This window comes from Periplaneta americana, chromosome 4 (genome assembly GCF_040183065.1).
Source record: "Periplaneta americana isolate PAMFEO1 chromosome 4, P.americana_PAMFEO1_priV1, whole genome shotgun sequence".
NCBI classification, from domain to species: domain Eukaryota; kingdom Metazoa; phylum Arthropoda; class Insecta; order Blattodea; family Blattidae; genus Periplaneta; species Periplaneta americana.
In genome coordinates, this window is record NC_091120.1 from 150,868,862 (window position 1) to 150,940,950 (window position 72,089).

At 35.1% G+C, this 72,089-nt stretch overlaps 8 non-coding genes across 8 annotated transcripts; all 8 read right to left on the reverse strand.

The window, feature by feature from the left end:
• Positions 1-22,393: 22,393 nt before the first annotated feature.
• TRNAC-GCA (transfer RNA cysteine (anticodon GCA)) lies at positions 22,394-22,465 on the reverse strand. The gene has a single exon. It is a non-coding gene; the product is annotated as a tRNA-Cys (tRNA).
• Positions 22,466-22,844: 379 nt separating this feature from the next.
• TRNAC-GCA (transfer RNA cysteine (anticodon GCA)) lies at positions 22,845-22,915 on the reverse strand. Its single transcript has one exon. It is a non-coding gene; the product is annotated as a tRNA-Cys (tRNA).
• Positions 22,916-23,294: 379 nt separating this feature from the next.
• On the reverse strand, positions 23,295-23,366 carry TRNAC-GCA (transfer RNA cysteine (anticodon GCA)). Its single transcript has one exon. It is a non-coding gene; the product is annotated as a tRNA-Cys (tRNA).
• Positions 23,367-23,445: 79 nt separating this feature from the next.
• On the reverse strand, positions 23,446-23,517 carry TRNAC-GCA (transfer RNA cysteine (anticodon GCA)). The gene has a single exon. It is a non-coding gene; the product is annotated as a tRNA-Cys (tRNA).
• A 226-nt stretch (positions 23,518-23,743) lies between these two features.
• Positions 23,744-23,815, reverse strand: TRNAC-GCA (transfer RNA cysteine (anticodon GCA)). Its single transcript has one exon. It is a non-coding gene; the product is annotated as a tRNA-Cys (tRNA).
• Positions 23,816-23,894: 79 nt separating this feature from the next.
• Positions 23,895-23,966, reverse strand: TRNAC-GCA (transfer RNA cysteine (anticodon GCA)). The gene has a single exon. It is a non-coding gene; the product is annotated as a tRNA-Cys (tRNA).
• A 78-nt stretch (positions 23,967-24,044) lies between these two features.
• On the reverse strand, positions 24,045-24,116 carry TRNAC-ACA (transfer RNA cysteine (anticodon ACA)). Its single transcript has one exon. It is a non-coding gene; the product is annotated as a tRNA-Cys (tRNA).
• Positions 24,117-24,194: 78 nt separating this feature from the next.
• Positions 24,195-24,266, reverse strand: TRNAC-GCA (transfer RNA cysteine (anticodon GCA)). Its single transcript has one exon. It is a non-coding gene; the product is annotated as a tRNA-Cys (tRNA).
• Positions 24,267-72,089: the final 47,823 nt, after the last annotated feature.

The window sequence follows — 72,089 nt, forward strand, 5'->3', positions numbered from 1 at the left end:
TTAAAAACAAGAATGAAGTGTATAAGTCTGTAAATCTACAACAAGAAACCTCTACTATTCCTATATTTCGACAAAGAATCAACGCAAGAAATTTACTTGGCCCTTATAAAACCATTGTTGACAACCGGACTTAAATTATTGCCGGTAAACTTCTGATTCACTATCTAGCATGTTAAATACAAGACCACGGAGGAAAGTATGAAACTGTGTTACCGGTATGCACTTAATTTACGAAAATATTTTATGGTACGGATTATCCGACTTCTTCGATTAACCGTCCAGTCCACCCCCCCCCCCTTGATTACCACGGATAATAGTGGTTCTACTGTATTTGTGAAGTCACTAGCGCAGCTGCATTTGTGATGCGTTGCCTCAGTTCCTCCAAAATGTTATCTCTGCCTCTTTGATACATAGCAACCTTACACAAAGCCCCAGAAAAAAATTCCAAGGGGTCAGATCGGGTGACCTGGGTGGCCAGGCAAGTGGTCCTTGTCTTCCGATCCACCTATCGGGAAATTTTTCATCCAAGAACTCATGCACACGTTGAGGATCAAGGAGTGAGGCCCCATTCTGCTCAAAAACCGATCCTGGGGGAAGTTGGTCAACAACAAAGTTTTGCAACATGTCCAGATACACATTTCCTGTGACTGTAATCTCTATGAAAGAGAAGAAGAAGAAAAAAAGACGAAGAATGATCAAATGAGGGGTTCTTTTGCCAGCCATAGCACGCACTGAACTTTCTGTTGCGGTATCCACATGTTTACCATAGCGTGTTCGCCTACAAAATGGTACCAGGCTTATTTTAGTGCCCTATCAAAAACAAACGAAAGTTACGCATAAAGAAATGAAAGTTACGAGTGCAGCTGTTTTCAAACATTGTTGCATAAACTTGGACAGTTTCTCTATCTTGTCAGAAGTAAATTACAATGATATCTTTATCTGATTTTAAGTGGTGAGCATTTATTTCTCGATTTCTCTAAGCGAGACACGGTTTATTTTAAACATATTTCTCGTCTAAGATCTTTAAATATATCTCTCAGCTATAAGATTAAACATACTTCTCACCCAAAGTCTTAAACACATTTTTTGTGTATACGATTAAAGTGTTCTTTTTTGTTTTAATTTATTTGTTTGAACACATTTTTCGCTACATCAACCTGCAAAATTCAGAGGTCAGTGAGCAAGAAATGGCCGGTACGGTTTGTCTGAAGTCTTGTCGTTCAGAGATAGACCTGACAGTTTGTATAGGCCTACAATAAATAAATTACTGAAGCATTGGAGCTTTTTATTTCCCTACCAAAAGAAACCATGCTAAGTATTTTTACTTCCTTTAAAAATAAAACCATCCTATGCAGAATTTATGCCTGTGATCCGTGTATCTAACAGAAAATAAGAATAATATATTTTACTGAATTTCACACACGGTATATTTGAACACACATTTATTGCTTACACTAACTTGCGAAACTCATTACGTTAGTGGCATGAAATGCCAGATATGGTTCACCTGCAGTCCTGTCTTTCGGAGACAGACCTTTTTATATGCCGTAAATAAATTACTCTATTCTTGCAGATATTTCCTCTTTCGGGAGGAAGCGACGGTAAGTATCTTGGCATTAAACTATGTTATCTCTCCTCTCTAGGCATGAAGGATAACTTAATAATTGACTGGCACATAAAAATGCAACCCTCTCTGAATCTCTTTGTCTTCCCCTTGTATTCGCCTTGTATTCCCTTTCTTATCCTTGTGTTCCCCATTTTTTCTTTACGTTCTCCTAGTTCTCCCTGCATTCCACTTGTTCCAATTCTATTCCTCTTATTCTCCCTACATTCCTCTTGTTCCCTTTGTAGGCTATGCACAGTGAGCTCTATACTAAACTGGAGGTACAACTCAAAGCTTTAAAAGTGTGACGTGAATGCTGAGCGCCTAAGCATATTGCTATCTCTTTCTAACATAGTGTTGTCCTTGTCTCTCTTGCCGTGAATGCTATCGTACACAATACCGGTATTTCTATTGTTTACTGCGCATGTGCAACATGAACCTCACGAAAGACTCATTGAAACACATTAGTTAGAAAGACAGAGCAATACCCTCACCAACATGGAGTCTACTGTCACGCTTTCAGACAGAAAAGAGCATTGTGGTGGTGCCTTCAGTTTAATATAGAGCTCACTGCCTATGCCCCATGTTCTTTTTTTTTTAGTAGGTTATTTTATGACGCCTTATCAATATCTTAGGTTATTTAGCGTCTGAATGAGATGAAGGTGATAATGCCAGTGAAATGAGTCCGGGGTCCAGCACCGAAAGTTACCCAGCATTTGCTCATATTGGGTTGAGGGAGAACCTCGGAAAAAAATCTCAATCAAGTAACTTGCCCCGACCTGGAATCGAACCCGAGCCACCTAGTTTCGCGGTCAGACCCGCTTATCGTTACTCCACAGGTGTGGTCCCTCTGTTCTTGTCTTCGACTTGTTCTTCTTGTAATTCCCTTGTTCTTTATGTGTTCCTCTTGTTTTGTTTTATGTATCTACTTTGTACTCTCATTGTACTCCTTCAATTCTCCTTGTATTTCCCTTGTTCTTTTTGTGTTCCTCTTGTTTTGTTTTTCCCTACTCTCATAGTACTCCTTCAATTCTCCTTGTATTTCACTTGTTCTTTTTGTGTTCCTCTTGTTTTGTTTTTTGTATCTACTTTCTACTCTCATTGTACTCCTTGAGTTCTCCTTGTATTTTCCTTGTTCTTTTTGTGTTCCTCTTGTTTTGTTTTATGTATCTACTTTGTACTCTCATTGTACTCCTTCAATTCTCCTTGTATTTCCCTTGTTCTTTTTGTGTTCCTCTTGTTTTGTTTTTCCCTACTCTCATAGTACTCCTTCAATTCTCCTTGTATTTCACTTGTTCTTTTTGTGTTCCTCTTGTTTTGTTTTTTGTATCTACTTTCTACTCTCATTGTACTCCTTGAGTTCTCCTTGTATTTTCCTTGTTCTTTTTGTGTTCCTCTTGTTTTGTTTTCTGTGTCTACTTTCTACTCTCATTGTACTCCTTCAATTCTCCTTGAATTTCCCTTGTTCTTTTTGTGTTCCTCTTGTTCTCTTGTATCTACCTTCTACTCTCCTTATACTCCTTGACTTCTCCTAATTCGCCTTCTATTCTCTTTGTTTTCCTTGTTCTGCTCGTTGTTCGTCAACAAACTCTTCAATATAAAGATGTGTATCATAATAAAGCTATGCATTTGTCGAGATGTAATTGAAGAGTGTAATCCCAAAACTCGCTCAGTTCATTTGGCCATTTTTATGATTTAGACCAGTCATGTCAACTGATGCCCATAGGCGCAAACGCACGCTTCAGAGCTCAGAAGAGCCAGAGCGCTTTACGGTGGAAAGGAAAGAGACAGACGAAAGAGGTAGTATATGCAGCTTGGACGAGCTATGTATAGGGATGGCCAGAACTGATTCAATGGATAAAGTGAAGAGAACTTATTAAAACTGTATCTGTGTTAATTTTTAGATTTGTCTGAGAAGTATAAGTGCATTATAAGAATGTAAGTTTTAGTTTTAATGCACATTTTTCACAAGTTTGTTTTTTTATTCAAAAAGAATATTTTCTCAACTTTTTTTATAGAAAAGTGAAATTTTCAGATATAGCCTTATTTATTTAGTAGTCTTACAGGTACTGAAACAATGTTTTCGTAAATCTAATACGTATTACTGAAGACAATGTATTACAAATTTTGAAAATATTCGCATGGAAAATGTTTGTAAGGAAATGAATTAACAAAGCAACTACGTTTACATCAAAAGCAAAAGATATGTGCCCATGTGTTGTAAAAATGTCAGCTCTATAGCTTCAGCAGGTTTCGAGAAAATAATTTAATATTCTAATGATAAAAAGTTGCTCACCAATATCATCTTAAAAACATGATGCGATAAGAGTTTTGTTATAGAATATTAGTTACACTTAAAACACATACAGTACCTATGTAACTTTGCTTTGTACTATGAAATTGTTTTGATTAGTTCATTGATTACTTTTATAAGGCTGAAGATATCATCAATATCAATTCCAACTTATCATGTCATACTCAATCTCTTTCTTTGGAATATCACTTTCTTTATGAATGATGTGTTTCATCCACTTAATACAGTATAATATTATACTACTATGGAATTTAAGGGAATATTCCTTCTTAACTCTCTATCATGTTATTAAGATTTAAAACACACGTGCAATATTAAGAAATCAGTGTTAGTACTTTTGTTTTACAGACAATATAGATAATATTAAACAGAAAGAAGCCATATAAAAATAACGACATAAAATTTCACGTTCCGTTTGAAGTTTGTGCACCACTGTTTTCTTAATCCAACAGGCTGCTTATTCCTTCTTCCATACCAAGCGCTTGATGCCCGCGCACGACGTCAAGGTCAGAAAAATGCACATTCTTTGACATCACGTATACATACGTGAGTTAGACGTATACATACATATGCTTATGTTTGAGAACTGTATCATTATATTTTAAGCTTATTTTCTTCCAAAACAACGGCAATCCTTGTCTAAAAGTTTGTGTTATTGTAATTATATGTCACTTGAAAACTCACTCAGTCCTTAGACCAGTGGATAATAAAAAACTAGCCCAGTTATTTCACAAAAATGAACTTAACACTGATCACACTTTTCAATTGCACACATACGTAAAGATAATTATGCAGCATAGTGAAGCTATGCACCTGTCGATTTTTTTTTACCTCCCTTAAAATTCCATCATCTTCGAGCCTTGCATGTAATGGGAAATAAGGTAAACGCTCCACTACGACGACGATCTTTAGAAAATGTAAACAGTAAGTAAAGTTTTGCCATATCGTCACTTTTCGTTCAGTGATTAGACGCTTAACGCATCAATATCAAAAACACGCGATCTGACGTAAAGTTTCGGACATTATTACTAAGGCCTGAGCTCGCCAGCCAGCGTCCATTTCGTTTGGCGGTATAGCGAACCATTGTTCACTCTCTAGAAGACAGTACTTGAATTTTACCCTGCAGGCCAGTGATGTCAAAGCAAGCGCATTTTTGTGACCTTGACATCGTGCGCGGGCATCAAGCGCTAAGTATGGAAACAGGAAGGGTTGTGTATATGGTGCACAAACTTCAAACGGAACGTGAAATTTTATGTCGTTATTTTTATATGGCTTCTTTCTGTTTAATATTATCTAAATTGTCTGTAAAACAAAAGTACTAACTCTGATTTCTTAATATTGCACTTGTGTTTTAAATCTTAATAACATAATAGAGAGTTAAGAAGGAATATTCACTTAAATTCCATAGTAGTATAATATTATACTGTATTAATTAAGTGGATGAAACACATCATTCATAAAGAAAGTGATATTCCAAAGAAAGAGATTGAGTATGACATGATAAGTTGGAATTTATATTGATGGTATCTTTAGCCTTACAAAAGTAATCAATAAACTAATCAAAACAATATTACAGTACAAAGCAAAGTTACCTAGGTACTGTATCTGTTTTAAGTGTAACTAATATTACATAACAAAACTCTTATCGCATTATGCTTTTAAGGTGATATTTGTGAGCAACTTCCTATCATCAGAATATTAAATTATTTTCTCGAAATCTGCTGACGCTATAGAGCTGACATTTTTACAACACATGGGCACGTATATTTTGCTTATGATGTAACAGTAGTTGCTTTGTTAATTCATTTCCTTACAAACAATTTCCATGCGAATATTTTCAAAGTTTTCAATACACTGTCTTCAGTAATACGTATATACGGTATATTAGATTTACGAAAACATTCTGTAAGGCTATTAAATAAATAGGCCTATACCTGAAAATTTCACTTTTCTATACGAAAAGTTCAGAAAATATTTCTTTTGAATAAAAAAATTAAACTTGTGAAAAATGAGCATTAAAATTAAAACTTACATTCTTATAATGCACTTATACTTCTCAGACAAATCTAAAAATTAACATGGATACAATTTTAATAAGTTCTCTTTCCTTTATCTATTGAATCAGTGCTGGCCATCCCTGAATATAGCTCGACCAAGCGGCATATATTACCTCTTTTGTCTGTCTCTTTCCTTTCCGCTGTAAAGCGCTCAGGCTCCCCTCAGCTCTAAAGCGCGCGCTTGCTCTTATGTGCATCAATTGACATGCCTGCTGTAGGCTGTATTTTGGACTTCCCTGTTGACTTACTTCCTTGCATGACGTGTTTCAAAACAAACATTTTTTCCACGCTGCCGTTCATTTCCTATGAGGAATTCGTCATTTTCGTTACCTCTAGCAAGAATTTCAAGATGGAGGAAGATACTCCAAAGTTCGTAGAAGTCTTGATAAGAGCAAGCCATTGTTGATACCATCCGGTTGTACAACTGCGTAGTAGAACCATACACAATTGGTGGCGGGGGTGTTACTAGAGGATGTGGTACAAAATGGCGCTGACCACAGAGAGTGGATACGCACAGTGACGTCATGCGATATCAAACAAAGCGACGCATTTCCTGTTCAGTAAATTAATTTTTAACTAGCGTCGGAGACTTTCAAAGCATGAGACATAGTGATTGGTACAAGGACATCTGGAGATACGCAAGAATCTTCTTTTGCTTGCAGGCACATTTTTGATTGTATGCTTTCTTGTTATAATACTATTACAGTTTCAGGATGTTACTGCTACTAATATTATTAATAATAAGTTTCTTCGCCCTCATGGATTTAGGCGTTTTGACCTGTTTACTCATTAAGCGAATTATTTATGCATCTAGTTAGGGAACGCCCAACATTTGTTCTTTCTTAAGATCTCTAATCTAGCAAGAGGGATAGTATTCCATAGGTTCCATACTTTGGATATGTTGGTATCAATTATCAATTCATCTATTCTTTCCTTTAGTGGGGTGAATACAAGTGACTGGAGTGGTTTCATGATTTTTATGGACATATTTTTAGAAATGTGGTGATCGAGTTTAAGGGGTTAGATACAGCTTACAGCAGTGAAATTTTGGAAATATTCAATATTTGTTTTCCTCCATTACAGTATCTTGTACAAAAATAAAAATTAGTATGTGTAATACATTGTTCTTCTGCTATATGAAAAAAAAATATTAACGAGTAAAAAAATTATTTAAATTTTTTTTTTTTTTTTTTCAAAATTCAGTTCACTGTGCAGCGATGAAGCATTTACCACATAACTAAAAAATTATCCAACATTCTGTGATGAAATTTTTTGTGTGTATTTATGCATGTCCTGTATACAATATGATGCAAGATCACTTCTCTACGTTTGATAGATTTTCTGATAAAATAGTAAATTAATTTTAAAAAATGGTCAAACATTAGTATTTCCTTCTAATACAAAATAAAAAAATATTATTTATTAAGGAATGCAGTTGAAATACCATGGTATTGTAAACATGAGTTTCAGCAATAAAATAAAAGAGAGACAACATGAAAAAGTTAACAAGTTCATGAGTTATGAGAGAAACGCTTCATCACTGCACTGTGAAGTGCCACCATCTTGAATTCTGAAAAATATATATATAAATATATATATATATTTTTTTTTTACTTTAAAATATTTCTATCATATAGCAGAAGGACAGTGTTTTGTACATCCCAATTTTCATTATTGTACAAGTTACAGTAATGGAGGAAAAAAAAATGTTGAATATTTCAAAAAATGTTACTGCAATAAGCTGTACCTAACCCCGTAATGTTATAAGCAGTTTTAACAATTTGGTACTAAAACATTGCTTTCAGGGTGAGTGCAGCCAGGCATACTATGTACTCTTTCATATAACAAACTCACAGTATATCCGCAACTATGAGTGGATGACTCGTCACTATATTAAAATAATATGCACAGTAGAGAGACAGTTTCATTACGTAGTCTACTAACGTTCGCAGTGGAATCGTGCAGTTTAATGAGCGGGTTTCAACATGACAGAAGTTAGATCCTCCAAACGCAAGAAGTTTAATGCAATACTCCAAGAATTTTCTAGCAACCATAGTAACAATGGAGAAACATTTTACTGGAAATTATGTAACGTGAACATTTATAGCCTTGCTAATAAAACTCCCTTATACATTTGTTAAACACATATATAGCTATTTACTGTACTACGCATATATATGAGGCATTTATTTTTGTTACTAATAATCATTTTACAGCTGAGAAATAACTATGAGCATATTCCGAATCTCGGCGCTGAACAATCTGATGGCATCACGGTGTTCCGAATTTCAACGATGACGTCACTGATGCTCCACCGTTGTCGCACCGGTTCCATCAGCTTGCAGAGGTGGTGGCAGTCTCCATCAGCCGCCATCAGTGAATCTGATTGGTTCTTGTATAGGGCGGGAATTAGCAGACGAATGACATCGTGCAATGTTGCGTCATGGCGGTGTTCTGTTGTATTGTTTGTAATGAGCACAACTTAAAAAAAATGTTAATGACTTATGAGCGAACATGTCAACGAACCACTTATTACAACTGGTCCAAGAAATAAATTGTTTATGCTTTCTTTTCTTTCGTAAAATCTTGCTAGCCTAGCACATACAACAACTTTTACAGCCGCCATGAGATTCGTCTGTTTTACTACTACGTCATCAAATCGTCATAGTTTCATGGCGTTTCAACCACGTGATCATAACAGAAACAGCAGACATTTTGGCGCGCTTAGTTATTTTTTCAAAGCAATTTTGAAGAAATGGAATGCACCAAGAGAACAAGAGCACCAAATTGGGACAATAGCAAGAAAGTAAGTATGTTTTTGTTTAAATATAACGTGCTAGAGAATAGTGTTTCTATTTAATGACTAGATATCATTTCATGTTTAGAAAAGTTAGATTAGGATACAATGGTATTCCACACTTCGTAATATTTTTCACTGTCCTCCTCACCAACAGTCGTTTCAGTAGTCCATATATTGTGCTTGGTGCAATAGTATCGTTATATTTTATGAAGTAAAATCGAAATCCGTATTAGGACGACGTCACCGTTACATTTTCAATGCCACGTGTTTTCAATTACGAGAATGTAATTAGGTCTGTAATTTGAAAAGCTATAGGCTAGAACTGTACATAAACATAACCGTTAACACCACCTTGAGTAAATTAATCGTCACATCTTCAATGCCACTTGTTGTCAATGTATAATTACATTTATAATTAATATAATAGTACGTAAACATAACCTTTAGCATAACCTTGAGTGAAATAATCTTGTTACATCTTCAATGCCACGTGTTTTCAATTACAATTACGTCTATAATTAATAGAATTGTACGTAAACATAACCTTAACACTTGAGAGGTTCAGGATGTAAAGGGAAGGGAAATTCTCTAGAAGAACTGTACTAAAGGAGGCGCTTCTTTCTTCCCCCTCTACCCTTTACTAATCACCAACATGTTAATATGTGATGAATCCTGAACAAATTACTAGGAAAATGGTCTGTTTTCCTAGTATTGCTTTCTCGAGTGCTGTATTTATAACAAGTGGGCTAGGGAAGAAGGAAGGGGCTACAATAATGCATTATAAATAGGCTAGATATCATTAATTTGTAATGGATACACTGTTGGAAAGAGTAGACTTTAAAGATGAGGAGCACTTTTATTGTGTTTTTGAGGCTCAATTAAAATCTTATGGAGGTCAATACACAATGATGCGAAAAATGTGGTTTTTGAAGATAATTTATTACTTCAAAATGCAGAAATTGAATGTTGGTAAAATGAATAATAATTAATGATATTTCAAATAATCAAAATTTAAAATGATACTCTATGTGACCGCCATTTGCCAGCACAACCATTTGTCGGCGTCTTCTCCATTGTACAATAGCACTGGATATCTGTTTTTGATCCAGCCGGTCCCAACATTCAAGAAGGGGTTACCTTAAATGTTCAATATTACGAATTCTTGTTTTGTAATAAACTGCTCTTTGTAGTTGACTCCATACAAATAGTCCAAAGGATTAAGATCTCGTTTGAAACTCCAGCGGAAACCATCAGAGAATCTGAGAAATGCGATCTTTCACGCAATAATCTCTCAGGAGGGACATCATGTCCGTATCTTGCTAATCAATCGTTGTACCCTTGAAACAGACCATTCTCGCTGAGCGTAGTTCCGTACAATTTGACGGGCAGATAAATTATTATATAGGTGCAAGTATTTCATGAAAATCTTGTCTTCATTCGTTAAGCGACCCATTATTCACAAAATGAGAACTCAAAATGGAAGAAAACAAATTATGACAACACAACAAACGGCTTGGCTTGCTAAACTCGTAAGACCATAATGCTTAGTTCGGCATAAACGATCGATTTTGCACTGCATTACAAAAAATAAAAACTAATGTTTAATAAATGGTAAAAAATTAAATATTACAGTACTTTCCCGGTCTACAAGGACTGTGAAATGTGCCTGTGAAATAAACTTTCAAGTGAAATCATTAGCTACTGGAATATAACCATTTAAATTTTGTGCCCCTTTTTTTTTGTTCACTCTGTAGTTTGATAAATGTGCTAGTTGCAAACCAGTTTATTACTTTGTTAACCAAATCTGAGTCAATTTATACTAACATGGATTTAATTTTTATTTCTTTTGAAAGGTGCATTAAAATGTGGAAATAAATAAGGGCATGTCTTTAACAAAACTTTTATTTAAAACCGTTTCGGCCTTGAATTCCTGCTGCATTGGGCAGTAATCATCTCCCAGTCCGCTCCAATAAATTTTACACAGAGTTCAACCTTTTCCTCTAGAGCAAATAAGTACTGGTAGTAGTAAAGATAATGAAAGTTCACAATTTTTAAAGATACGTTTACCAATAATTAATTTTATATAATATGACTTTATAGCGGATATCTTAAAATTTAGATAACAAATTTATGTACCAGAAATTCAACAGTGTTAACATGTTATATCCATTTTCATCACGACTAAAATGTAACAACTAGTAGTTGAATAGCAGCGACATCACATTTTGTAGTGTGACGTAGTGCGAAATGTGCCATTAAATCGATTGCTTCAAAATGGAGCAGTAATGTCAAGGTCATACAAAATGCATGGCGTATCGGCCGTGTTTTCAAGGCAGGATGAAACAAGACTGCGTCATATAAGGATGTATATCTCCAACCAAATATTGTCCACATTTTTTCCTCCACACGAACCTTCCGCAGTATCTGAACGAATTATTATATTGTGACTCAAATATGTTCTTGAATTAAACAACTCCCTCTTTCCTTGTCTTTTGCATCTGCGTTTGTCATCCGAATTTCTTCATTGGTAGCCGTGGTTCCACATAGAATTCTGCTTCTTTCTCCAATCTTCCAATTCTGCACCGCCTTTGGTAATCTACTTATGTGCCGTCTTCCATCCTTCTCACTTGACAGTATGTACGGTCTTAGCATTTATACTTTTTCCTCGTCGAGATTTCCCTGCTGCCCTTCTCCAGTAATTCATTTTACCTGTCAGTAATCTATCCATGTGTTGCTTATTGTAATTACGTCTCTCAGATCCATACAGTAGACCCCAATTTTTTGCAGAATTGCCTTATAGCTATGCTATATCAGATGTTTCGTTCCATGAGTAATAATTTTTTTCCATGTAACTGAGTTCAAAATGCCCATTGATTTCCATCCATCCATCCACCCGCTGCTCGCCCAACCACCCACCCACCTATCTATCTATCTATCTATCTATCTATCTATCTATCTATCTATCTATCTATCTATCTATCTATCTATCTATCTATCTATCTATCTATCTATCTATCTATCTATCTATCTATCTATCTATCTATCTATCCATCCATCCATCCATCCATCCATCCATCCATCCATCCATCCATCCATCCATCCATCCATCCATCCATCCATCCATCCATCCATCCATCCATCCATCCATCCATCCATCCATCCATCCATCCATCCATCCATCCATCCATCCATCCATCCATCCATCCATCCATCCATCTATCTATCTATCTATCTATCTATCTATCTATCTATCTATCTATCTATCTATCTATCTATCTATCTATCTATCTATCTATCTATCTATTTATCTAATCTGTCTGTCTATGTATTATTTATTTATTTAGTCCATAAGAAGTTATATTCCTATCTAATATTGGCCGTAGGTAGCAAAAATTGTCCACCTTCTGGTTCATACCTGTCATCTAAATGTAAGTGATCTATCTTAACTCTCCTTGACAACAGCTACTTAATGTTGTCTGTCATGTTTGTTGGCTCCTATACGAGCACTGCTATTTACTCTTATATAAATTAATATAGGACTCAAAATTACTTTCTCGTATTGTAGGCAAATTTTCACAATTAGAACAAAACATTATGAGACTGTCTCGTTTAGTGAAGTAAACTGTATCACATGTACACCTATATGTTCTGCAGTATATTGTTTATATCCCGTATTTACTAAAGCAAATAATATTGAAATTAACAGATTGAAAATCCGCGGTAATAAACACGTTATAGTAATATAAAACAAACCAGTGGAGCTTGGTGTTAACCAGAACCGCAAACTGTAATGGTTTGCCCAGAATTATTGAAAGAATATTGGACATCCAGATGGAACATGATTACTAAAAATAATAGCTTCGTTGGAGAGACGAACTCCTGCAGGATCTACAGTAAGTCGGAGAAACAGAAAACACAACCTCGAATAATATATTGTAAACATTGTTTGTGAGCGGTGCCAAGAGCTCCTTGTTTCAAATGGCTATGATTATACTGGTAAATAATTCAAAATGAAAATCTTTTTTAAGATTACAAGTCTAGGAACGTGTTAAAATATTAAACAAAGAGATTGCAAATTCACAGTCCTTTCGAGAAACGGCACTTAAAACTTTTATTACTGTATTTAAAAATCTGACAAATATATAATTCATGTTATAATGAAAGAAAAATGCCTCCTTCCTTTCATTTCGTTAAACCGATGCGTTATTAAGTGTGAAGCAGTTCTGTAAAATTTTTTAACTTTCTTTGCATGCTATTCCCGCTGATTCTGATGGCAATCAATAGACTACTGGTAACGCGCGAAAATTAAAACTTCGTCAATTCAAAAATGTACATGGCATGCGAACATCTGCTTAGAAGTGACAAGAAAGGTAATAAACTTACTTACTTACTTACTGGCTTTTAAGGAACCCGTAGGTTCATTGCCGCCCTCACATAAGCCCGCCATTGGTCCCTATCCTGAGCAAGATTAATCCAGTCTCTACCATCATATCCTACCTCCCTCAAATCCATTTTAATATTATCTTCCCATCTACGTCTCGGCCTCCCCAAAGGTCTTTTTCCCTCCGGCCTCCCAACTAACACTCTATATGCATTTCTGGATTCGCCCATACGTGCTACATGTCCTGCCCATCTCAAACGTCTGGATTTTATGTTCCTAATTATGTCAGGTGAAGTATACAATGCGTGCAGCTCTGCGTTGTGTAACTTTCTCCATTCTTCTGTAACTTCATCCCTCTTAGCCCCAAATATTTTCCTAAGAACCTTATTCTCAAGCACCCTTAATCTCTGTTCCTCTCTCAAAGTGAGAGTCCAAGTTTCACAACCATACAGAACAACCGGTAATATAACTGTTTTATAAATTCTAACTTTCAGACTTTTTGACAGAAGACTAGATGACAAAAGCTTGTCAATCGAATAATAACAGGCATTTCCCTTATTTATTCTGCGTTTAATTTCCTCCCGAGTGTCATTTAGATTTGTTACTGTTGCTCCAAGATATTTGAATTTTTCCACCTCTTCGAAGGATAAATCTCCAATTTTTATAGTTCCATTTCGTACAATATTCTGGTCACGAGACATAATCATATACTTAGTCTTTTCGGGATTTACTTCTAACCCTATCGCTCTACTCGCTTCAACAAGAATTTCCGCGTTTTCCCTAATCGTTTGTGGATTTTCTCCTAACATATTCACGTCATCTGCATAGACAAGAAGCTGATGTAACCCGTTCAATTTCAAACCCTCTGTGTTATCCTGAACTTTCCTAATGGCATATTCTAGAGCGAAGTTAAAAAGTAAAGGTGATAGTGCATCTCCCTGCTTTAGCCCGCAGTGAATTGGAAAAGCATCAGATAGAAACTGGCCTATACGGACTCTGCTGTAATTTTCACTAAGACATATTTTAATTAATCGAACTAGTTTCTTGGGAATACCAAATTCAATAAGAATATTATATAAAACTTCTCTCTTAACCGAGTCATACGCTTTTTTGAAATCTATGAATAACTGATGCACTGTACCCTTATACTCCCATTTTTTCTCCAATATCTGTCGAATACAAAAATCTGATCAATAGTCGATCTATTACGCCTAAAACCACACTGATGGTCCCCAATAATTTCATCTACATATGGAGTTAATCTTCTCAGAAGGATATTCGACAACATTTTGTACGACGTCAACAAAAGTGATATTCCTCGAAAGTTACTACAGTTAGTCTTGTCCCCCTTCTTAAAAATAGGTACGATTATGGACTCCTTCCATTGTTCTGGTACAATTTCCTTTTCCCAAATTGCAAGTACAAGTTTACAAATTTCGCTACATACTGCCCTTCCATCCTCTTGTATTAATTCTGCTGGAATTTGATCAATACCTGGAGACTTGTACTTTTTCAGATTTTCTATCGCAATTTCGACTTCAGAAAGTGTGGGTTCCGGTAAAAATGGCTCAGCAGTTTGTACTATTTCAATTTCGTCCCGATCATTTCTATTTGGCCTATGTATATTTAGTAGTTGCTCAAAATAGTTTTTCCATCTGTTCAGGATTGAATGACAGTCTGCAAGCAAGTCACCATTCTCATCCTTGATCACGTTTGCCCTTGCCTGATATCCATTTTTAAATTCCTTTATACCCTTATATAAATCTCGAATGTTTTTATTCTTACTATTTGTTTCTACCTCATTCAGTTTTTCCTTCAAGTAATCTCTCTTTTTATTCCTAAATGTAAGACTTGCTTCCCGTCTTTCATTGAAATAATGATTTCTATTCTCCACAATTGGATCCTGTAAGAATTTCAATTTTGCCTGTTTCCTTCTATCTACTGCAATGGAACAATCTTCATCAAACCACGGTTTCTTTTTCTGAGTTTCATGATAACCTATGCTCTGCTCAGCTGCAATTTTGATATTATCTCGGATATTGTCCCACACGCTATTAACATCTAACTCTTCCTCAGCTTCGTCAGCAGTTGCTAAAGCACCAAACCTATTTGAAATTTCAACCTGATAACGTTGCTTAGTTTCCTCGTCCTTTAATTTCAGAATATTGAATCTACTAATATTAGCTCGCTGTGGAAAATTTAACGGATAATGACGTGGGACGTTATATGTGAGGACCAAGGTTCGACTCTCCGTGACAGAATTTTATTTTACTTATTACTTTCCGTTGTTCAACAACTTTTTTGAACGATCACACCTATTTCCCCTACTTACCATTGTTGCTTACACGCTTCGTAAGTTGACAATATCGCACATTCTGGTTGCTATGCAAACAAAAGTAATCACAGTGCTGTTATAACTACATACCGCACTGTGTTGTTACAACCTACATACTGCCTTGGCAACGACGTTCAAACTTTTTTATAGGAGAAATATTTTTACTTGTCCTCCAGAGTCCTGAGAATACAGGCCTATGCTACTAGTGGATTTTGCAGCAAATGCTGCAAACTAAATTCATTAGAAGTTCAAATTGAAGATTTTTCAGATTTTTTTCAAGAACGAATACCCCACTTGATCACCTCTGTAGTGTTGGGGTCAGCATACTGGTCTCTTACGCAGAGAACCCGGGTTCGATTCCCGGTCGGTTTGAATTTTCTGGTTGAGGTTTTTCAGGGTTTTTTCTCAACAGTAAGGCAAATGCCAGGAAATTCGGGCCACAACATCCCTGAATATCACCGGCTTTTCATTCATCACCTAAAATCTTATCCATAACAAATCAGTACATCTACAGACGCCATCTAGTTCGCAACAATAGAACCAGTACTCAACAGTAGTATACAGGCCTTCGGATTTCAACCAAAAGATTAACTCGCGATATGACCAGAGATGTTAAAGCGAGTATAAATAACAGCGAAAAAAAAACACATTTTTAAAAGTTATTTGCTTTCATAATAATGAAACATACTCCACGGAAGATGTAACATTGAAAGGAACATAATAACTCATACTCCACGGAAGATGTAACATTGAAAGCAACATAATAACTCATACTCCACGGAAGATGTAACATTGAAAGCAACATAATAACTCATACTCCACGGAAGATGTAACATTGAAAGGAACATAATAACTCATACTGCACGGAAGATGTAACATTGAAAGGAACATAATAAATCATACTCCACGGAAGATGTAACATTGAAAGCAACATAACTCATACTCTACGGAAGATGTAACATTGAAAGCAACATAACTCATACTCCACGGAAGATGTAACATTGAAAGCAACATAATAAATCATACTCCATGGAAGATGTAACATTGAAAGCAACATAACTCATACTCTACGGAAGATGTAACATTGAAAGCAACATAACTCATACTCCACGGAAGATGTAACATTGAAAGCAACATAATAACTCAATGAAGTGTAAAGACTGGTCTACAATAAACCGGGAATGAAAACTACAACGAGAACTAGAACGGAAATATTGTTCAAATAAATGTATTTAAATGTGAGCATTCACAATTAACGAGAAGCTTGTCGGAGCCCGGGAACGGGAACGTGAAAGTTAATTACGAATGCTCACATTTAAAAATATTTACTTTAACAATATTTTCGTTCTCGTTCTCGTTTCCGTTTCTGGTTTATTGTGGACCAACCTTTACCCTGTCAAAAAATGTCTTTAAAAATCTTCTCTTTGAATGGTTTTTATGTCAAATGCTTTTTCGTGAACATATTCATCTTCAGTTCTTTGAGTTTCAATGCGAAGACGCAAGTAACAAAGTTTGGGAACTACTGATCTAAACTAACAAAATTAATTTTACTAGACTATCAGAATCCACAGACTTAAATGACAAAAGCCTACGGCGTTTTTCTTTTCCAGATTTTCACCAAAATATAAGGTAAATGTCAAGTAACACTTGGACTCATCTCCACCTACAAGCACAGAAAATTTTCAGACTGCGGTGCATTCGGCACAAAGGAGTAAAAAACTTAATTAGTAAACAAACTAATTACTTAACTACATTAAAGTAACAAACTAATAAAACTAAACTAACTAAATTAAGTCACTAATTAAAATAAACTATAAGTAACTAAGTTGTCACCATCATCTACAAAAGAGATTAGGTCCTATGGCCCATTGTCTCCTTTCAAAATTGGTCTCGTCATCTCTTCTTGGGTCTTCCACTTGATCTTCCTTTTGGCTCATACGCTGTGATAGGTTTTGTGACAGACGTAGGGTACGTGTTTCTGGCATTCATCTCATAGTTCTCTCATTTAGACTGGTATTATCTTACTGTTTAAATTAAACATTATAATTTGTATTTTTAAATGTTTACATCACCATTTCTCTTCTTACCTATTAGTTCGTAGCCTGCAACATATCTTAGGACCTTTATTTCACTTGCTACAATTCTTCTCTCTTTGTGCTTTCCCAACACTCAGCTCTCACTACCGTAAAGAAGTGCTGATAGATTCATTACTTTATAAAACTTTAAAATTGTTTCTTTTCGAACTGACTTCCTATGTTCAGCGAATTGTTTCGCACAAAAGTTTGAAAGTATTTATTTTAGTCTTAATCTCTGAACTTTCTTTGTAAGTCAAATACACCCTAAATACTTAAAAGTATTTCCTTAAAAATTGGTTTGTTTAATTCAATTTTAACCCTTAGTGCTTCTTATTTCATAACTGCCAATTGTTCTATATTTCTACTGATATCTTCAAGTTAACATTGTTGACTAATTCACTCAATCGAAAAAAAAAAAAACTTATTATGATTCGTTTTCATTTATCCTAGTTATCACTTGGTTATCTACAGTAATCTCACTAGAGGTTTTGATTTACCTAGAGAAAATCAAAACTGGAGTGAAATTTATTTGACTATTACACGATTAAAAGAAAATAAATAAATATTAGAAGAAATAAAGTATTGTAATACATTAAAATATTAGTTGACGTAGGCTACTAAAATACTAAACTGTCTTGAAAATGTATTACTGCACCATATCATCGTTACAAATATTCCGCTAGATGGCAGTAGTGTGTTATGATCTACTGTTTTCTTGTTACCAGCTGTGTCAATTATAAAATCTTCATTGAAGTCTATGGACGATTACTAGTCAAAAAGGCGTTGTTGATTCACTTTCACTTTTATTAAAACAGTTGCATTCCACTTCAATTATCAATATAATATTAAACAATCTCTGATAATTTGTTAGTCGTGAACATTGTAATTGGGCTTTGCCTATTATGTTCAACAACAAATGAATAAATAAATAAATAAATAAATAAATAAATAAATAAATAAATATGTAACTATCCATAATCTCATACAGCAGAAACTATAACATAACCTAAATAATATAAACAAGATAAATGATAGAAAAGTTTTAATTAAAGATAATGAAATAAACATGAATCGTTTTAAAAAGTACAATTATTGAAAGTATAGTGTTGGTAAACAAAGAAACAAATGCTAGGGAGGTGATAAAAACAAATGCTAGGGAGATGATAAAAAACAAATGTTAGAAATGCGATAAAAATTTAAAATAAGCAGTCATGGTTGGTTGAAACACGTCGCTCCGTGCCGTTTTATTGGTCAAAAGTAATAATATGTAGTAAAAATGTAATAGTGTGCAAAAATAGTATATTAAATTAATTAAATTTACTACATAGATTAACTGATATTGAATTACATGGCATGAAATAAAAGTCGAGAGATTTCAAATTATTTGGGTTGTACAGTACATTACTCACTCATCTTACTGTAATATATAAAGACGATGACTACCGGTACCTCAGCGCAAACTTCAGAAATTCCCACGGTTCACCGTACCATTACAAGACTTTTGTCTGCTGGTTAGATGATACGGTAGAAGAGTTTCCCGTTATTTTCTGCGTCGGTGACGTAGCTAATTGTGTATTAGGAAGAAATAGTATTAACTGCGGAAGGAAATTCCTCGAGATAGCTTACTAACACACATTCTATTTGGACTTTTCATGATTTGAATAGGCCTATATTGAAGAACCAACGACCTTGTAGTCGATTAAAAGTTGTTTTACTATGTATACGTTGAAACTTTCATGTTATGCAACCGGCTGTGACATAGATAAAAACTACTATAGATATGTAGGTTACTGAACTACAGATAAATACATTCATTAATTTTAATTAAATACCAGCGCGTTTTGGGGGCGTGAACATGGAATTCTTGAAACATGAAACAAGAAACAAACAAGGAAAAAAAGAAAACTATTACAATTGAGTGTAGAATAGTAGAGTCACCCTCGCGCAAATGATTCGATATTACCGTTAAGTATGTGTCATAGGCGTTTTATGTTTCTTATGAAGCATTCTAGATACATCACGTGAAAAACTAGCTTTTTATTAAACAAAATTAAAAATACGTCATGTGACTCGGGACTTCGCAAGTATTAATCAACCGGCTTATGACTTCATGAAGTGACTAGCTAAGCCGTATCCGACGTAGATTCATCTCCAAGGACTCGCGTTAAGGAATGCGCGCTGATTCGAGTCCTCATGGGGGAATAAATTTTCTCGTGAAATTTCGGCCAGGGCATGGGACCAGAGCCCAACAAGTATCGTGATTAGTGATGCCGATAAGTTTTAAACAGGATCGGTTTTATTGGTTTTAAACCAGAATGCTGTTTAAAATGGCTTTATCACGTTTTATTGGATTAATTGGTTTTATTATAAAATTAAAAAGATTCTTGACACAAATATTAATAATAAAAATGAGAATACAAACAGATAATAATAATAATAATAATAATAATAATAATAATAATAATAATAATAATAATAATAATAATAATATCAATAACGTAACTACGTAACTCTTAGTTTTCGTCTCCTCAAAATTAAATACTTTTGGGCTAGAAAACTGAAAGTAAATTTTCTTCACAATACATGCTACAAAAGGACATCACTTTATTTTTACCAACATTTTTAACATTAACCTGGCTATACTCGGAAACACTGTTGCCCCCTTCCATTACAGGAGTTTGATGTTACTAGTGCAATATGTAAACAAATCATTTTACTAGGTATAGGAGGAGAGAAAAGTAGTGTATCCATTTATGTTGTAGGGAAATACGATATTACGATTTTCAGTTTGATCATCACTTTTACGGAATTTATCAAAATACAGTAGAGTAGTAACATTTTTTTTTTAACTCAACTTTTCAGGCGGCTATGTTCGTTATGTAATGTCTACTTTATTTAGCATATTAATTATTGATGTTAGCATACAATATAGAGAGTGCATTTAAATTGAGGGGGTCGTAACTAAAGGGCTGTAAGTGCACTTAAGTTACTTTTGAGAAAATGGGGTTTAAATATTTAAGCTTTCGTAAAATCGGTGAAATTTTTATTTAAATTTTAATGTGTGATGCGATTAAAATATCCCTTTGCCACTAAAATTTTAGATACTTTTGCTTACACTGGATGCACTTAACTCATGTTATTACAAATGTCACTTGCATTCCTTTGCTTCTAGCCACCTCAATTCAAAAAAAGCTAATATGAATTTTTAAACAAGTTGCTGAAAATGGTTTTCGCTCATTACAATGCAGGCTTCAATTCAGTACGCATATTATTAAAAACATCTTGAAGCATATTCTCTGAAATTGAATTTATCGTTTCTTGAATATAATTTTTAGTACGATATTATTGACATAGGTTCTTTCTTCTATAGAAAACGCAACCATATTTCTGAAACACACTATACACTGCAGTGTTTACTTCAGTGCTTGAAGACTTGGAATGCAACAGCGGCCGTAAGTTTGTGTGTCTGACGGGAGCAAGGACATTAGTGAAGGGGTGAGAGTGAAGTACATTCAGAAATGCAGGTACAATAAAAATGCAAGTAAAAATAAAATGATGTCCCTGTATATACACTAATAGTAAGAGGAATAAAACTTAAAAATAATAAACATATTTCCCTCCCCTTGTAATTTTTATAAAGTAGAAAACAAATATATTCCTCATTTCTTGTTGCTACACTAATCTTCCTCAGTAGTTACTTCATCAGATATTATAGGCTCTGGAGTCACGGTTCAGAACTAGTGAACTTAAGATTCCATCTTACCATTACAAGTTTCTCCAACCTTTCAGGACACAGGCTATTTCTGAGTTTTGCATGAGTGTTGCCATGAGCGGACCAATTTCTTTCGTATGCAGCCGAAGAAAGTGGCACATTAATATTCGCGAAGCAATTGAATATAAAGCCTGTCCAGAACATAAGCCTTTCCACCACAGACTGCTGTTTCAAAATGACTCCATTGTACTCACGAGCTTACACAGTTAAGTATCACGACACGACTGCTTACGGACTACAAGCGCCGCACTGAACTCATCCATGCTGTATTATGTATTTGTGTACAAATAAGACATCCAACGACCAGCACCATACACCAACAATCCTAGCGCCTAGCACACAGAAGTAAAACGCCCGGATGTGTATGCAAAATGGATGGCATAAGTTATATGATGTCTGGATTGCATTCAGTAAATCCAATTAATCCTAGTAAACAGGGTTTTAAAATCATAAAAACCTATGTATTGGGTTTTAAACGGATTAAAACAGTTTCTTTACATCACTAATCGTGATGCACCTGGGGAGCTACGATGGGTAACGAAACCCAGTTACGAAAGCCAGCTATAACGGTTGGAGGAATCATCGTGCTAACCACACGATACTTTCATTCTTATTGTATGATCACCCACCTCTGCTTCTGCATGTGAGTGTGAGGCCAGCAGTCAGTAAATTCACCAATTTCAAAAACGTGAATTAAGTTGGAGAAATGGAAGAGCCTATTGAATTATAAAAACTATTACTTGAGAAACTAAATAAATACTATGAACCAAAGCCCAATAAAAAGCCACGGCCACGAGAAGAATTAGATATGTTCGTCTAACTTCTGAAACTGCGGTTATGTTGCTCGCTAACGTTAGTGTGACGGTCACATAATCTGAAATTTAGCAAAATTTATAAAACGTATCGTAACTGAGCTTCAGTGCTAAGTACCTAAAATACAGACCTACATATACAAGGTAGATGAATTATATTTTGAAGGTATTAGTGTATCAGAAAATCCATAGTGAATACTCGAGTAACATTAACTTACATATTATGTTTAATAATAAATAGAACAGGGAGCACCCGGGGTTGAACTGGGGACCTCTCGATCTGCAGTCGAATGCTCTACTACTGAGCTATACTCCCGCACGGAAAACATTTTGAACCATATTGTAGTGCATAATCGAGCAAAATTAACATACATATATTTAATAATAAATAGAGTAGGGAGCACCTGGGTTGAACCGGGGACCTCTCGAGCTGCAGTCGAATGCTCTACCACTGAGCTATACTCCCTCATGGAAAGCATTTTGAACCATATTGTAGTGTATAATCGGGCAAAATTAACATACATATATTTAATAATAAATAGAGTAGGGAGCACCTGGGTTGAACCGGGGACCTCTCGATCTGCAGTCGAATGCTCTACAACTGAGCTATACTCCCTCACGGAAATCCACTTGAACCATATTATAGTGTATACACGAGTAACATTAACATACATATATTTAATAATAAATAGAGCAGGGAGCACCTGGGTTGAACCGGGGACCTCTCGATCTGCAGTCGAATGCTCTACCACTGAGCTATACTCCCTCACGGAGCACATTTTGAACCGTATTGTAGTGTATAATCGGGCAAAATTAACATACATATATTTAATAATAAATAGAGTAGGGAGCACCTGGGTTGAACCGGGGACCTCTCGAGCTGCAGTCGAATGCTCTACCACTGAGCTATACTCCCTCACGGAACACATTTTGAACCATATTGTAGTGTATAATCGGGCAAAATTAACATACATATATTTAATAATAAATAGAATAGGGAGCACCTGGGTTGAACCGGGGACCTCTCGATCTGCAGTCGAATGCTCTATCACTGAGCTATACTCCCTCACGGAACACATTTTGAACCATATTGTAGTGTATAATCTGGCAAAATTAACATACATATATTTAATAATGAATAGAGTAGGGAGCACCCGGGGTTAAACCGGGGACCTCTCGATTTGCAGTCGAATGCTCTACCACTGAGCTATACTCCCTCATGGAAAGCATTTTGAACCATATTGTAGTGTATAATCGGGCAAAATTAACATACATATATTTAATAATAAATAGAATAGGGAGCGCCCGGAGTTGAAGCGGGGACCTCTCGATCTGCAGTCGAATGCTCTACCACTGAGCTATACTCCCTCACGGAAAACATTTTGAACCATATTGTAATATATACTCGGGCAAAATTAACATATATTTAATAATAAATAGAGGAGGGAGCAACCGTGGTTGAACCGGGGACCTCTCAATCTGCAGTCGAATGCTCTACCACTGAGCTATACTCCTTCACGAAAAGCATTTTGAACCATATTGTAGTGTATAATCGAGCAAAATTAACTTACATATATTTAATAATAAATAGAGTAGGGAGCAGCCGGGATTGAACTGGGGACCTCTCGATCTGCAGTCGAATGCTCTACCACTGAGCTATACTCCCTCACGGAAAACATTTTGAACCATATTGTAATATATAATCGGGCAAAATTAACATACATATATTTAATAATAAATAGAGGAGGGAGCACCCGTGGTTGAACCGGGGACCTCTCGATCTGCAGTCGAATGCTCTACCACTGAGCTATACTCCCTCACGGAAAACATTTTGAACCATATTGTAGTGTATAATCGAGAAAATTAACTTACATATATTTAATAATAAATAGAGTAGGGAGCAGCCGGGGTTGAACCGGGGACCTCTCGATCTGTACTCGAATGCTCTACCACTGAGCTATACTCCTTCACGGAAAACATTTTGAACCATATTGTAGTGTATAATCGAGAAAATTAACTTACATATATTTAATAATAAATAGAGTAGGGAGCAGCCGGGGTTGAACCGGGGACGTCTCGATCTGCAGTCGAATGCTCTACCACTGAGCTACACTCCCTCACAGAAATTAACTCGAACCATGTTATAGTGTATTTCTCCTGAGAATTTATTTTTATCTTATAAGCCTGATTGAGCATTTCTAACTGTAAGCTACCCTGAGGAATATCTGATCATCTGCATATAACATTGTTTTTAATTCTTGTCTATTATTAATTCTTATGCTACCATGAGGCAGTTGCCTTCAATCCTTAATGAGAACATTTATGCAAATGTTAAAATATAACAGTGGAGATAAATCACATCCTTACTTGTTCCATTATCTTTTTTTTTTTTTTTTAATAGCAATCTTTGAACTGAAAAGTAATTTTCCTTTAAAGCCACAGTTCTAGATTTTCTGATGGAGGTTTCTAAGTTTTGGGATGCATGTATGTGGGTGATCACTTGCAGGTTATTGTCGCTATTAGCGAATAACAGGCAGAGAAGTTCGAAGTTCGAGATGACGCCGTGATCTAGTAGGCTCTGAGGATGGTGCGTAAGCACTGAAACAGCTGTAAGCCGGACAAATCTTACATAATTAACACGAGTAAGTCCACTAGTTAATCACTTAATTAGTTTTATTGCTAGAGAATTATACGTAAAGCAGTATTTTGTTTTATTAACGATTGAACATTGAACAAATTGTATATAGGCCTAATATATATTTTTTACGAATTAACCAATTAGAGTAGGGCATTAGTAATGCTCCATTTCACAAAATGCAGTGTTAACGTTAAGAAAAATTTAGATTAAAAAAAATATATATTATTTTTTTAGAAATTGGATTTTCACTGAGACGATTAAAGAACACAACATAAGTTTAGTTTTTTAAGTGTTTATGAGAAAAGATTGAAATTTACAATGTATGACTTCAATATTGATATGCATATTCAGTAAAACTTTCAACTCTCTACCTAAAAAATTGAGGATTTTAGATATTTCAGTTGCGCATCGCCATAAAGAAAAATACCCATTACTAAATAAGATATATATCTTGATAACAATTTACTAGAAAGAGTTAGGCCTAATTCGTTTAATTACCTTGGTTATTCACTTAGGCACAGAACCGATATAGGCATTCCAAATAAAATTATAAAAGTTATAAAAACATTAGCCACAATAAATTCAGTTGATAAATGAAGTCATCTTTAATATAGAAATATACTAGAATATTTTTATAAGACTCTAGCTCGACTTATCTTGGCTTATGGTAGCGAAGCATGGACCATCAGGAAATGTGATGTCTCTAGAATTACTGCAGCAGAAGTGAGGTTTATGAGCTGGATTGTTGGTTCCTCAAAATGGGATCTTGAAAAGAATACAGACAACTTGGTAGAACTAGAGATAAAACCCGTGTTAGAGTACATTGGAAAACTAAGGAAAAATTGGAGTGATCATGTTGAAAGAATTAAATAAAGTAAGAAGCCTCAAGAAGATCCTGGTGTATCGTCTCAGAGGAGAACAGATCGGACGTCCGACTGAAAGATGTCACGAGACCGTAAAAGATCACATGGTCCAATACTTGACTGGTAGAAGAAGAAGAAGAAGAAGAAGAAGAAGAAGAAGAAGAAGAAGAAGAAGAAGATGATGATGATGATGATGATGATGATGATGATGATGGTGATGTTGATGGTGATTTAACAGTGTACTGGAATCATTCGTACTTAATTTTCAGCCTTGAGTTTTTGCAAGAATAATTTGTTGCAAAATCTTTCCAAGATTTCAATTATCCTATTATTTGAAAGTGTAACCCCATATTGTAATTAAGCTGCCTGTAAGTCGCAGTATCTACTAATAATAAAGGAATTCTTTAAGGTTTGATATCATCGAACATGATAAAATATTAAACAAATGGATCGATAATTTTCATTCCCTGCTTAGAAAGCTGTACTTAAAAATTTAATACCTGTAATTTGAAATATGACAAATATATAATTCATCTTGAAATGAAAGAAAAAAACCGCCTTATCTTCTCGGTTTTTTTCAAGCAGCGTTCATTATTCAGTTAGATATATTTCTGTAAAATTTAAACCTTCCTCATTACTTTCATGGCACATCTTTCGCATAGGTCTTAAGATAATCAATACAGTACAATTTCGTGATTCACAAAAGTATCTATGGTATTTTAGTTCGGCTTCATAGACTGAAAGAAATGCCAAGTTTCGATGCAGAATTATCAAAGTTTTAAGTTAAGATAAAATTTTGATAAGCTCGAATCTCGATTTTGTTGTTCCGATGTATGAATCAAGCCATTATCATTATATTATTAAGCGGGATCATTTTTTATGAAATCTAGTCCTTCGATCAAATGCACAATTAGTAGAAGTAAAAAAACTTTGGTAGACATTGTAAATAATAAATGTAGCTCTTCTTTGAAAATAATTGCAACAAATTCTCCTTTCGGCATAATTAATTATTGCTCTGAAGAATTTACATTAATATTATTCATTGCATCTCCTAATATTTCTCCTTACAAATGTTACATAGTGCTTATATTATAATACAGAGAGGCAGCGAAAAGTTACCGCACTATGCAGGGGACGTCGGGGAACAGATTGCCCGCAATCCATTGCTCGACTCACCGGTAAGCTGTAGCAGCGCGGGCGGGAGTTCAGTTTCATTACGATAGATCTAAAATTCCCGAGTCGTGTTGCATTACTACAATTTTTATTGAACATTATTTCTGTTATTTATGTTCGCTATTAATATGTATAGTATTTCACAACGGATATTTCTAGTTGAGACATTTCTCCTAAAGGAAAAAATCGTATGACAGTATCGTTCGCAAGTTTCTACGTCAGTTCCGTGATGCTGCAATGTCTTCGAGACAATACATAACCATGTTATTCAAAAAATATCGACAAACAGGGTTTGTTTTAAACAAAAAGAGAGAACCACAGAAGAGGATATTAACAGAGGAGAAGCTTGCAGATATTCAAGCAAGAATTGAAACTTGCACGAGGAAATCTTCACGTCGATTGTCGCAGGAGTGTGGTATTTCACAAAAATCTGCATTACGGAGACTGAAAATGATACACTTTCACACTTGGGAGAGAGTTGGGTAGTATCGGACATCGGGTAATATCGGACAGTGCATTTCTTTTATCTACCACCAGATGGTAGCACCTGAATAACATGGTTACGTTTCTGTATGCGACATCACAGAAACGTAACAATGTCATTCAGGTACTATCATCTGGTGGTAGATGAAAGAAACTCACTGTCCGATATTATCCGATGTCCGATACTACCCAACTCTCCCCTACAAAGTGTTAGTGGTTCATCAGTTAACACGACGGCCAGCGTAAGTTTCTGTCGGTGGAGAACTTCAAAACAGAAAGTGTATAAAAACAATCCACATACTCTTGAAGCCCTGGAGACTGAAATCAGATGAGTGATATCTGAAATTTCAGAGACGGAGATACGAGTGTTTCGGAATTATTGTTAACAACGTTTGTATCGAGAACATTGGACATCATTTTCAACAGCTGTTTTGATGAAAGGTAAGATCTACATCAGTTTTCAACTTCATTTATTCATTCATTCATTCATTCATCAGGTAACTAATTCTTTCATTAGGCAACTAATAATTTAGGCCTATCGCAATGAAACTGAACGTCCGCCCGCGTTGCTACGGCTTACCAATAAATCGAGCAATGGATTGCGGACAACCTGTTCCCCAATGTTCCCTGCATAATGCGGTAACATTTCGCTGCCTCCCTTTGTATAATTGGATGACGTAGTAATTTTTAATAATAATAGAATATCTCATTCCGAGGCTTATTATATGGATTTGTAACAAGCTGTTTTTTTACGGTGATGAAACTTACAGCACAGTCCGTATAGGTCAATTTCTATCTGATGTTTTTCAAATTCATTGCTGGCTAAAGCAAAGATATGCATCACCTTTACTTTTTAACTTCGATCTAGAATATGCCATTAGAACAGTTCAGGATAACAGACAGGGTTTGAAATTGAACGGGTTACATCAGCTTCTTGTCTATGCGGATGATGTGGATATGTTAGAAGAAAATTCACAAACGATTAGGGAAAACACGGGAATTTTACTTGAAGCAAGTAAAGCGATAGGTTTGGTAGTAAATCTCGAAAAGACAAAGTATATGATTATGTCTCTTGACCAGAATATTGTACGAAATGGAAACATAAAAATTGGAGATTTATCCTCCGAAAAGGCGGAAAAATTAAAATATCTTGGAGCAACAGTAACAAATATAAATGACACTCGGGAGGAAATTAAACGCAGAGTAAATGTGGGAAATGTCTGTTATTATTCAGTTGAGAAGCTTCTGTCATCTATTCTGCTGTAAAAAAATCTCAAAGTTATCATTTATATAACAGTTATATTACCGGTTGTTCTTTATGGTTGTCAAACTTGGACTCTCATTTTGAGAGAGGAACAGAGATGAAGGGTGTTTGAGAATAAAGTTCTTAGGAAAATATTTAGTGCTAAGAGGGGTGAAGTTACAGGAGAATGGAGGAAGTTACACAACGCAGAACTGCACGCATTGTTTTCTTCACCTGACATAATTAGGAACATTAAATCCAGACGTTTGAGATGAGCAGGGCATGTAGCACGTATGGGTGAATCCAGAAATGCATATAAAGTGTTAGTTGGGAAAAATACCTTTGGGGCGGCCGAGACGTAGATGGGAAGATAATATTAAAATGAATTTGAGGAAGGTGGATATGATGATAGGGACTGAATTGATCTTTCAGAGGATAGGGACCAATGGCGAGCTTAAGTGAGGGCGGCAATGAACCTACGGGTCCCTTAAAAGCCATTTCTAAGTAAGTAATAGAATATCCAACACAACTAATACATCACAATAACTATAGCTATTCTTTATACGTTGGAATCTATTGTTTGTAAAAATATGAATTTGTCATATAATAAAATAATATGAAGGGCCCACCACTGTGGAGTAACGGTTAGTATGCCTGACTGTGGAACGAGCGCGCCCGGGTTCAAATTCTCGTTGGGACAATTTACCTGGTTGAGGTTTTCCGGGGTTTCCTCTCAAACCCATTAAGGGCAAATATTGAGTAATTTTTGACGCTAGACCCTGGACTCATTTCGCTGGCATTATCATCTTCATCTCATTCAAACGCTAGATAATCATAGCAGTTGATAAAGCGTCGTAAAATAACGAATTAAAAATATAAGATAGGTCGTAAGACAGGGATGTCACTTGTACCTTATTTATTTAATATGCACATTGAAGACGCTATAAAAATTTTTAACGAAAAGTAAAAGGTGTACAAATTAATGGCAAAGATGCACAGTAATTTGCGGATGATATTGCAATATTAGAGATTTTTTGCACTTCACCCGTCCGTAATTCGTTAACGCTATTGTTACGTCATTAATCGCAGTGGCAATGAAAATCGATATGCATAAGCTATTGTAAATTTCCTACTGTTGGAACTACATCATAACATAACAAATAATGTTCATCTCTATTAAGCTTACATGGAATGAAGACAAATGTAGCCTAAATGCATTTCAGTTCGTCTAAAACTGAAACTTAATTAAGGGTCAATGATCATATTCAAGTTAATCCATTATCTTCAAAATAATTAAAACCCATGTCTTACCGTTAAGGTGACAAAGATGATTGTAAAATAAATGTATTTTATCTTTACTTTCCAACCCCTAATGCAACATTAGTAACTAACAGAATGTAAAGCATAATTATTTACTCACATTCAGAAGTATTTTCTTCTGAACACCTTATCTAGAATGCAGTCAGATTTCCTGAAACGAAAAAAGATATCTTTGGTTACACAATAAACTTCCATTTCATGCACTTCGCCAAATAATAAATATGCACTAGAATTTAAAACAACACAATGATTAAATATCGTATTTCAATGGTAAACTTCAGGTTTGCTTTTCATAACATCTGCTCATACAGTGTCTATTTCAGATCTTCAAATTCCCCCCCCTCTACCAAGCCACAGCATTTTCTTTTATATATATTTTTTTAATATCTATACTTCCAATTATAATCACTTTCAACTCTAGTCCTCTAGGGACTCACATATTTTGGTCGCTGTATCCGAAGTCCACTATAAACGAAAGTTCTTCCTTCAACTTGAATTGAGGACAGTGGTAACAGACAAATATAACTTACATATACATACATAAGTGTTCTGTTCAAGGCCAGATCTTTCAATGCAAATCCAGCTTTCTCCAATCTTTCCTATTTTCTGCCTTCCTCTTAGTCTCCGCATATGATCCACATATCTTAATGTCGGCTATCATCTGATATCTTCTTCTGGCCCAAACTCTTCTTCTGTGTACCATTTCTTCCAATGCGTCCTTCAGTAGACAGTTTCTTCTCAGCCAGTGACCCAACCAATTCCTTTTTCTCTTTCTGATTAGTTTCAACATCATTCTTTCCTCACCCACTCTTTCTAACACAACTTCATTTCTTATTCTGTCAGTCCACTTCACACGTTCCATTCTTCTTCATATCCACATTTCAAATGATTATATTATTCGTTTCTCTTCATTTCGTCATAATGTCCATGTTTCTGCCCCATTCAATGCCACACAAAGCACTTCACTAGTCTCTTCCTTAGTTCTTTTTCCAGAGATCCACAGAAGTTGCTCCTTTTTTCTATTAAAAGCTTCTCTGGCCATTCGTATTCTCCTTTTGACTTCCTGGCTGCAGCTCATGTTACTGCTTATAGTAGGCTACATAAAGACTGTAATGTATATATGTATGTATGTATGTATGTATGTATGTATGTATGTATGTATGTATGTATGTATGTATGTATGTATGTATGTATGTATGTATGTATGCATGTGTATGTACGTATGTGTGTATGTACGTATGTGTCTATGTATATATATGTATGTATTCATGTATGTATGTATGCATGTATGCATGTATGTATGTATGTATGTATGTATGTATGCATGTATGTATGTATGTTTGTTTGTATTTATTTATGTCTGTATGTATGTATTTATGTATGTATGCATGTGTATGTACGTATGTGTCTATGTATATATGTATGTATGTATTTATGTATGTAGTGCTCGGGATTTAACAGATAGTTATTCTTCTTATTTCCAAATATTAAGTTTACATAATATTCCGAGTGTCCACAAGAAAACATACCCTTTAAATCAATTGAATTTAAATATTTTTACAGAAATTGTAAATTATAGAGAAATAAAAACCCTTGAATTATATTACTGAAGCCCAACATAACACATACAACTGGTAGTTCAGTTCCTGCTAAGTGCTTTACAGCAATATCAGTACCATACTGTTTGCTGTATTAGTTGTGGATCGTGAGTCTCTGCAAACCTCGAATTGGTAGACCAAATTTTTTATGTAATTCTACAGTAAATAGTCCAGTGTGGTTATTTAACCATAAGCTGGAGTTGGTTAAAATTATTATGGTGCTTGACGTAACAACGCAACACATAGCAAAAGTCTTGTCCAGAAGGACTATGATAATATGTAGATTCCAGTTTGAAGGAAACTTGAACTCCCTATTTTCTAAAATGAAGTACCTAAAGATCTTTGTACTTGATACAACTATGAAATCAGAATGCCTGATTTTGCAATTCTGTACGTATGCAACAACTAAATAAACTAAATTAATACTAATACTGAAATAACGGAAAAGTTAAATCAATTCTACTGTCATTGAATCTGATATATAGATAGTATCGAATTCTAATACGTGTTGATATTATTCATTTGCATCTGTTACTGGTCAACGTAAAGATAAGATTAAAATTATTATTATTATTATTATTATTATTATTATTATTATTATTATTATTATTATTATTATTATTATTATTGCTCTTAATACTATTATTATTACTAGACCTCGGACTCTTAGGTCCTAAAAATCTTAAATTAGGTAGGCTACCTAAAATAGGTTCTATCACAAATCAAAATAGGTTCTAAAATTACAAAAATAGGTGAACAAAAAATGACATTATTTCATTTCCCATTACAAATTAGCCGAAACATTTGACATTATTTCATTGTACATGTCCATAATTAGAGCCAGAGTAAACAACTAACAACTTTTCTAAGTTTTCCATTGAGAAACTGCATCGCTTCTCAGAAGCCGAAAATGAGCGTATGAATCCCCTATATCTTCTCTTACCCCGCTTAATGTTTCTTTATATAAGATACCGGTATGTAAATAGTTTTTTCTCAAAGTGGATTCAGATGGAATGCTGCGGTGGCAGTATTTCTCTAGGAAGCTTTTGAACTGGCTATTTTCAAGTGTATTGAAAGGAATGTTTGCTGCAACAGCGGCTCGACACGTATGAAATTTATGAAATAAATTATTTTCATGAAGTGTTTATGAATTAAATCTACTTAGCAAAATGCGGTAGCCCTTACGGCAAGCGTTCGTAGTTTGTTTTAATGTGAAATTTAGAAAATAAAAAGAAAATCTTTTCCGAATTACTTAGTTAGAAGCTACTCACTACATGGAGTATCCTACATTTTCGATAATTCTTAACGTAATGCCAAGTGTTACACATTTTTTTTTTAAATTTACTCACCTCTTTATGGCACACATCGCAGTGAATAATTCTTCCATCCGTTGAGAAATTAGGAAATTCTTGTATCCATTGCCGAATCAGAGATAATCTGTTACTCGGTACTTTCGGCATGTTTTACTTTCCACTAAATACAATGTCTTCGCTCTGAAATCTCACACTCTAATGAATAGAGACGAACTATGCTGCGATTGTTGTCAAGGCACGACTGGCATACAGAATTACACAGCGTTTCCATATTACCAACTATAGAAATTGGAAAATTTAAAATTAGGTAAAAATAGTTTCTAACGTGAAATTAGGTATTTTTAGGTTGTATAGGACCACCATTTTCGAACATAAATTTCCATAATTCGTATATATACAACTTTTCTTTTGTATATATCATGAGGAACAAAATAGGTTTTTACCTAAAATCCGAGGTCTAATTATTACCATCATCATCATCATCATCATCATCATCATCATCAGCTGCCAGTGTTCAAAATTTAAAATTTAGCGATAAATATAGACTAATAATACATAATGAAAATTGTTTAGATCCCAAAAGTTGTAAATGTCCACCTTTGAAAGAAGCCACGTATGTCAAATATCTGGGTATCATTATTGATCAGAATTTAAAATGGCCTCATCACATTACTTATCTTTGTAAGAGGCTTCGTAAAACAATTTATAAATTCGTTAATCTTCGATGCTACTTACCTATTAGAGTTCTTCGAAATGTTTATTTGGCCATTTTTCAGTCTATCATTCAATATGGTATAATTGTTTGGGGTGGAAGTACAAAAATTAATCTTAGTCCGTTAAATTTACTACAAAAACGAATAATTAAAATTTGTTTGAAGAAACGTTTCGATTATCCAACTAAATTAATTTATTCTGAATTTAATGTATTTAATATTGAACAAATTTAGAAGTATACGCTGTTAAAATTTTATCATAAAAATCGTAATAAGTTTGTATTACAGACACACAATTATGACACAAGACGAAATATTAATTCAACATTAGTAGAACCTAAATGTCTCACAGCTGCTGGTCTAAAGCATAGCATAAATTTTGGCCCTCGGTTGTACAATGCTTTAACTAAATTACACCCAGAACTTCTACCATGTAACCCACTAACATATAACAAGAAAATTAGAAACGTGTTAATATCTTCAATTTGATTAAATAAATTTATAGCCTATGTGTATGAATTAATCAACCTATATTATATTTGTATTCTATAATTGAAATATATATTAGTCCTACTTTCCACGTGCGATATTATTCTTCTATAGTGTTAATATTATATTATATAATTCCATTGCCGCTGTAATTATATTTTAGTTCCTATTTTATTTTACTTATTTATTTATATTATTATTTTTTATTTTAATATTATATCTGAACTGCGACCGAGCACGAGCGCTGCTCATTCGGTCTCAAATTTTGTTAATACTACTGTATCTTCTTTTTATATTGCTTGTATTATTTTATTTGTATTTCTCTTTGTTTGTTTTGTAATTATATTTCTTTATTCTGTATATTTGAAATAAATAAAATTGAAATTGAAATTGAAAATCAACATCATTAAGCTTATTATTAATTTGGAAGTTATTATTAATTTGATTTAGGTGGTGATATTTTCAGCAAACTTTCACCACATTGAAAATGTAAAAATACAAGTGTCTGTGGCTGTAAGAAGCTATACCACATTTTCAGCAATATCGGTAAAAAAAAAAATATGCTGCTGTAACGTTATCGTAAACAAATACAAAGTGATCGGTGAAATACTTTTTTCAATATCCAGAAAAAAAAAAATGAAAATCTGAGTTAGATCGAAGCCAGAGAACATTACGCTATTGTAAAAGCAAACAGCGACATACTAAAATATTGTAAAGAGAGAAACGAAACAGTACAGCATACCTTATAACAGCATACGAAAAAAATCTATTATTCACATTTAACGTAAGACCTGTTAAAAAAAAACTATGTGGATTTCAATAGCGGTCAATTTCTGATGTGACAAAGCCCTAGAAGCTTTCATTCAATATCATACGCAACAGTATCGTCAATCAATAGAGGAACGGGGAAAAGACTTGAGTTCAAACACACAACCAGTGAATCCGTCGCACGCACAGTTGGTGTCCGCGGCATCAAACCGATTGCTACAGTGTCTATAGTCGCTTCAGGAGTGACAAAGTCTTTGGAGCCGCGAAGAGATATCAAAATTCAATAACACACGCTTCAGTGAATCCGACCTCATGCACGGTTGAGGTCCGTACCACTACACCAATTGCTACATTGTTGATAATAACTTCAGAAGTGACAGCCTTCGGAGCTGTTATTGAATATCGACTTTAAACGCAACAGGAACTTCGGAGTGATAGAATCTTCGGAGCTGTTATTCAATATCAACTTCGTATTCAACAGCGGTTTCATGAGTGATAAAGCCTTCGGAGCTGTTATTCAATATCAACTTCATATTCAACAGGGGTTTCATGAGTGATAAAGCCTTCGGAGCCGTTACTGAATATCGACTTCAAACGCAACAAGGACTTAGGAGTGAGAGAGCCTTCGGAGCTGTTATTCAATATCAACTTCATATGCAACAGAAATTTCTTGAATGATAAAGCCTTCGGAGCTATTATTCAATATCAACTTCATATTCAACAGGGGTTTCATGAGTGATAAAGCCTTCGGAGCTGTTATTCAATATCAACTTCATATTCAACAGGGGTTTCATGAGTGATAAAGCCTTCGGAGCTGTTATTCAATATCAAATTCATATTCAACAGGGGTTTCATGAGTGATAAACCTTCGGAGCTGTTATTCAATATCAACTTCATATTCAACAGGGGTTTCATGAGTGATAAAGCCTTCGGAGCTGTTATTCAATATCAACTTCATATTCAACAGGGGTTTCATGAGTGATAAAGCCTTCGGAGCTGTTATTCAATATCAACTTCATATTCAACAGGGGTTTCATGAGTGATAAAGCCTTCGGAGCTGTTATTCAATATCAAATTCATATTCAACAGGGGTTTCATGAGTGATAAACCTTCGGAGCTGTTATTCAATATCAACTTCATATTCAACAGGGGTTTCATGAGTGATAAAGCCTTCGGAGCTGTTATTCAATATCAACTTCATATTCAACAGGGGTTTCATGAGTGATAAAACCTTCGGAGCTGTTATTCAATATCAACTTCATATTCAACAGGGGCTTCATGAGTGATAAAACCTTCGGAGCTGTTATTCAATATCAACTTCATATTCAACAGGGGTTTCATGAGTGATAAAGCCTTCGGAGCTGTTATTCAATATCAACTTCATATTCAACAGGGGTTTCATGAGTGATAAAACCTTCGGAGCTGTTATTTAATATCGATTTAAACGCAACAGGAATTTTGGAGTGACAGAGCCTTCGGAGCTGTTATTCAGAATCAACTTCATACGTAACAAGAACGTTATTAGAGATAAAGCTTTGGGAGTTGTTATTCTATATATTACAAACTTCATACTCAACATTATCGTCGGTCAATAGACTAACCGAAAAAAATAAACATCTTAACTGACTGTTGCATTGGTGACTGTAACTTCAGTATTGACAAGGCCTCAAGAACTGTTAACTTCGGAGTGACAGAGCTGTCGGAGCTCTTATTCAGTATCAACTTCATACGTAACAGGAACTTTATGAGAGATAAAGCCTTCGGAGCTCTTATTCTATATATTATAAATTTCATACTCAACATTATCGTCGGTCAATAGACTAACCGAAAAAAATAAACATCTTAACTGACTGTTGCATTGGTGACTGTAACTTCTGTATTGACAAGGCCTCAGGAACTGTCATTCATTACATTTATCAACTCCGTACACAGCAGTATTGCCAATCAATAGAGGCACTGCGGAAAAACAACTGAATTCTAAGGCACACAACCAAATGAATCCGTATCGTTAATCAATATAGGAATTGTAAAAAGTTTTCTGAGTTCTAAAGAACACAGCCTAGTTAATCCGCCTCACGCAAGTTGGTGCCCGTAGCATCGTATCCATTGCTACATTGATGATTGTAACTTCAGGTGTAACAAAGCCTTCGGAGCTGTTATTCAAAATTAATTTCAATCACAACAGCATTGTCAAACAATAGAGGATCCGGAAAAACTAAGTAATCTGATTTCAAAGGCTCGCAGCTTAGTGTAGGCCTACACGTCTCATGCACAGTTGGTGTACGTGATATCATGCTAGTTGCTACGATTACATTGTTGATTCTTTCCTGTGTGTCTTTGAATAACTGCCTTTCTACTGCGACCACTGACACGTCGCTTGAAGAAAGTATTGCTTATTGCGTCCTCAATATCGGCAACAGATTCTTCAGAAAGGATATAGCTGTGACGGTGCAGACGGGAAGATTGAGAGAATTTCGAACACACGGTGGGGAAACAAATCACGTAAATGACGACACTTTACTGAGGATACTTACTAGAGCTGCCACTTTCCCGCTCATAATACTTGGACACATAGACGATTTAAAATCCAAAAACAATATTTTGAAACCAGGATCTGCTATTCTAACTATTCACAAAAACAATAACGATGAACAATTCAGAGAGGTCCGCTATCATTTCACCCGATTCTATATAGAAGCATGGAATCCAGCATGTCGTCTAGTGATAATATCAGAGTCTGTCCCTTACGACACATTTACCAGAGAAGCCTGGGCATTGAAGCTTCTGATAATAGCGCTTGATTTTCTAAAGATATCTCAAGCGATTGTGCTCATCCCGCAGGGAGAATCACTGGAACCGGACATCAACGTGTACACATGGCTTCCAGACTTACAAGATGATCTTTGCAAGGGACTACCAAATCACGTCACACTTCTGGATCGTTGGGTTTCTGCAAACAGAAGCTTTCTTCGCAATGTGGACCTGTTCCCTTCCAAGAAATATAAAGATATGAAGGGTTGCACGCTTAATATTGGTATACGTGCTCTTAAACCGTATAGCAAGGTATATATTTCAAATGATTATAATTATTTTTACGATGGTCCTGTAGCAAATATTATCATGTCCCTAGCTACTGATCTCAACTTCACACCGTCCTATGAAATGACGTCCCGCCATCAGCACATAATATTTCCAGTCAGATATGAACAAATAGTTGACGGTAATTCATTTTCTATTAACTATGGACTTACTTACCCCTACTTTTCGGAAAGTATCACTTGGTTCGTCCCCGCTGGTACCCCAGTGCCTCGATGGTTGGGACTCCTCAAAATATTTAATCCTATGCTGTGGTTCTTGGTATGTATCATATATATCCTGGGATCTATTGCTTTCTGGATATTATCAAAGTCGCTTGTTCATGGTATCACTTTTGAAGAGAGTGGTATTCCCATTGCTGTGACTCTAATGGACACACTTCAAACACATCTGTCGATGGGAATATCACAGAATCATACAAGGAATATCCCTGCTTCTTTTTTCATGCTGTGGTTATTTTACTGCCTGGTAATAAACACAGCTTATCAATCATCTCTAATAGGATTCCTTACCAAGCCTGGAGTATATCCACCGATAAAAACATTCAGTGAATTGAAAGAGTCTGGAATCAAATTGATTAATGCTGTTTACGAGAATGAGAATATGACAATTTGTTGTGAAGGAAGAAAATATCATGTTTGTAGTCTATTTCATTGCATTGAGAGAATGAAAGAAAGACGAGACGTTGCGATTCTGTCTCCAAAAGTGAACTTGGAAGACTATACATTTGCTTTCTATTTTCACGGTAAAGGATTAATATCAAAATCTCTTGAAGAAGATATGGAGACAGCGTATATTAGTATCGCGGTTAAAAGGAATATTATGATAAATTGGCGAATTAATTTACTTATACAACGATATTTCAGTTCTGGAATCATTGAAATATATCAAAGAAAACAAAAGGAACGTGTGACATATATTTTACGTATTAGACAGCGGAGTGATCATCCATTTCAATTGACGGTGTCACATCTAGAAGGCTCTTTTTATATTCTCCTGATTGGTTTGCTCTTCGCTGTTGCTGTATTTTTTCTAGAGTTACTTCATCACGGTTGCAGAAAATTTTTGTTCCCTAGACGTAGCCAATGAGCGTTATAAAACTTCAATAGAATACACATATAATCGTCTTTTAATTCGCTATTCCAAGGTAAAAATCATAATTTTAATACCATGCGGGACATAGTTCAGATCGATACGCCTATCCTCCTTGAAAATTATGGGCTACAATAAATATTGAAAAGGAAAATAGGCACATGAAAACTTAGCTGTCTATATAAACTGTAAGACATAAAATTGGTTTGACGAATGGCATAAAAATTTTTGTTCTGCTAGTACTTGACTAACCCCTCTGAGTATAGCGAGCTGATAATATTATATATAAAGACGAGAATTTCATACAAATGCATGTTTTTATAGGAACATAGGACATAGCTCAAACTTAGCATTTAACCATTTCATTACTTTCTGGTTACAAATATGTGTACTTTTTTCGTGCATATTTGCATATTTTGGCCTTTTTGGGGATAAATATATACATAATGTATATTTAAGCAATTTTCAGCTCAATCACGCATAAAATAGACATTACATTCTATTTAAATGCATGTTTTAATGGTTTTGAGTGGACACCTCAGTTTCTCGATTTTTATGTCCCTTATTTTAGCTTCAGATATCAGGATTGACGAAGGAAAAGAAACCTAACTAACAATAAAATGAAATAAAATGTTAAGATTTTCACAATATGATGTTAGAGGATATTTCCCTGGGCGGAAATTCAAGTTTTCGCCACAAATAACCTAATTCACTGAACAAAAGAATCTGTAGTCCGGGATCGTGTTTATGACCATGTCCAGTTTATTTTAAAGAAATTTTGTAATTTTTTACAGAGAACAACTGTCATAGAAAATATTCGGAAACGGAATAGCAGTGCTTACCTCTTTACTGCAACAATCGCAGAATACGACATCCCCATTATTTGATCTAATAAAATCCTTTCCCTTAATTCACTGTGCAAAGAGTATACTTTTGAAACCTTTAATTGGAGGCATATTAGAACCACATGAACACACGCAAACAGAATAAACAAACACTTTAACCACTTACGAGGATCACATACTACAAAGATAGTTTAGCGAATGATTTCAATTTTAGAAGAATCTAAATTGCTACTGGTACGGAAAAGGGAGAGAGAGAGAAAGAGAGACAGAGTACCTTATTTACAATCGTCCTGAAAAAGAGTGATTTTGGCCTAAATTATTTGTCGGTATTTTTCTTGAACCTTCTATATTTTCTCTCTACTATTCTCAATATCCAACATAATAAATCCGTTTATTACACGCAGTCTGTAGAGAGTCGTCGGTAAAGTGCTGTAAAAGTGAATTCGTATGTAGGTTCATTCTAATTCAGAAAACTTTATATTCCTGCCGATATGTGTCAAACCTAAGTAGTTTAATGAATCAATGTTCATATTTTTCAGAAAATAATCTGCATCACTCCGACAGCTCTTCAGTATTGCAGTTCATCACCTACGCATTACTGTACAAAACACGCAGCATACCTAGCTCGAGTCCCCACAATCGATTGCCCGGTGACTTTTGTGTTGTGTAATACACACCTTTTGCGAATGTTCTAGACTTAATAGAGATTTTCGCACCCTCCTGGTCCGCAATCGATCAGCTATTGCTCGGTGACTTTTCTGTTGTGTAATATACATCTTTTGCGAAGGTTCTAGACTTAATAGAAAGTTCTCGTTCCCTCCTGGTCCGCTTAACGGTTAACGCGGTTGATTTTTTTTCGTAGGTTATTTTACGACGCTTTATCAACATCTTGGTTATTTAGCGTCTGAATGAGATGAAGGTGATAATGCAGGTGAAATGAGTCCGGGGTCCAGCACCTAAAGTTACGCAGCATTTGCTCATACTGGGTTGAGAGAAAACCCCGGAAAAGAAACTCAACCAGGTAACTTGCCCCGACCGGGTATCGAACCCGGGCCACCTGGTTTCACGGCCAGACGCACTAGCCGTTACTCCACAGATGTGGACTAACGCGGTTGATGTCAATGAAGAAAGCGCCAATCAGAATCATTCACTTCACGTTAATTTTCAAAAGCGGACCCGCTATCTCTAGATGGATAACATGGAAGTGAACGAAGTTTACCGTAGGCCTAATTCAGTGTTAAAACATGGCCTCTCGTTTGAGATTTACCATTCAAGATGGATAAATTATTCAGGCCGTAGTACAAGAAGGTTCAGGAAAGTATTTTTCATAGAGATCCCAACAGACAAAAGATTGAGTGAGTACTCCGCCAAGCGAAAACGCTCCTTTGTTTAACTCGCCGTAACTCAACAACCAGTAAATATTTTGAGCAGCGACCACTTTTAAAAGTAATTTCCATTCTTTCTCGACTTTTGTCTCGCTTTGACCCCATATCTAATATGAAAAATAAAAAAGTTTGCCGCTTACCAACTTTTGAATTTGTAAATGTCTATTCTGAACAAAATCACATAGAAGTTTGTATTTTTTTCTCACTTTTCAAAAAAGATTTTCATTTCGAATTTATTTCTATGCTTTCTTTACACATTGAGGTATCGACTAAAAAAAATATAGTGCGATTGATTATCATAGGGTTTACGACATGATAAATATTTAAAGGGACGGGAAATATCGTATAATATAGCCTTGCGTTAAAGTTAAAGGAATACGTGCACTGATCTCTTGCACGATTCTTTCCGAAGTTTTAAGAACGTGAACATACGTCACCAAATACGTCACTTCTGACGTCAACATAGCATTAATACACATCATGTCATACAGGAGGATACATACCTGAAATCGCTGTCTTCACCATCACTGATGATGGGAATGCAATCCCCTTAACATGTCTGATTTTAATAAATAAGGAAGCTCGACAAGTACACATGTTCATACACCTATTGTATTGTTAATTATATTTTATTGTATTTTATGAACTTTAATGAACACTGTTGAATGTTGACCAAATTGTGTATTTTATTGTCATAGCGTTAACACACTAGCGGACTAAGAGGGTGCGGAAACTCTCTAATAGTGTTTCTATTCATAAGTTATTCAGTGTTTATTAGTAGCATTTTAAAGTTGAAAAATGTATACCCTCGAATTTGCGCAAGACACAAAATAGCCTGTAAGTCACGCTAGCACAAAAATAATTTTCTTTCAACTCTAGATAATAATATTTCTCTTCATACTTTGTGTAATCGTAAAACAAAAAGAGGAGAAAAATATTGCAAGACTACAACAAAAGTGCAACAAGCACGATGTGATTTTGACAACGAGGAGAATACTACCAACGCCAAGGACTGAACCCGATACTTTCCACTCCAAACCCAGTCATTTTAGCATTTGAACTACCCAGCTGCTGTAATTAAAACTTATTTTAGCACGTTTATGCATAGTTCGTAGTTTTCCTTGGCAATAGGGCGTTTGTAAGACATTTCTTTGGGATTTGCCATTTGTCATTTTAATGTCATGGTATTGTATCACTGAGTATACTATCTTGAATGTTCAATTTGTAAAAATGTTTGTGTTAATAAGTATGAACCAAATAAAATGGAGTGTCAAGTATAAAAATACTAGCATTTCCAACCTATCCTTTTGAGTTTAACCGAGGACAAAAAGCATCTGAAGCCGCTAGAAATATTTGTGTTGTTTACGGGGAGAACGCTATCGGCTGCAGTATGACACGAAAATGGTTTTCACGTTTCAGAAAAGGCCATTTTGAAATTAATGATTTTCCACGTTCAAGAAGACCGTCCGACTTTGATGTAGACCAGCAGTGGCGAAAATGTGATCGTACGCCGAGTCATTGTGTAACCTGCAACGTGCATAGCACCTATGGAGGGAGGCGGACACCCGAAGGGGAAGTGAAGCAATAGTCTGACTTACTAAAGGATTTTCATTTTCCTTACATCAAGCACTAAAATATAATTTTACACAGTACAAGGTTACAAACTAATGTTTAGTATGTGTAATGAAGAAAGAAATTAATAAGAAAACTTAGGACACATTATTACAACCATAAATTAACTTTCTTCATAATTTGAAAGGCATGTCTCTGCCTCTACGACAGTGTTTCAAAATCAGGAATTATGTCACTTACTGCCAGTCGTAGTTGATCACGAAGGTAGGCCTATTTGTCTGTCAGTCGTGATCTAAATTTTGTTTTTACTATTTTTAGTGTTCAAAATAATTTTTCACAAACGTAAGTTGTAGCGAACATGGCTTCAACAGAGCAAGCGAAAGAACGAAGCTTCGGATATTTATTTTTTTGGCAAACTTTCAACATTTGTCAAGTCCTTACATCTAGCTTCCATTTAAAATCACATTGTAAATCTGTAAGTTAACCGCATTATTCGTACATCTGCTGAAAAACGATCGACGTACAGAGATGATGATGATGATGATGATGATGATGATGATAATAATAATAATAATAATAATAATAATAATAATAATAACACTTAATCTTTTAATGTTTCATGAGTGACATGTAGTATAATGTCGTTTTATGTTATACAACCGTGTTCCTCGTAATACTTGTGAACAAATCATACATTTAATATTCTCACCACATTGGCAGCAAAAAAATGCGTCCTCCCATCTTACTTGAAACTTTCGTTTTTGTAGAGGTACATGGTTTCGAGAGAGACATTGTGACGATACGCCACTCGCAGGTCAGAGACAAATACAAATGGAACGGAGTTTGACTCCAGTTAGTGAGAGGATGGGGGTTGGAGTAGGTAGGAAGCAAGAGAAATGCATAGCTATCATTGCGAGCCACAATGTGCTCGCGAGTCATATTTTCGCCACGGCTGATGTAGACCGTTCAAACGCTTGAATTTACGTTTATCCACGTCTATAAACTTGGAAATTGACCAGCATGATGAATGTGAGCAATGAACCATCTTAAGACATTTGTATTGCATGGGCAAGGTTAAAAATTGGGTGTATGGGGACCAAACATTTCGAGCGAAAATAACAAAAATCGGGATGTTACCATTTGTGTTTCTTTGTTTGTTCATCATCGGTTAGCTCGTCAAGAACATCGATCATTTTTGTATCAGATTGCTACTGATAACGAAAAATGGTGCCTTTACATCAACATCCAGAATAAAAAGGAATGGATGAGCAGTAACAAAAAGTAACTCTCCGTGCTAAAGATGGTGTCCATTCCCGTAAACTAATGTTGTGCATCTGGTTGGACAAAGAAGGCATCATCCACTATGAATTGCTTCCGAGGAATGTAACCATCACTGCTGAGATTTATTGCCAACAACTCAGTAGCTTTGAGATGGTGGGCCTAATTCAAGAAAAACGATCGGGAAGACTGCATCAGGTGATTTTGGTGCATTGAAATGCCTGTCAGCATATTGCTAACATCACAGAACTGGTTACCCAAGAGCGTGGTTGGGAGGTTATTCCAGATCCATCCTATTTTCATTATCCTGCTCCATCATATATATAATATATATATATATATATATATATATATATATATATATACATATATATACATACATATATATACGGAACACACACACTGTGTCCCGCTTAGAGGGATCGAGAAATAAATGCTCGCCATTAAAAATCAGAGGAAGATATCGTGATTTACATTGACAAGATGCAGAAACTGTCCAAGTTTATGCATCAGTGATTTAAAAACAGTTGCATGTTCATGCGCATGCGCACTAACGTTTATCGTGGAAACAAGCCTGGCGCCATTCAGTAGAACATTCCGTCATTGGACCACTCTTCTTCATCGAAGCAACAGTCACAGAGAATGTGTTTTTGTTGTTGATCAACTCCTCCCAGAATCGATTTTTCAGCAACATGGGGCTCCACCCCATTACTATGGAGCAGTGCGTGGCTTCTTGAATGCAAACTTTCCCAATAGGTTGATCGGAAGAGGATAACTATTGCCTGGCCACCTAGGTCAACCGACTTGACGCCCATTGATCTTCCTCCGGGGCTTTGTGCCAAGTGTTGCGTACCAACGTGGTACAGTTGACACTTTGAAAAACTGAGACAACGCATTATAAATGCAGCTGCGCTAATCACCCCACAAATGTTATGGAACACTTGGCAGAAGGTTGAGTACTTTTTAGATGTCTTCAGGGTAACTCGAGGCGCACACATCGAGTTACACTGACCATTCTCCGAAACTCGAACAGTTTTTACATCAAGTTATACAAAAAATTATGTTATAAAACCATTATTTATATTTTAATTTCTCACTTATTTCTCGATCCCCATTTACTATGCCACAATCTCCTGAAATCTCCTTTAATAACGAAGCTGCTCTTCAAAAGAGGTTTTATAATTTCTATAACTCCAAATTCGGGACTTCTTCAGACTTAGAATTGAAAAATCGCCGGAACTTTGGGTGTCAGTTATAAACAATGCCGGAAAATATATTATTGATTAGTTTATATTATATTTTGTGGACGTAGTCTACTTGATAATAAGGCCAGCGGCGTAATTCAGTCGACAGAGACGCTTTCCTGCCGATCCAGAATTGCGCTCGAGCGTGGGTTCGATTTCCGCTTGTGCTGATTACCTGGTTGGGTTTTTTCCGAGGTTTCCCGCCACCGTAAGGCGAATGTCAGGTAATGCAGAGCGAATACTTGGCCTCATCTCGCCAAATACCATCTCGTTATCACCAATCTAATCGATGCTAAATAACCTAATATTTGAAACAGTGTCGTTAAATAACAAAGTAAAAAAAGATTTAAAAAAATTCTATTAACGGATGCAGGAACGTAATAAAATATCACTAAACGATTTTGTAACTGGATGTCACATTGCATAATGCAGTTAATGCGTGAGAACCTATAAAAATAATCCCTTACTTCCTATGAGTCAGAATGAGATATTGAAATATCTCGCTTCCTTGAGCGCCACTGGCACATCGGAAGTGAGGACCGACTCGAAAACAACAGGAAGCTGCGGTCCACCTGCTCCTCGGAACACCAACCCAGATTAAGAACACGTGTTCATACTGATACGAAATTAAATATAGTCCAGATCACATGAACACATAATCCTTCTTTCCGGTTTCTTCATCTCATTACGCAGTAACAAGCTCTTTATTATTTCCCGCCCAATACCCGGATCTCGTTTCCATATTTACACTGACTTCCCGTTCATGAACAAACATGAATAACCTCGTTTGAAGCTTTCTTGAAAAATAAAATAGCACTTGAATTATATATTGCAAATCGATTTTGGGATCTGTTAATGAAACTAAATATCCGGCCCCGAACCTTGCAGAGGAAAGGCTCACAGCTTGAACATTGCATGGAAGGTAGGTCGTGGGTTCGAACCTCGCATAAGCATAGTAAAGATTTTAAATAATAAAGTCCTTGAAGATAAGTAAAATATGGTACCTCATATTTTAATGCTAGTCTTGAATCATTACGTAATAACCAGGCAGCGCATTTGTGTTCCCAAACGTACAGCGCATCGAGTAGTTTCTTCTGGTACATCTATTACGTCACGTGGATTCATAATCAGGGTAGAATTGCGAACAGGTACCGGTACGCATAGACTGTGAATCATAGTACAATACAGACGCTCCATCGTCAATGATGTTTATGTAAAACACCAAGTTACGACTACATTGTGATCTGATTCTAATACTGATAAGTTGAATTTTCATTCAGAATTTTGTGTTAATATTATTTGAATTTATCAATCTGTGTTATATTGTGTATAATTTTGATATGTATTTTTTTAAATAAATGTCTTATTGGGTTCGTTTCTGAACACAAGTTTGTCCCATTCCAATATCGTTAGAGCCTAAATTAATTTAACTTAATTTGTAAAGAATACAATAGGTCTATTTATTTCTTCTTTATTTTCTTTCTTTCAAAAGAATACCTCCAGCAAGATCTATGTTACAGTTGGTTATATTCGAATTTCGGAAGGACTATTTCAGCATAAGAAATGGAAACATACTGTGATTTATGTGAAATGATGATCTATGCTGTGATGTAATGTATTATAAATATGCCCCTGTAATGTCATGTGACGTAGAAAGAACATTCGGTTTAAACAAATTTTATGTGACGTTCGTAAAAGATTTGCATTTCATAACCTCAGAATGTATGTTTTCGTTCACCGCAACGCGGACAGGTTTTGATAAATGAATTATTTGTATAGGCCTAGGCCTATATTGTGTAAAATATAAATATTGTTAATTTATATATTGATTTTTGTTATAATTGGGTTCCTGTTACGTCATGTAACGTAGGAAGAACATTTTCTTAGCTTAAACAAATTTTCTACTGACAATTATGGTAAAAGATATGAATTTCATAATCTCAGAATATATGTTTTGTTCACCGTAACGGGACTGATTTTGTTACATGAATTAATTGCATATATTGTATATAGAGTATATACAGTTAATATGTATCATGTTTACTATCATGTTGTGTAATATATATATTCTATACACTAGTACAGTATCATTATCTAATAATATTTTCTGTCATATGTAGCACTAATATTTTGTAGACCGCTAGTTTCGAAGTTTTAGTGCGTTTATGTGGTTAAAAAGTACCTGGATAGACAATTTCAATTTAGTAGCAATTCCACTTACAGTTGTAATGATCCATTACGTTTATGTACTGAACTATACCTTTCGTAACGTCCTAATGTAAGCATTTAGCGCCAGAGTTTGAACTCTGAACGGCCAGGATGTACTAACCGATAACTTCTCCGACTTGTTTGGGAACGAAAATGCACTGCCTGATAATAACACATGCGGACGGGATATCACGGAGCTCTATTAGGCTAATGTACCTACTTAGCAACTCAGGTGGTAGCGCGTTTCCCTGCTAATACGGGGTTGCGCTCGGGCGTGGGTTCGATTCTCACTTTGGCTGAATACTTGGTTGGTTTTTCCGAGATTTTCCTCAACAGTAAGGCGAATGCCAGGTAGTTTATGGCGAATCTTCTGCCTCATACAGCTATCATCAATTCCATGGATGCTAAATAACCCAGTAGTTTATATAGCGTCGTTAAACAACCAAGTAAAAAAATTGTCTCCTTAATGATAAGTGTACAAAAGGACAAAAATGGGTCATGAGTAAAACCCAACAGAAGTACGAAAACCACATAATATATACCGGTAGTGTACAAGTAAGAGAATGTTTAAAATTGTTCATAAGTCATAACTTAACACATTATTATGCTATCTGGAAAATCAAAATATCCTATGGGTATTCTTTATTTCACACTGTGTCGAATTTTACATGTTTACTTTCTTCAAAGAATGTGGAAAATGCAACTTTACGCTACTGTAATTACTTACGCCACTCAATTTCTACAAACATAAGAACATATCAACACAAACTTTTCCAATGCACGTAAAATATAAGGTGTGCCATTCAAACCTCCCTGATTTCAATTAATCACTGCTAACAAGGTAGGCGGATTTATGAAATGAGACTGGTACTAAAAGAAAGAGAAACTCAAAGAATTTGTATTTCATTTGTTTGAAGTTGATTGTTTTGTCATATGTTGCGCAACAATCGTAAAAGCAAAAGGGAACTCCATAGCAACGGGGGCAAATGGTGGTGTGGTTTGTGGAGACGAAATCCGTGATTTCAACGCAATGAAATTACAGACGAGTGTACGAAGGAGTTGCATCTGATGCAAAATCAATTAGGCTCTGGTTCAATAAGTTGCTTGCGACCACAATCTGGTGGAGCTCGGCGCTCCGTGATAGAAGAAAAGGTGGAAGAAATTCGAGCGGGATTTCAGAGAAGCCCGAGTAAATCCATTCACCAGGCATCAAGGCAATTCAATGTGTCTCCGACAACTGTGAATCGATTTCTGCATAAGCAGCTTCAGTTGTATCCTTATAAAGTGCAGATTGTGCAGCAACTGAAACCAAACGACAGGCCTCGTCGTAAGGAATTTGCTTGAGTACAGGATGGATATTGCTCGTGCTACCAATGGGGTTCATGTAGAGGAATACTAGTGTGAGTAAAATTAACTCTATGAGTTTTTCTTGAATTCTCTATAATTTCATTGCCTTATCTTTCATACTTTCCGTTTTATGATTAATTGAAATCGGGGAGGTTTGAATGGAACACCTTGTACATATCTACGTTCTTAGATGCGTACCAGATGGTTCGACTGCATCGTGTGGATGACTCCGTTTTATTAATCTAGTTGAGTGTTCTAGTAATCTGATTGTTGAACCCGCAACTAATGTAATACAGTATAACTTCGTTGTATATTTTATAGGATCGGGGGAAGATGTCTTACTTTTTTTTAATGAAAATTTAAGATACTATTCATTTAGTTTTGAATTTCATATTGAAATATCAAAGTCTGGAAGGTATTTTGAAACTATATTTTTGGTACAAAACACAAAACGTTAATTACCTTGTTTATAGATACAGATTTTCTTCTTACCTGCACTGTAGGGGTATTTCCCCGATAGTCGGGTAAGATGGCAAATGCAATTAACACATTTACTGATGTATGTATTTTACCTGAACTTAGTTTGATACATGTATATAACAAAATTGATTTAATCTAAAGCTCAAGGATACTTTCTCACTCGTTTATCATTACTTAGGAACACAGTCATTGCACAGATTTTATTGCCATGTGCAAGACTCGTGAAATTACTTCTTGCACACAATGAATTCAATCCAGTACATTTTTTTGTCATCATTCTTTTTTAGGCGGCGTTTAAGGATACGGTAAGGAATCCCGTATGCTTCCGATTCTCTAAAACAGTTCATACCCCCTGTTCTAACATGTTCCATCGCAAGTTGAAGACTGTTCTCAATCCACTGACTTCTATCAGAGGATCTTACGTAATGTTTACGCATTCCCTGCAATAAAAGAAAAAATAAAACTCTTGCAACAAGTTGCCATCTTACCCCAAAAGAAAGTGAGCATCTTCCCCAAGTATCGGGGTAAGATGCCTAGTGCTGTGGCGCAGCCTAAGATGGCGGAACAAGGTCGTTGGTTGTTAACAATAGACTACATACTTTAGAATCTTTACTACAATATCCATTACAAAGGTTTGACAGTTATTACGAATTCAAGGATGTATTAAAATTTTAACATACCTTTGCAATTATTTTATAACGGAAAAATGAGCTGTTTTCTTGCGTTTCTTCTTTTCACAACAAGAACGCGTGGCAGAATGAGTTAGCTTCCACTCTACAGACATTCTACTGTCTCAGTGATCACGAAGATATGCGCGTGGCGTTCTCTCTTGGAAGAATGTGAAACTACAAAGAAATAAGCATCTTCCCCCAATAGTCATCTCCCCCCGATTCACTCTATACAACATAGATCTAACGCCTTTATTAATAAAATCTAAATTAATTTCTCTCCAATTAATTAGCAAGTGTAAATACAGGTTTGTAATAATTGTAAAACATAATTATTGCAAATAGATTGTTTCATCACTTTCCGAATTCAACATATAGGCTAATATTTCGTTCAATTGTTTTACATTGTTCATTATTTTCCAAGAACAAAATTGTTCATATTCATTTTTATATCTTAATTCTGATTTGTTGGGTTTTTTTTCTCAATTGAATAGTGTGATCCCAAAACTAGCTCATTTCTTTATTTTTGTTTAGACAATAATTAAGATGAAGACATTACCCTCAGTTCAGGGTCCACCATTCGAACAGTCGACACCATTAATGAATGAATCGATACCATTCAACAATCAATGAAAATCATGGAAAGAGATTTATATGTAGAAATTGAAGATCCACAGACTGTTTTAGATACATCCAAGAAAGCAATTGAAGAGTATTATCCCAAAACGCGTTAAGTCCATTTTTATGAAAGGACTGGCTAGTTCTTTTATCCACCGATCTATGGACTGAGCTACTTTTCAAGTAACATGCACAATAACACAAACTTTTAGACAAGGATTGGCGTTATTTTGGAAGGAAGCAAGCTTAAAATATAATGATAAAGGTCTCAAACATAATAATATAACTGTATATGTACAAATCATAGAAATGACAAAATGTACGAGCAGTATGAAATGAAATATTGTACGTTACAAGAATGAAAGCGTTTCACGTATTCCTTTCGAAATTCCGGCCAAGCTGTTAGGTTCCACTGTAAACATCTCAACTCAAAAGTTAAACATCACTTTCGATCCATGTAAGTTATTTATTGTTTTTTTTTATGGTATGGCATGGTTTATTCTCACTCAAACTTTTGGTCCTGCTGGCCCTTCACACTTTTTTATTGGTTTATTTCACAACGCTTTACCAACTGCGATGGTTATCTAGAGTCTGAGTGAAATGAAGATGATAATGGCAGCGAAAAAAAAAAAAGTCCAGGGTCCAGCGCAGAAAAGGTAACCAGGTTTTTGAAGGTCGTATTGAGGTTAAGATTTCAGACAAGTTGAAAATATATATAATAATGAATTGTTTTATAATTTCAGTCAACAACTTATCAATTAATACAGAAAACAATTTTCTGTTTTTAAGTTTCACATCACAAGGTTATATATCCACAAATCCGTCTGAACACGGTATCACTAATGGCTTTGAAATTTTAAAATTTAATTATCAATACATACATACAATTCTATGATTGAAACTTATTTTATAACATCAAGAGATTCAAATAGTGTGTTCATCACTTTGAATGACTGTTAGCTTGAAATTTTACAAAATGTTTTCTTTTTTTTTTTCATATTGAAATGACTTAGAACAAAATTTTATGCCATGTTGTTTTTAAACAGTCTGATTTTTATTAATAATGTTTGTATTTTTTTTCTTGCATTTCACCTATGTTCAATTGGTCAATTTATGTCTCTCCACCTGAAGATGATTTAAAAAAAAATCGAAATATTTGTGGATATATAATCTTGTGATGTGAAACTTAAAAACAGAAAATTGTTTTGTATATTAATTCATAAGTTGTTGATCGAAATTATTATGTACCCAGGTTTTGCTCATAACAGTTAAAGGAAAACTCCGGTGAAAGACTAATCAGGTAACTTGTCCCAAGCAAGATTTGAAGCCGGGCTCGCTAGTTTCAGACACGCTAACCGTTTCTCCACAAAGGAAGACCCATGTAATGTAAATAACTTCATAATATAAGAGAAGGAATAATATTTTGCTTCGACACTTCAACGCAAAGTTTCGAAGCAGCGTCAAATTTAAATCTTAACGAACTCGGATCACATTTACTCCATAAGCTAAAACGAAGCTAATCATGCAACGAGGTGAGATGAACGGGAACTTGGCCAGACTTTCGATCTACGGATATCGGTTTCCCGTGATGATGTTGATGATGATGTAACACTCTTTTTTTCTCAGTCAAATAAAATGTGATTTGAACACGTGTGGCTTGTGATAAATATAGGTCTGAGTGAACAGTTACAGTTCCAAGAAATCTTCAATACCTACAATTTGAAACAATGTAATACTGTAGCACAATAAAGATAATTTATTATGTTTTGTTACTTAAAAGATCTGAAACATGAGCAGCCAAGCGATAGCGACAGAAAAACATAAACATCACCAAAATGACGGGCTGCTGGCGCGACCACAATGACGTGTCATAGTGGCAGCAGGTCGTGTTACTGCAGATAAGAGTTTTAGGATTGTGTTTTGTTTCCATTTGATTACATGCGTTGAAACATTTGATACAGAGTAACAGCTCGACAAAATATTTCACGAGTTGTGGCTCCAGTTAAGTAAAAAAAAAAAATAATAATAAAAACGAGCTAGGATATTTTTTGTGTGTACACAACCCGCTCATGTGTGCTTTTGTCAATCAGTGCCGTATAAAAAAGCTGAATCGCTTCTTTCATAGACTACACACATTACAAAGTAAAGGGATCAAATTTTTGCTATAAGACATTTTTTTGGCCATTAATACTGACTTATTAATTTTTTTTTTATATACACATGACAAACGTTGGTATGCAATTATAAAAAGTACGAACTGGATGAGCATTACGAAATACTGTAGTATATTTCGATACGAGTGTGGTAAGTGCGTTATTACCAGACATCGGATTCTAGGGCAAAAGCCTATTTTGTTTCTTTAGGAGAAAAGTAAAAATAATTATTAATATTTGTGTTTCATGGAAATTGAAAGGTATTCAAAGAGTTTTACAGTGCCCTAAAATGCCCTAAAACGGTTATTAGAGCCTAATTTGTTAATATTCGCCTAAAAATGCCTAACTCACTGTAAAGTTTCGCATTTTACTCTTACTTTTTATAATTTATACATGCATTCACTGCGAAATTTTAAGGCATTTAAAAAGTGGAAAGTTTGCTTCACACCGGCCATGAAACCATTGATAAAGGAAACAAAATGTTTTGAATCTCACGACACTCGCAATACATTTCACCGAATTTAACACGTTTGGAGGCATAAATGCCGACAAAGAACCAACCTTAGTTTTGAAGCAGGCAACAATCACAACATGTGCTGCTACCGATTCAGAGATATACTATACTATAAAAATGACTGTTTTCGGTCTGAAACCGATTAGCTGTACTGCCCTTCAGAGGTCATAAAATCACAATTTTTGGAGAAAGAATGTTTTTGAAATATTTATGAAAAGTCGTAAAACTGCGAATTAGTAGGGTAAACCGTTACAAAATATTTAAAAGAATGGCCCTCCTAGTGTTAACACTACCAGGAAATGCAACAATAAGTGGAACTTTGTATTTTTGTCCAATTGAATCTCAATAACAACGGTTCATTTGAATGCTCGTTAACAGTTGCTCTTTCCCTCACCTTATTTGTGTTGAGAAGTTTTGAGCGGTAGGACGTTTTCCTGTGAAGTTTAACGCGATAATGCCGAAAAATATAAGTGCAAAATCTACAATGATCCGGCAATGGCTAACCGAATATTCAGAATTCACTTATGATGGAAAAATAATATTCTGCAAGATTTGTAGCAAACAGGTATGTAACAATAGTTGAAATATATAAATTCTATTAATTTTAATGAGTAGGCCTATAATATTTATACATTGACTGAGCTATCCTCAGGTATAATTCTTTTTAAGACCACTACACATTAACCTTTTAAATTCCGATAGTTAAAGTATTTGCAGGTCATTAAAATTTTGATTGTTCGAACCCACTAACTTTGTGATAGAAATACGGCAATACAACATTTAGGATTTTATTTTAATTCAGTTTACTTTACATTTTTAGATTTCGCAAGAAAAGAAGTGCCATCTAAAGCAGCATGTGCAAGGAGCGGCTCATAAGGCTAAAGCTCAGCAAAAAAATCAACTGCAACAAACTTTACTAACACAGCCTACTTCATCCAATCTCAGCAGCAATTTCTATGCTGATTTAACCAGAGCGTTTGTTGCTGCTAACATTCCCTGGAATGCAATTGAAAATCCGGTTTTAAGACAGTTTTTACAAAAATACTGCAAACAAAATATCCCATCTGAGTCGACCCTAAGAAAAAATTACTTAGACAGAATATACAATGAAACTTTAGCTTCCATTCGGGAGGATATAGGTGATTCTTACATATGGGTCTCTGTGGATGAAACCTCAGATCCTATGAATAGGTATATAGCAAATATGGTAGTAGGAAAACTTAGTCCTGATGTACCTTCGATTCCACACCTCGTATGTGTTAAGGAACTTTCGAAAGTGAATAGCCAAGCCATTGCTTATTTTGTAAATAAAGGCCTACAGTCTTTATACTCAGGTAATATAGACGATTCTAAAGTTCTGTTGTTTTGTACTGATGCTGCCTCATACATGGTTGCTGCAGCTCCACTTCTTAAAACATTTTATCCTAACCTCACGCATGTAACCTGTCTAGCACATGGCCTTCACAGGGTTTCTGAAACAATCCGGAATGAATTTCCTCTTGTCAATTCGTTTATTTCTAACACAAAAAAATGTTTTTGTAAAGCCCCATCCAGGATTTCAATATTCAGAGAGAACTTTCCAGATATCCCACTCCCACCTCAGCCGGTTGTTACACGATGGGGAACCTGGATTCAGTCAGTGGTGTATTATTCTAAGTATTTTAAAGAAGTGGTCACGGTTATTGATAAATTACCTGAAACTGATAGTGCAGCGTGTGTGAAAGCAGTGAAAGATTGTCTGAATGACTCACGAGTGAAAAACGATAGTGCCTACATAACATCAAACTTTTCTTTCATACCTGCAAGCATTGAACAATTAGAATGTGAAAAACAATCTCTTTATAGCCAAATAGCAATAGTAAAGGAAGCTCAAGTGAACATACATTCTGCTTTGGGCGAAACTGGGAAAAAAGTTAAAAATAAGTGGGACAACGTATTAAATAAGAATGTAGGATTTTCATTGTTGGAAAAAGTATCAAGAGTGATATCGGGGGAAAGTGTAAATGTTCCAGTAAGTATTGATGTTTCTATTGTACCTAATTTAAAATTTGCGCCTCTCACATCAGTTTCGGTTGAAAGAAGTTTTTCTGCTTTCAAAATGATTCTCAGTGACAAAAGGCAAAGGTTAACTGTGGAGAATTTAAAAAAAATTCTGGTGGTGTACTTTGCAGATAATTATAATAAAGTCTGAGCATGGAACTGAATTTCAATAACTTAAAATGAGTAATCTTGATATCAATAATCATTATTTCATTAGTTTCAATATATTAAATTTGTGCAGCTCTGTTTATAAATATAATATAGTATTCTTTTTTAATGTTTAAACATACTTTTTTGTGCGTATTTTAGTGTATAACTAAAACTTTCAGTGAAAGAAATAAGTATGTTACCTTGATGTGCCTAAAATGCCTATTTTCATTAAAATAGAGCCTAATTTTACAAATTTTGAGCTTATTTTAGGCGCCTAAAACTGCAATTTTTAGTGCCTAAAAATCTGATGTCTAGTTATTACAGGAAAAAAAAAAGAACGAGACGTCTCTGAGATTCTGCATTGCATACAATTTTAGCGGATCGTTATTTAATGTAATTAAAATTAATTAACTGTTACTGTTTTTAACTTTATGAGGGAGAGTCAAAAAGTTATCTTAATAATTCTGTGGTGTTTGGGTAAAGGGAGATAAGTCATAAAGATGAGTTCGCAGATAAATGAAAATTAAACTTGGAACCCTTATTACAAATAATTTTCTACACAAATAAAACACATCAACTGCTTGTATTCTTTGATTTTTGCACACCCACTTGTTCAATTTAATTTGTGTGTTCATCTGGGGAACAAAATTCCACCTGGACAAAAAAAATGACTTATACCCCTTTACCCGAACACCACAGAATTGTTTTTAAATTGAATATGTACAATAAGACTACAAACACTGTATCACTTTTCAACATAGTATAACAGGAACACTTGCATTGAACATACTGGAAGTATTTGCAGTCTTATTGTACATATTCAATTAATAAAACAATTATTAAGATTACTTTTTGACGCTCCCTCGTATTGAAAGGAGATGTATTAGTATTAGTATTTATTGCTATATACAATACAAAATAAATACATATAATGGATATAGCGCACACCCGTTTGAGGAAACTCGTGTTCGGAGGCAGTTCCTATAAATAACTATTTTGTACTAAATGGAATATAACAAAGATTCAATAACATTACAAGACCCAATAAAATTATTACAAAACAAGAATAATTGCAAAGATAAAAGTGAAGAATCAAGTCAAGAACAGAATATAAGTTCAAAAGGATAAGTACTGTATATTCAAATTTAGAGAAAAAATGGGGACATGAATACTAAACAGTTTTATTAATTTGTTATTCAATTTTCAAATTAAAATTGCTTAGAACTGGGTTTATTAGCAAAATGGAGTTGTATACCTTGGCCCGTAACTCTGTCTGTAATTTTTTAATTGGTTATTTTACTAAATGGGATGAAGGTGATAATGCCAGCGAAGTAAGTCCGGAGTCCAACGCTAAAAGTTACCCAGCATTTTCTCTTATTGGGTTGAGGAAACCTCTAGGAAAAACATCAACCAGGTAACTTGTACCAACTATGATTTGAACCCGGGCTCCCTCGTTTACGGTCAGGCATGCTAACATTTACTCCACAGCGGTGGATTCTGTGATTTAGTCCAGTGGTTCTGTGACATTTAGGATCAGCTAAAGGGCATGTCAAATTTCTTCTGGTAGAATAAACATGCGATTCTGCTTTATATTTTTGACAATTGTATTAAAATATTTTAATATTTTTGTTAAATTTGAAAAACATTAAAGTCGGGATAAATCAGTTAGTAAAACCTTAATTTACTTTACAGTACATGCTAGGCAGAAAATAGGAAAGATTGGAGAAAGCTGGGTTTGCAGCCAAAGACCTGTCCTTGGGCGGAACACTAAATGATGAACTCTAAAATAGTTAATAAAATAATTATAGAAATGTAGCCCTCACCATAAGTACTCGCAAAAAAGTAATGAATCACTTGTCTTGAATTCAGAACTGATTACTGTTGTGAATTCCATTTTTGCGAATTTTCGTAGATGTTTGCTTAAAATTCTGTACATTTACCTGCTATAAAATTCTAGATACTTTCCGTCACGAAATACAATGAAGAATTTTTATAGGGTCTAATTCAGAAGGAGGAAATAAATATGTAGTTGTCTCTGTTCAAACTAATTTTCAGCCGATAATGAAATGTTCTTAATTAATTTCGTTTTTTACTTTTCAGGACCAATACCAAATAAAATAGAAATTACATGACATTATTTCCACAGCTAATATAAATAATCACAACTCCAACTGCACTTCAATAGCTCCGCTGAACGTACTGATCTGATTTCATTATGCTATCAATTCTGTCGTCGATTTGCAAAAGGGGACACATCCAAAATGATGAAGTGTTGAGAAATCGCAAAAAAAAAAAAAAAAAAAGCCATAACAGACTTAAAAAATAAAATGTTCATGGATTCTGAATGTATGTACCCATAGTAATCTAATTAGAAAAAAAATTAACATTTTAATTTGTTAACTTAGGCCTAGTTATAGTTTTTCCGAGTTTCCAACACTTTGTTATTTTAGATATGTCCCCTTTTGCAAATTGACGACAGAATTAATAAAATTAAGATAATCGAAAAAAAACTGAACTATTTACACTTAAAAATTATATTCTAAATTTTATAAATGATATCTTAATGAAATAAGATCAGTAGTAGGAATACATAACCTATATTTTTTATTTTGCAATTCATTATCCGTAATTTTCAGAAAAGTCTATGAGTATGTTGAAGATTTATTTTTCAGTCGTTGACTTTACTATTTTGTATAATGTTATTAGGTGTTAACCTTTACATAATAAATTATATAACGTATGAACGTTTTCGTTGAGCCTGTCAACATCATCAGATACAAACTGTCATTTTACAATATCATTATTCTCAGTATTATCTACACAATCTACAAACACATTTCATGTTTTTATCACATGGGGATGAAATCTATTAAAAGTATATGAATTAGCTTTCTAATGTTCAATTGTGGATACCCCAAATGTCAAAATTTAAAATATACTTATACTATTTTTGCAAGTCATCACATGAGAACAATATTATAAACGATATAGTGATATAAGCTAAAAGTGAGATTAAAATATAAAATAAAAGATAAGCTAACTCTCTTCCATGTTATGCTATGCATGTGAGGATTTGCAAATTACAATGTTTTGTTACAAATTATTCATATACTATAATATGGAAATATGAATAATTTGTAACAAAACATTGTAATTTGCAAATCCTCACATGCATAGCATAACATGGAAGAGAGTTAGCTCATCTTTTATTTTATATTTTAATCTCACTTTTAGCTTATATCACTACATCGTTTATAATATTGTTCTCATGTGATGACTTGCAAAAATAGTATAAGTATATTTTAAATTTTGACATTTGGGGTATCCACAATTGAACATTAGAAAGCTGATTCATATACTTTTAATAGATTTCATCCCCATGTGATAAAAAACATGAAATGTGTTTGTAGATTGTGTAGATAATACTGAGAATAATGATATTGTAAAATGACAGTTTGTATCTGATGATGTTGACAGGCTCAACAAAAACGTTCATACGTTATATAATTTATTATGTAAAGATTAACACCTAATAACATTATACAAAATAGTAAAGTCAACGACTGAAAAATAAATCTTCAACATATATTTTTTATGTTCCCTTGCTTAATTCCAGAAATAGTTCTACCATGACCATATATAACAGTGTGAAATTCGATGTTAAATACAACAGAAATAAAAAACAACCGACTGTAGGTGAAACAGATCTAAAATATTAAATTATACACATTTTAGAATTTTTTTTAATTAATTTCGCTGAACCTATTCAGAAAATAAAATAGTTGTCAGTGCAGTTCGATGTATTTTTAATCACATGACATTTTTGCTTGCAAAATTTTCTTGTGTAAAATACAGGTAAGAGAGCATTTACAAATAGCCAATTGATTTCCCATGTTAAGCCTCTGTGCACAGTAAACTTACTGTCTTAAACACAGTGCATAACTCGGGTCTTAGAACAACTCTTTTAAAAAGGCTACAGTACTTTACCTGCAAATGTATGTTCGTGTATGTACGGATAGCAACTATGATGTAATACACTTGACTCATCAATTACGTTATCAAGGTTGCGATCAACTATGTTGTCAGGTTAATGGAATGAAATGGCTAAGATGCGAAGCAATATTACTGTGTTAGATAATAGGCTACATCACGACTTTGTCCTGTAATTCAAAAGAATCCAACTATTCATTCATTCTAAGAAGAGTAAGAGGAAAGTATAAATGTCACAAAATTGAATTAAAAGATAGTGAGTTAATATCGCAGATGAGTTGCGCGTTCTATGAAATATATTTTTAAATCCACTCAGCCTCCTATAAAATTCAATACTGTTCTAAAATCATCTTCACTCTCCTCAAAGCTGAAAAATAGGAATTGAAAAGATGTAGTCTCGACGGAGTGAGAATAAGATTTCAATAGTTTATTCTTTCAACCATTGATGTACTAATTAGACAAAGAACCGTACCTCACAGGAAACATTAGTTGCTATGATTTGAGAACAATTTCCACAGTCCAAAATAGCAATAATGTTATGAACTTTCATGTTCCGAAAACCTGTAATTTAACCGAGCGAGTTGGCTCAGATGGTAACGTTTGAGACTCACATTCGAGAGGTTTCGGGTTCGAGAGGTGGCGTGCCAATCTGACTAGGGTTTTGCATGTTTTCTCTCAGTCACAAAGGCAAATTCCGGATTTGAAAGTTACACACCATGATTCATCACCGCCTCAGTCACCAATACCATTATAGATAGCCCATTATGTCCATGCAACAATGACGAACAAACGATAGATAATTTGTTATACAATATTGTAAATGACTTCAGAGAGAAAGAGACATTCTGAAAGCGGCAGTTCTAAAGACTGAAAACTGGCCAGTGAATAAAGACAAACTAGTGCACAAATACCATAAGAACTTGATCAAATTTACTAACAATATACAGTTTAACAAATTACAATGAAAGAAAAGTACATAATTCATCTATCTATATTGCTTATAAAGTAACTATTAGAACAATATAAAGTAATTATATGAACATATTTTAAGGTAAACCAATGCATGTAGTATTACTCCACAGTAATGGAGCATGCAGACTGTAAAAAAAAAAAAAAAAAAAAAACCCACAAACATTAAACAAAATCTAAAATCAGTTACATGAACGCAAGCCATCTACGTATGACATACAAGAATAGGAACAAGAACTCAACAATAGTAAAACCGGCCAACTGATAGGCCTATACCCAAAGATTCTACACACGCGGTATAACCATAGGTGTTAAACCGTGTAAAAATAGACATGAAAAAGAACCGGCGTTTAAAAATCATATTGAAATTAATACATATTAGTGGTTATAATGACTAATACTCCACTAATTTAATCTAGAGTAGACCTATAGCATTTCCGGATTTTTGACGAAGTCCTAAAATACTGCTTTCCGTTCCGGCATTGGACACATGTATTACTCAAAATAAATGACAGTATAATGCCTATTCTATCCTACGGGACTAGAGAATTTGTTTACATTGCACAAGTTTTCGCCTTATTCACGTCCCACCTTGCACATATTTTACTGTATCTTGAGAGGTTTTGGGGTTAAGAACAACAATAGTTGCGAGTAAATTTAAACTTTGAGTTGTATTTATTAGGACTATTTCACAAATATAATGCAAAAATAGTTAAGGTATAAAGTTTCCTGATAAAATATAATTGCACATATTTTACTGTATCTTGAGAGGTTTTGAGGTTAAGAATAACGTTAGTTGCGAGTAAATTTAAACTTCGAGTTGTATTTATTAGGACTATTTCACAATATAATCTAAAAATAGTAAAGGCATAAAGTTTCCTGATAAGATATAATTAATATTAATTACTTTCAGTCGTGGAGTTGAGAGATTGTTCAGTGCAACTAGATATTCTTAGTTTTGTGTTGCATGATCTACCCATTCTAACCTACCAGTTTTATTTGTGGAAATGAAATATATTAAGGGTAGTGTGTAGTGTTGCCCATGCGATTAAAAAATTTCAGAACATAGGTTTAGTTCAATATTTCTAGGTTTTTGGTGTTCAGAGTGAAATAAAAATTTCCGTGGTTATACAATACCGTAAGTCATTCTAAATCCTGTGGTATAAAAGACAAGTACTGGGTTGTTTCCGATCTCAGATAACGAATTTGAATGACGTCATGTGCATCACGAATCACACCGACAACTGAATTGCGACGAGAGGTGACAGACCAGTAGTGAGTGATTTCATAATCAGAGTGCACGGTGTATCACAGTAGCAGTGCCCAAGAAAATCTAGTTTTTTTTTTTTTTTTAAGGGGTACATAACAACTCTTTCCGATGCAAAGTACAGTTACGTGAAAATCATAGGGCCTGCAAAACACGTGGTTTCGTTATTTCCAAGAAAGGCATCTTGTGTGTACCTAATAAGACTGGCAAAGCTCGGATGGGATTAATTCCAGAGTGGAAAAAGCAAGCAAACCCACCCCCCGGCACAAGTCGCCGCATCCCACGAGATGATACAAATTAATTCTGTTCGAGATTTACCAATTTTATTAAGTACACAGAAGATGCCTTTCTCGGAAATAACGAAACCTCGTTTATTGCAGGTTTCTTTTATTTTCACTTAACTGTACTTGGCATTGGAAAGGTTCGTAATGTACCCCTCCCAAAAAGGCTCGATTTTCTTGGGAATTTCTGCTGTGAGTCGCCGTGCACTCTGACTTTGAGATCACTCACTACTGGTCTGTCACCTCGCACCACAGTTCAGCTGTCTTGTGATTCCTGACGCACATGACGTCATTCAAATTCACTTTGAGAGATCAGAAACAACCTTGTAATCAGTTTCGTATCCAAGTGCAAAAGAAAGGCCTTAACTGATAACCTGTTTTCCCACTTTGCTAAATGTACTTTAAACTTCAGATCCACATTACTTGCTACAATCTTCACTCATATACCTTGTTTCTTTTTAAGTTATCAAGTAATGTATATTGTAAATTCTAAAGCAAAATTTAGTTAAATATTTGACCCTAAGAAGTATTGATCTTTGATTAACAGTTTTTTGCCATTTTTTCAATGAGTATATATTTTTTCCTCTTGTGTGTGTGTGATATTCATAAACTCGTATGTCTATTTTGTAGAACACGGGCTGCAGAAAGGACTGTAAAATTTCATGTAAATTGATTCAGTACTTTCAGAGAAAAGTGTACTTAAGTTTGAAAAATATAAACCTACGGAAAACTGCATTAAAAAAAAAGAAGGATGTATGAATTACATGCGCCGCTAAATTTAAAGAGGCCATTTGAAGGGCTTATCTGCAGATATACCCGCCATAATATATATTGTTTTAAAGAGCAAGTTTTGTACTCTTTTTAAACACAAAATAAAAAATAGAATTTTTGACCTCTGTTCACTACTCGGTTCCATTAACAATAGAATAAACAGGCTTTATTATTACAACTTTGAACTTCATTTGAATATATTATTAAAAAATACACAAATCAGAAAATTAGATTGTGAAGAAACTTTGTTCTTCTCAACTAAAAATTATCGACCATGTGTATTTTCATTACACACTGATTCTTACGCTTCTTCAGTAACTAGAAAGGATAGCTATTAGGAGCTATAAATATGTCAAAGAATCATGATGACATTCCTGCAAGCGATGCTGAGAGATGGGCCATTTCGTCGCAGCTCCATCCCTAGACGAGTATCTACTTGATAAAACTCCAGGGCGTGGAGCTTCATGATCTTAAATCCTGTACCAGCAATAGAGAACCGTACTACCTCCGAGACTTACTATTACATATTACATGCTTGTGCTCAAGTAAAGGAATGTCCGAATCAGCTCAGATCAGCAACACAGAAGCTGTCTGCAAGAGCTGCAAAGTGCATTGAAGTTGACGGTGAACTTTTTGAACATGTTCTGTGAAGAAAAGTACACAATTAACCGAACATATGGTAACAATGTTTTAATTTACTAACACCTGTTCACCTGCACTTTTCATGTTCCTCATAGTTTCCATTAGTTTTCTCCGAAACCGTTAAGAACAGGACATATATTCATATAAACTTTTTTGTTCGGAATCACCCCTCCTGACTCTGTATATGATCACTTCGACCTGTACTTTGTATTTATTTTTGCATTACGTTTACTGCGATATTAAAATGCTGGAGTATTTCGTGTTAAATTAGTGTTCTTCCTTTCTGTAACGGAGATAATATTTTCACTTAAAACCAGTTCTACGAACTGCGGCAAAAAAAACCAAGTGGTTCGGGCGAACCGGCTGAATGACACTACTAACATCATAAGCAAATTTCCTAGAAAATTGCCTCTCAGTGTTATGCTTACTGAACTGGCAGTGCATTTGCACCTATTGCACAGATATCTAAATCAGCTTATTGGTTTCCCAGTAAGTTGACCGCTAACAGACAATGTGCTCCAACGAAAAAGTGTAAGAGCTGACTTTTCCCCTTCAATGACAATATAAGAAAAAATAGTTGCTCAACGAGGATAACTTTTCTTCGGGATCTGGAAACCCTGGGCTTAAGTAAAGAGGTAGGGAAGAGATGCTAGTGGATAAAAAGTGTTTCAGATCTTTTTATTTGGTTATCTAATGACGCTGTGTCAACTACTAGGTTATTTAACGTCGAAGAAATAATGAGGAGGTCAGTACAACAGTGGTCTAAGCCACTTTTTAAAAATGTAGAAAAATTAAGTTTAAATTATACTCGTATAATTGTGGTTTTTTTCTAGAATTCGAAAAATCAAATTTGTTGGTAGTGGTGTGTTATGTGATGCTTAGTCAACTTAACTACTATGTTATATAATCTTTTATTAAGAAGATTTTAGATGATCCTACAACACTTTTTCTCAGTTAGATCATTGTTAGACTGAAATTTGTTCGCGTGTAAGAAAGCACAAGAAATTTGTTGGAATAAATGTTGGGCTTTTTACACGTAATGAAACACCGTTTAATTCTAACAGTTTCGTGTAAGTCAGTGGTCGTCAGCACTCGCTGAAATGTGCAAAGGGTAAGCGGAGTCTTCCTGTGTGCCCCGTCGTGGAGCAGGAAGAGATAGAGAGCATACCCGCTAGCAGCTACGAGTGCACCATGGTGCACTGTGTTCTTCGCGGGTAAGAGACGCTAGCCCCAGGGTGCTCTGTGCTGAGGACCGCTGGTGTAAGTTTTACAATAAGCTTTTCACAATAATTTTCAATTATTGAGGAACTCAGTACCAGAGGGATTAATCCCAAATGCATTGCATAATTTTTCTGTCATTTAGGCAGCTCATGCTATATTTTTATCTGCTTTAAAAATTTCTAAAAAAAAAAAAAAAAAGGGTATCTTACCTGTCATCTACATCCAGTGAAGTGGTAGAAATTAATTTTTGTAGCGTGAAAATTATTTTTCTCAGATTTTGTCATTTGTGGGATAGTCCTTTTGACAGTAGGCTCATCATCATCATCATCATCATCATTATTATTATTATTATTATTATTATTATTATTATTATTATCCTATACATAATCAGGTAAGTCAAAGAGGCCTTCTTCTTCCTCCACATTTTCTATTTGAGCTTCCTCAATCCTACTTTCAGAAATCACGCTAATATAATATAATGGATGATGAACAGCAGAATATATTTCGAAATGTCACGAATGTCCTTAACTTTATTTGGATTTATTGGCCTTCGTTTGCAATATTTTTGTATCAAGTTCAAATGTTGTAGATCAAGAGTGTGTTTATCTTTTATCTTTAGTCCTTTAAGAATATTGACATAACTATTCATGCGCCTTGATACTGACTTCTCATTGGCTCTTTGGGGTTGGACCAACGTTGCACTCAAACACAAACTTTTAGGGGAAAAATTACACGCTTCGTAACAAGCTACATAATGGTGAATTGGTCTTTTCCATTTCGTAAGAAGATAGTTTACGTCAAAATCAACAGATTGCGTCAATATTTAATTTTTCGCACTGAGTAGGGATAGACCACTGTTGCGCTGACCCCCCTCAATTGGTGGTAGCGATATTGTACTTGGCGAGCTGAGGCCGAAGGTTCGTCATAAATTACACGACATTCGCCTTACGGTTAGAGAAAAATCTCAGAAAAACCAACACACGTAATCAGCCCAAGCGGGAATCGAACGCACGCTCGTAAGCAACCGTCACGTTACCGCCTGAGCTATGCCAGTTTATCTATTGCAGATGTTCTTCTTGCAGAATAAGGAAGGACAGTTATCTGAGTCAAGACCCTATCGGAGTTCTTCCTCAAATATTGAGAAATGCGGAATTGTTTTCTTCAACTTATTGCGTAAACGAATAGTCTTCATCACTCATATGATGTAATATTTGACCTTTCGTTTTTTTCTAATCTCACACTATCCATGCCGGATACTCTATTTTTCTGTATACTTCCTCTCTCCTTATTTATTTTCGACTTTACTAGTAAATTGAAGAGTGATATCCTTATAATAAGCTTCCGTCATAGTTGGGAAGTTCGGGATTATTTTAGAATCTGATAAAATCCCACATCGTACAACATAGTAGATTTAATATCCGGTATCTCAGAGCCAGAGCACGAACTTTCATTCCATGAAGTCGGATATGATCATCTATTCCATCAGCACCCCTTGAGAGGAGAGGCACGAGTTGGGACTTCCTCGCACACAAGCCACTTGTACCACCCGGAAAGAAATGTTGTAAGGCCCACCGCGCTACACATTCCTCTGCATAACGCCTCCGAACTCTCCTACAGCTTACACAAATCCTTTATCTTTCAGCGTAGATATCACCGCGGTCCCTCAGCCACAAGTCCGACGAGCACTATAAGCCCTAGGGGATAGCCACGGGCCATAGCACTACCACCAGCAACTAATGACCACATGCCACGGTGTTCAAGTTCGGTGGCGAACCGTAGCCGATTCTACATCGGAGCAAGTCCGAAATATGGAAAAGAGACGGAGATACTGCTGCTGATGATGATGCTGGCGATTTTTAATAGGTTATTTTACGACGCTTTATCTATAATAATAATAATAATAATAATAATAATAATAATAATAATAATAATAAAACTTTATTGCCAGAACAAAAATACATTAGATTTTTTTTTGAATACAAGAACTCTCTAGCAGCCCCAGAAAGAGTAAGTTACATACTCGTGCTCAGGGGGCATTCCACATAAGTTAATGTTAAGACATTTTATTGAATAACATAGTAAAAAGTAATAAAAGAAAAAAAAGAAGAAAAAACACATATCACAATAATTGAACTTCAAATTTTCTCTGTTAACAGCAATTTTTTAAACGATTTTTTTAATAAGGCGCATTAGCAAATTGTATGTTTGGGAATTTATCTATTATCACGTTATAAAGCCTTGGACCGAAGTTGCTATTGTGATTAGGCCTATATGCTACAGTTGTGGTGCATTTAGGAACTGTCAAAATAAATTAGGTTATTTAGCGTGTGAATGAGATGAAGGTGATAATGCCGGTAAAATAGTCAGGGGTTTAACACCGAAAGTTACCCAGCATTTGCTCATATTGGGTTGAGGGAAACCCCCGGAAAAAATCTCAACCAGGTAACTTGCCCCGATCGCGAATCGAACCCGGGCCATCTGGTTTCGCGGCTAGATGCGCTAACCGTTACTCCACAGGTGTGGTGATGATGATGATGATGATGATGATGATGATAATGATGATGATATAGGAGAAGTGTAGTCTAATAACTAAGATGGCAAAATAACTCCAAGGTCCAACGTCGAGTCGCTCTGAGTGGCGCAGTTGGTATAACGCTGGCATTCTGTGCCCGAGATTGCAGGTTCGATCCCGGCCCAGGGCGATGGCATTTAAGTGTACTTAAATGCGACAGGCTCATGTCAGTAGATTTACTGGCATGTAAAAGAACTCCTGCGGAACAAAAATCCCGCACACCGGCGACACTGATACAAACTTGGGCAGTTGCGAGCGTCGTTAAATAAACCATAATTTAATCCAACGCCGAAAGTTACCAGCAATTCTGCGCTAATTGATTGAGGAATAATTCGGAAAAAAACCGCAATCAAACAGTTTTTCCCTAGCAGAATTTTGAGTCCGGAACCGCTCAATTCACGGTCAGACATTCTAACCGTTATTGCACAGCGGTGGACCGGATGTGGTCATAGGCGATAACTCATGAAGAACAGATCGGATGATAAAGGTTTATTCGTGGCGCTGGCTGAGAACCGAAAGTCCAACTTTTTAGCCTATAAGAAAGAAATTTGTGTTTCATTGTGTTCCAGTTTTTGTCTGTACAGTATATATGAATAGAACAAAATTGTAAATATCCCTCTCCATAAGGTTGCTGTGAAGCTATTCCAAATTGTTTCATGAAGCTTTGAATGGCAGGGGCTTAAAATAACTCTCTTGAAAAAAATAGTAAAATGGACTTGGAACAGTCTGGTTCTGGGCCATCGATGGTACTTCCGTTTTCAATTTCAAAAATTTAATTTAACCAACTCTCATTGTCTGTAAAGCTTAATTATTTTCTATCTTTTTTTCTTCATAAAAATAAAATGGCTTATGGGCATATGTGATGCTAAATTGTGAAGCGGAATAACATTTCACAGTCCATAGAGTGGAACAATTATCTGCATGTCAAATTCAGGTTGGTGCAAGTTATCTGGTTGAGGTTTTCTCCAGGGTTTTCCATCAACCCATGAAGAGCAAATGACTCGTCTAGAATCAAACTGCACTTTGACCAAATCATGAATTATGGAACTAAGGTATGTTTCTGTGCAGAATGTGATAAACTGCTCATTTTGAAACAAACTGGAATTTATATGCCTTAACTTTAGTAGTAAAATCACCGTTTGGAGTCTAACTGCACTAGTCTTTCGTCTTTCCTGACAAATGAGATTTTTGGATAAAGTTTAGTTTGATTCTAGGGGACTCAAATGATCTGCTTATCATCTTCATTTCTACTACTACTACTACTACTACTACTACTACTACTACTACTACGGCATTACAGCCCAAAGTCGAGCCTTAGCCTCCTCAATTTTCTTCCTCCAACTGTCCCTGTCCTGTGCTAATCTCCTCCAGGCAGTTGTTCCGAGATAATCCTGAGAATCGATTGTTACCGCATCTATTCATCTATTTCTGGGTCTTCCAATTGGTCTTTTACCATGTATTTTCCCTTCTAAGATCTTCTTTGGTATTCTGTTCCCTTCCATCCGATAGACATGTCCGGCCCATTCAAGCCTCCTTAATTTGATGAAAGTAACAATATCAAAACTTCTATATAATTTATATAGCTCGTTATTATAACATATTCTCCACTGCATATTTTCTTGCACCGGTCCAAAAATTCTTCTGAGTATTTTGCGTTCAAATATACCTAGTTTAGCTTCTGTCTCCTTAGATAATGTCCAAGTTTCGCTTGCATAACAGAGAATACTTCTAATAATCATCTTCATTTCACCCAGACGCTATATAACCATCGCAGTTTATAAAGTGTCGTAAAATAAACCAATTAAAACCACATTTCATAAAACTCGTCGAGGAGACTTTTTGGTATTTAAAAGATGTGTCGCTAAATTAGGTAACCGTTATGAAACTGCCTTCACCATCTCTATACTACTTCTGCGCTGAAAATTCATCATTCAGCTTGCATTCATCTCATCCTTGAATCTGGAGAATTGTATAGACCTAGCTTACAATTGGACTGAGTTTCGCAATAATAGACCAACCCACAATTTGAAGAAAAAAAAAAAGAGATATTTGAACAAATCTGTTGATGCCAGGCTAATTTAACTCGGAAGAAATCAAGAATGCGATATCTGAATTTTGCTCCTATTTATAAGCAAAAATGAGTTTATTGCATAAAATTCATTTATTTCTTTTGTTTTGAAATATTAATTAAACTGCTGGTCTCTTATTAAAAATCGGTTAGCCTTTTTTGGTATTATTTGTGCTATTTTTTGTAATAGTATGAATGTTACAATACTTCTTGCATAAAATGTTTTATAAAAAAAACAGATTATTTCCGCATATGTAGAGAAAATATATTTTGTAATATTACGATATCAAATAAAAGAATGTCATTCTTTTGCATATGAATGTCATTGCGTATTATCTACAAAAATTAGAAAATAATACTATACTGTATTTTAAATTGGAGATACATAGGCCTAAGTGTAATGGATTGCATGTTGCTGACACTATAGTTCTTAGTCCATCTTCAGAGAGCGAAACGATTTTAGGAACAACCCAATGTTCTCTAACAAGTGTCGAGCTGGAAGCTGGAACACGTGGCCGTTTGGTAGAAAACTAATTGCTGCATTATACACAAGTCTGAACCTGCTCGGGCTTTGTTTCTGTGCTTGTGACCTTAAAAAACTGGCGATAACTTCTCCCTTCCCCCGCCGCAGCTGTTCGACAAAGGAAAAAGATAGGGTGGACCTATCTGTCTGACATCCCCTCTTGAGGTCAGGAAGCGGTTGTCCAGCTTCTTGTGAAGGCTACTAGCCTATATACTAGCACTAGAGCGATGACGGTGGCTAACAGATTTTCTGCTGTATTTAAAGAGCTTTCAGACTGGCAGCGATCATGCGGGCAGAATTCCCGGCAGTACCGCGTTCTTCTCCGCGATAGCGATGAGAGCAGCTTGTCGAGTATGCTGCCGCGTCAGTGTGTCAGCGAATGAATGAATGAATGAATGAATGAATGAATGAATGAATGAATGAATGAATGAATGAATGAATGAAATGGGAAATGCGAGAAGAAACATTTAAAAGTTACGCGAAAACTCCTCCTTCCAAGGAAAATTGGGGTTGAAAGAAGAATCTATGTGAGCTCAAAGTCTGTAGGTCGTTTATCTCACTCCGATCTTCGTCAAAGGAACATTAGATAATTTTGAAAGGAGAAAGCCGAAAACGGAAATAACCTAATAGCTGTCACGTGAGGAGGGATATTCGAAAACATAACAGAATAGCAACAGGGAAGGATCGCTGAAGATGTTAAAAGCCTGGACAGCGAGTGAAGTGAGATGGGGGTACCGCAATCCGCACAAGAGAAGGGATTCGAACCCTTACGGTGTGTGAGTGACACTCTAGTAATCTCATCTTGGAGTACTGGAAACGACACGCGAAAGCAAAGGCTCCGATTTTCATAAGGCTTCAATTTGGAAAACGCCAAAACTTATTACCAGAGACCGGAACTTTGGCAAAATGCATTTTTAAATGTGTTACATCTACCTTCATTTTGAAAGTAAATCTGTAGGCCTACGAATTATACGTCACAGTTTTATGTTGCCCTTTTCTGTCTTTTTTCATATAAATGCCTAATTTACAAAACAAATGCTTTTTTGTCTTTATTTGATTATTTATCTATTATTTATTAATTTATTATTAAAAATTGCCTACAGGTATATTTTTAATTTATTTCTATAACCGCTACAATGAAAGTGACTTCACCGAATGTATATTATTGTCTTTAAGTCAGTTCATATTCTCTTTGCAACAATGAGAGCTGCCGTCCAAAAATGTATAACAGTAAGCGTTTTAATTATCGCTTGTGTTTATTTGACAAGGCAACAATGAGTGCGGATCTAACGTTATTTTGAACGGTTATTTTTCTTTCAGTTTTCATTGAGAAATATTTCATATCGCAACATATCAGTACAACCAAACACAAAAATGCACTTTCCAAGGCTACTGGAGGGAAGATTTCTTTGTCTCCAACAGTAATTGCAACATCGAGTCGAAAATCTCAATTCGACTTGCTTTTCTTGCTGCCGAAATCTCTTTGTGGAAAGTGCAAGGTTGTGGGTGTAGTGCAAGGTTTTTGTAATTGTCTTTTATCGCGTATTTTAACTATTTATAATGCCTTTTTGCCTGCCTATTTCAGCTATTTATGATGCCTTTTTGCCTGCCTATTTTAATGATTCATAATGCCTAAACTTCCGGTCTCTGCCTATTACAGTAGTAACGTATAGAGAGGAGAATTTGAAAAAAATATTACTCGGGAGAGAAATAGGAGTTATAGTGACTAGTGAAGCAGGAATTGATAATTTTTTTTAAGATTACAGTAAGAGAGAGAAAAATAGCGAGTTTAGGATTGGTATAAAGCAGTGACTAGGTAAAAAACAACTATATGACAAGTGCAGGAGGGTAGGTATAAATGTGACGTTTGGTTAGGCCTAATATGACGGAATAAAGTAGTGGGTATGAAATTTGGGTATAATAGTGCGTTCCACAAGAAAGTACAGAGGTAGACTATATGTAATGAATGTAATAATTGTGGCACCGTATGCAAAATTGTGAGGTCCATATTACATGAATGTAATTGAGTAGGTTTTTTTGAAAAAACCCCATAAGTAAAATTTAAGAAAAAGAATTGAATTTATTGCTAATTTATATTGATTAATCAGAGGAAACTAAGCTAGGAGATAATGGGGCATAGTGGCCAATTTCTTTTCCTCCTCCATTGCATACATCACCGATTAGCTACATGTTACACTAATTAGAGAGTATTATTGTTTAGGGGAAAATCTTGGCATGGCGCGTATTTCAAAACAATGTTTTAAATTTAATAAAAACTTGGTTTTACTCGAATATTATTTGCAATTGTTTGTATATATTTCAAGTCTGATTAGTGTAATACGTTA